Here is a 72,089-nt window from a genome sequence, read left to right on the forward strand (position 1 = left end):
TCCTGCACGGGCCTTTCTGGATACATAAAATTTTCGACTGCTACCCTGGCCAGCACATTCTCCAGATCTCTCACCAATTGAAAACGTCTGGTCAATGGTGACCGAGCAACTGGCTCGTCACAATAGACCAGTCACTACTCTTGATGAACTGTGGTATTGTGCTGAAGCTGCATGGGCAGCTGTACCTGTACACGCCATCCAAGCTCTGTTTGACTCAATGTCCAGGCGTATCAAGGCCGTCATTACGGCCAGAGGTGGTTGTTCTGGGTACTGATTTCTCAGGATCTATGCACCCAAATTGCGTGAAACTGTAATCACTTGTCAGTTCTAGTATAATACACTCCTGGAAATGGAAAAAAGAACACATTGACACCGGTGTGTCAGACCCACCATACTTGCTCCGGACACTGCGAGAGGGCTGTACAAGCAATGATCACACGCACGGCACAGCGGACACACAAGGAACCGCGGTGTTGGCCGTCGAATGGCGCTAGCTGCGCAGCATTTGTGCACCGCCGCCGTCAGTGTCAGCCAGTTTGCCGTGGCATACGGAGCTCCATCGCAGTCTTTAACACTGGTAGCATGCCGCGACAGCGTGGACGTGAACCGTATGTGCAATTGACGGACTTTGAGCGAGGGCGTATAGTGGGCATGCGGGAGGCCGGGTGGACGTACCGCCGAATTGCTCAACACGTGGGGCGTGAGGTCTCCACAGTACATCGATGTTGTCGCCAGTGGTCGGCGGAAGGTGCACGTGCCCGTCGACCTGGGACCGGACCGCAGCGACGCACGGATGCACGCCAAGACCGTAGGATCCTACGCAGTGCCGTAGGGGACCGCACCACCACTTCCCAGCAAATTAGGGACACTGTTGCTCCTGGGGTATCGGCGAGGACCATTCGCAACCGTCTCCATGAAGCTGGGATACGGTCCCGCACACCGTTAGGCCGTCTTTCGCTCACGCCCCAACATCGTGCAGCCCGTCTCCAGTGGTGTCGCGACAGGCGTGAATGGAGGGACGAATGGAGACGTGTCGTCTTCAGCGATGAGAGTCGCTTCTGCCTTGGTGCCAATGATGGTCGTATGCGTGTTTGGCGCCGTGCAGGTGAGCGCCACGATCAGGACTGCATACGACCGAGGCACACAGGGCCAACACCCGGCATCATGGTGTGGGGAGCGATCTCCTACACTGGCCGTACACCACTGGTGATCGTCGAGGGGACACTGAATAGTGCACGGTACATCCAAACCGTCATCGAACCCATCGTTCTACCATTCCTAGACCGGCAAGGGAACCTGCTGTTCCAACAGGACAATGCACGTCCGCATGTATCCCGTGCCACCCAACGTGCTCTAGAAGGTGTAAGTCAACTACCCTGGCCAGCAAGATCTCCGGATCTGTCCCCCATTGAGCATGTTTGGGACTGGATGAAGCGTCGTCTCACGCGGTCTGCACGTCCAGCACGAACGCTGGTCCAACTGAGGCGCGAGGTGGAAATGGCATGGCAACCCGTTCCACAGGACAACATCCAGCATCTCTACGATCGTCTCCATGGGAGAATAGCAGCCTGCATTGCTGCGAAAGGTGGATATACACTGTACTAGTGCCGACATTGTGCATGCTCTGTTGCCTGTGTCTATGTGCCTGTGGTTCTGTCAGTGTGATCATGTGGTGTATCTGACCCCAGGAATGTGTCAATAAAGTTTCCCCTTCCTGGGACAATGAATTCACGGTGTTCTTATTTCAATTTCCAGGAGTGTATATTTGTCCAATGAATACCCGTTTATCATCTGCATTTCTTCTTGGTGTAGCAATTTTAATGGCGAGTAGTGTATACGAGGTGCGGCTAGAAAAAAACCGGACTGATGCTGGAAAAAACATTTATTTACAATTATTCACAATTTCATGATATCTCCTTCAATGTACTCTCTTCCTCGGTCTCTACACCGCTTTGTACGAATTTTCCACTGTTCATAGCAATGCTGCAGGTCATTTTCGGTAAGTCCATACATTACTTCCGTCGCTTTTTCTTGTACTGCTTCAACAGTCTCAAACCTAGTTCCTTTCAAAGCTGACTTGACTTTAGGGAAAAGAAAAAAGTCACAGGGGGCCAAATCAGGTGAGTAGGGTGGATGATCTAAGATGGGAATGTTGTGTTTTGCCAAAAACGTCTTCACTGACAACGCACTTGGTGAAGGATCCATGACTTTTTTCTCCACAAATCGTTCCGTTTTCTCCGTACTCGCTCACGTAGGGTAGCTAGGACGCTAATGTAGTAATGCTGATTCACTGTTTGTCCCTCTGGTACCCAATCAATGTGCACAATCCCTTTGATGTCAAAAAAAAACAATCATCATTGCCTTGAATTTCGATTTTGACATTCGTGCTTTTTTTGTCGTGGAGAACCAGGAGTTTTCCAATGCATCGATTGGCGTTTAGTTTCGGGATCGTAAGTAAGAAACCACGATTCATCGCAGGTAATAACATTTTGTAAGAAGGTGGGATCACTTTCAATGTTTTCCAGGATGTCAGAACAAATCATTCTTCGGCGTTCCTTCTGTTCAATTGTGAGATACTTTGGAACCATTTTTGAACACACTTTGTTCATGTTGAAACTTTCATGAAGAATCTGCCTAACACTTTCCTTGTCAACTCCTGTTAACTCAGTCACTGCTCTGATTGTTAAACGGCGATCTTGTCGAACAAGTTTACCGATTTTTTCAATGTTTGCATCAGTTTTTGCTGACAATGGTCTGCCAGTGCGAGTGTCATCACTAGTGTCTTCGCGGCCATCTTTAAATCGTTTAAACCACTCAAACACTTGTGTTCGCGATAAACAATCATCGCCGTACACTTGTTGTAACATTACAAACGTTTCACTTGCAGATTTTCCTAGTTTGAAACAAAATTTGATGTTAACACGCTGTTCTTTCTGTACACTCAACATTTTCCGACGCACAGACAAAACGTCAACTACTTAAAACGGACGCCACGGGCAGACTGAGTGCAGGAGGCAGATGAAACTCGAGCAGTAGGCGGAGCGAGAGTCACGTGACAGGCCACGCGACTTTCAGCCTTATTGCATTCGTTTTATTGTTTCACCAGTACTAGTCCGGTTTTTTTCTATCCACACCTCGTAAATCACGTATATGGTGAAAACGGTTTGCACCTTCTGACACGAACATTTGTGGGCGACCCTGTTGTGGTTCACTTACAAGACCTGATTAGAATGAGTTTATAACATCTACAGAGATGCGTTAACGTGGGTCAAAGACTGTACTACGTGAACAGACATTCAGAAAAGATATACTCTGCAAAACAGCGCCTTCAGTTACAGCTCTCTGGGTTCAACCTGAACATAGTAGGTTTCGTTTGCTATTTCTCAAGATATTGTACGTAAACTAAGATGTGTAGTGCTGAGTTCACTCATCCTGGTTTGGTAACGCAACGACTCTAAAACAGGAATATTAATTACAATAATCCACCTTAGGTACTTAGTTGTGAAATACAATATTTATTCAAGACGCCTGCGGTGGGTTACTGTAACTTAGTATACTTACAGACGGCTGCGACGTGCTTGCGTACCAGTTACTCGGTAATGTCCTGGCAAGTTAAGAGTACCAGATGTATCATCAATTTTTAATGTCTAATGGCTACACTAAAGCCTAGAGCATGACCATGCCACCATCACATCACGCAAGAAATATTCTTACTGCCTACACAATACTTTAATTAAATGCAGGCAGGGCTGTAAACGGCGATAAAATTAAACAGTGTTGCTCACTCTGATTTTATTTTAAAATAATTAAGTTTAATTAAACATTAAATTCCTAAATTCTTACAATGGCAGAACGAACACACAACAAAAGAACGCTAAGAGCAGAATATCACGTTCTAAGCGGGTTTAGTTTTAATAAATCATCACACTGAATTCAAATGATAAAGTGCCCCACTTTAATTGACAAAAATAATCCAAGACCTACACTTGCCCTCAAAATCAAAGTTCACCAAAAAGGTAACTTGCAAAAATTTCTACTCTAGAGTCTACTCTAGGAAATCATCCAAGATGCTACACCAGGCTGGTGTAAAATGAATGTGCGCAACGGAGAATAATAAACGCTAAAGTGAAGATTTGGCCCTGTCTGACTACCCCCTGAAGCAGATCTTAGGATCTATTAATTCTATAAATTACAATGTAAACATAAATGAATGATGAAGGCAACTAATCCTACTAAATGACAAACGTTGTACCAGCTTATATATTTATTGTAATTTTAAAAAAAATTTATATTACAAAGTTTACATTTCCTATGTAAAATTACTAATCAATTTCCCAACTCTGCCCCTTATTATGCCTGCGCGGTCTAATATCAATAACATGAAATGACTGACATCGTCTACGTAGCAAACACTAGAAGACACTACTTTCAAAGATTATCTACGGTGGTGTGCAACCTCAGTGGAAATAAAATTCACGTGATCACAGCTGTGTTGCGTTATGGCCCTAAATAGCCGACACAATTAGCAATATCATCGTATGTACTGCGTCCGGTGCGTCGGAGTGATGGTTCTCGTACACGTCTGCGACGACGGAAGAACCCCAGTCACACAAAAAAAATGTCTTCTCCTCTCTGTGTTCTACAGACGAGAAACGCGAACTCCCAGCCACAAGGACAGAGTTCAGATCACGTCTCAACGTGAGTATAGGCAGAGGAAGTGCTCTCAATCACTGAACGCTGCGTACTCAACGACGACTCTCTACACGGATGCGAAGTCCAGAACCGTATAAGTCCGCAACAGCACAGTGCCTAACCGTTCTAACTATGAAATCTCCAGAGAGCAAAGACAGCAAGCCCGTCTGTAGCAACAAAGCTGATACTGAACAAGCGTCAAACATGGGCGCTCGAAACGGAGGACTTCTTTCTCTCCACCGCTGGCTTCCCAGCAAAGCTCGGCTCTCCTCCTCGTGACTGCAGAAACCGAATCATATTCTCGAAACCACGGAATATTCTCCATTTCTACAGATTCTTCCGAACGCCGACCAACCATATTTTAGTCTTTTGTCGTCCAGCGCGGAAAGTTTGAGAGGAAAACCTATACTCGCACAATGGTACGCTTTTGATTAAAATCCTCGGAAATAACCCAGCCTGCATGGTTTCCGAGGTGTCGCTTCTTCGTTCCTCTCACCTCCGTCTAAGATTTGCTGAGTTCGGAAGTATTACACGGTTACCCTTCCGGCCCTATTACAATAGCGGCTGGCCATCACCCTATTGTGCTTTGGTGTCGCGACGTCTATCTAGCTACTTCCTGTTTTTAAGCAGGACAAACACCTGTGCGAGCCTTCCACCCAAAGCTTGATATCTGCCTGCCGTTTCATCTCCACTGTCGTTCCAAACTCTACTAGTATAGGCAATCATTCATTGCGCCATTCTGATAATAAAGACACTCCGTCACCTTTCATGCATCAAGCTTTAACAATTATTTACAAGGCGTACGTGACAATGTCAGTCTGCTTTAAATATTCGTATATACGACGTACAACCTATCACATGATACCTAATTGTGTTTGTAGATCACGGCAAAGTATGTGGATGAGTTCTTGTAAGGTGCGAAAGTGTAGCCACCTTACAATCAAAGTACAGCCTAAATTGACTATCTAAAAATTACAATATTAGACTGACTACAAAGTTTAAGTCCATCACCATCTCTTGTGAGAAAAATTAAAGTTCTTCAGCGATCTGACTAAAAATATTAAAGGTTTAGTGCTGATTCTCAGAATTAAGAATCGGAGTGCAAGTAGCAAAAAATTTCAAGGGTTGCACGAATATCAGAAGTTCACGGAACTGTTGTCTGAAAATTTCTTAGTTAACAGCACTGTAGCGTGATATGATAACAAGATCCTGAACTTGCCCTCAGGAAACCTTGTAACACATTAACGGGGCAACCAACACCTTATTCACAGTATCACGTGTGTGCTTCCTTTCAAATTCCTGTAGTTATGCAAATACACTTTTCTCTTTTTTAAGATAAAATCACTTCAGCTGTAAGTACTTTATTTACAAAGCATTTTACTTATAATCGAGGCTGGTTTCTCAGCATCTTAGCTACATTATCAGCTGCAAGAAAATCGAGTCATGTTTTGATCAAGAAAAAGAATGGGATGACCCAGCGTTGATAGCCAGCAGGCTTTCGCTATGTAGCTGCCGTCAGTTACAAAATTTGATTATACATTCAGTGCGGTGGTCAACGAGCGACCAGTGCTGCTTAATTTTACACAATCCCTTGGAGGATCATATGTGACCGATTTTTGATCACTTTTTCGGTATGTGGGGACCTGTTAGCTCAGTAGGTACTGGTACTCCGGTATCACGGGAGAGTTCTGTGTTGTTTTATGCTGTTTTATAACTGACATCCACTACATAGCGAAAAATTGTTAACTGTAAACGCTGGGTCATCGCATTCTATTTTTTGATTTTATTGATCCTGATGATACAAGCTAAAATGCTGCGAAACTGGTCGTGCTTGTAAACAAAGTACTTACAGCTGAAGCCGTAATATCTTCAGAATAATATATCAAAGCTGTGGCTGCCTTGAATACAATGTCGCCTATATATTTATCTTATATCTAACATACAAGGACCAGAATTTTCCCAGCTTTTCTATAGTTTCTTTGGGATTTTGCTGGCGCTCTTAGTTTTTGCAACATTCATAGTTTATTTTGGTAGTTTCTGTGCAATAATTTGCTAATAAACAACTACAAACATAATGAAATCAACACAGTTGTAGAAAGAACCCTTAGTCTATCATACGGCCGCTACTTTTATCACCTTGTATGTTACTTAATGTAAGAACGATGCTTCTATACATCGAAGCTCAAATTCCTGGCTATTATTCAAAATATATTGCATGTACAAAAATTCTGTTACTATATTCCAACACATTCATAAGCCTTTAGAAAACTTTCATTGTGCATAACTTAAAAACTATTGGTTGTACGAAGACCTCGTTTAGATAAACGTCCTCGCCTTAATATCCTCTTTGTTTGGGTATACTTCGTTATTTTCTAGCTGTAATGGTTTGGTTTTAAATGATTCTGTGGCCTTGCAGTGAATATTTCAGGACCTGGTTTCTGTCTCGGTGGATGCCTCCCTGCATAGTGTCCTAATCGTCGTCCGGCCTGGGTTTATCCAGTGACAATAACGTTGCCAGTAACGATCTCCCGCTATACCTGCTGCACTTCTGCACTTCTGCGAGTCACGATATTTCGTTGGTAGCTTCCTTCCTATGAGCAGGTTTTGCTGAAAGAAAAAGAACTCGTGAACAGATTCTCAACATACGACATATAATCGAGAAATTGCCAGCGTTCTGTTTTCCTGTTTTCATCTGCTTCGTTGACCGTAGGAGAGCCGTTGACTGCATTGTCTGGGAAAAGTTGTGGCAGGTTCTTGCAGAATTTGGTGTCCCACCATACTTGACAGGCGTGGTCAGAAGTCTATACAGCAATCACCTCGCAGCTGTGAAGGCAATTGCTGGCACGTCTGATTTCTTCATTGTGTCAAAAGCTGTCAGACAAGGTTGTGTTCTTCCCCCAACTGTACAAAATCTATGCAAAACATGTTATCAGGAATGCTCTTGGTGGTTGGACTAAAGCCATCTCAGTTGGAAGTAGAACTATTAACAATCTCCGATTTCCTGATGACACCTTGCACTCAGCCAGCAGCGAAGAGCAATTTGCTGAGCCATTACCAAAAGTAAAGGACATTAGTCTCTCATATGGATTGGACCTCAATCTCTGCAAGTCCACACTTACGATTATTGTTCGAGGAGTATAGATTCAACTTGCAGGTCGATTAAAGGAACTGGAAGCCGTACATTCTTACATCTGTCTTGGGTCAACCGTCTTTGAGGCGGAAGGCTGTGAAGATGAGATAATACGACGGATCACCCTATAGCGAGTGATTTGAAGAAGCTTGCCAAGATCTGGCAGAACAGGGCAATGATGAAGACAAGAAAGGTCCTGCTTGTTGAAACACTCGTGTTTATCAGTCTTCTTTCATGGCTGCGAGACTTGGACCATTAAAGCCAGAGACAAATAGGGCATCGACGCATTTGAGCTTTGGTGCTGGCGCAGGATGCTGCGCATAAAATGGACTGAAAGATGATCTAACATATCCTTTGTTGATTGTCTCAATACCTCCAAGCCCCTTTCTTCTAGTGTCAACCAAAAAGTTCCCCAGATGGGGAAAACCAAGAGGAAATAATCATGGAAGGGAAGCTCGAGGGAAAAGACTGGGAGGATGAGCAGTGAACCGGCGGAATGATTAGATGAAGAAGATCTTGAGTCTACCTCTTCAGCAGGTTCCAAGAGAAGCTGATAACAGTCCTGGATGGAGACGCTTGGTTCGTGGGGTGATGACACTCAGCACTGACCACAACGAGTTGTGAAGAACTTTCGCCAATAGCGGAGTCGGAAGGAACACGCACTGCAGCAATAGAACCGTTACGAAATACGTGAAATGTGTTCCCAGCTGCGAATACTAACAACCTTCAGCTGTTTAAGGGAGTGGTTCCGACAGTGAAAATTTATTCCGGGCCGGGACTCGAACTCGGGACTTCCCGTTTTAGGCAAGGAGTCGCCTTAACTGCTTTTGCTATCAGCGCATGACTCACTGCCAGGGTCAAACTTCAATATGCCGTCGTTCACGCGTCACCACCTGTACTCGTACATGCATTGTGTAATTCCCATACAGGGGAGTACATTTTAATACGATGTAGCAATGCCTGTGTTGTTAAGAAGAACGATGCAATGTTCCTTCGAACATGCATGCATTTTGATCTGCTATAATTAGCTTAACATTTACTTGATTACAATGGCATTTTTCAAGGAAAATACTTTTATCTCCTTCCAAGATGCTACTCCAGGCGGGTGTAAAGTGAATGTGGGCAACGGAAAATACTGAACGCGAAAATGGAGATCGGCCCTGTCTGACTACCCCCTGAAGCAGATCTTAGGATCTCTTAATGCTGATATTATCTCCCCATTCTCGCTCTTTAACATATAAATTACAACATAAGCACAAATGAGTGAGTAACAGAACTGGTAACTACAAATGATAAATGCTGTTTCTGCTTATACATTTATTCTAGATTACAACCCACTTTAAGTATTACAAATGTTTATATATTAATGTCCAATGGACATAAAGAGATACAAATGGATTTCCTAACTAATATGATTGATTAATTTCCCAAACCTGCCCCTTTTTATGGCTGCGCGATCTAATATAAATAACACGAGATGACTGACATCATCTACTTAGCAAACACTAGAAGACACTATTTTCAAAAATGATCTACAGTGGTGTGGAACCTCAGTGGAAATAAAATTTACGTGATCACAGCTGTTTAGCTTTATAGCGCTAAATAGCCGAAGCAATTAGCAATAACACAGTATGTATTCGTCCTATGCGTGGGAGTGGTGGTTCTCGTACACGTCTGCGACGACGGAAGAACTCCAGCCACAAAATAAAAAAAAAAAGAAACCCTCGTTCAGACACCAGGATGGCAGAAGACGGTCCTCTGACTAGTATAATCTAATACTGTTTTCTCCTCTCTGCGTTCTACAGACGAGAAACGCGAACTCCCAGCCACAAGGACAGAGTTCAGATCACGTCTCAACGTGAGTATAGGCAGAGGAAGTGCTCTCAATCACTGAACGCTGCGTACTCAACGACGACTCTCTACACGGATGCGAAGTCCAGAACCGTATAAGTTCGCAACAGCACAGTGCCTAACCGTTCTAACTATGAAATCTCCTGAGAGCAAAGACAGCAAGCCCGTCTGCAGCAACAAAGCTGATACTGATCAACTGTCAAAAGCAACTGTCAAACATGGGCGCTCAAAACGGAAGACCTCTTTCTCTCCACCGCTGGCTTCCCAGCAAAGCTCGGCTCTCCTCCTCATAATTGCAGAAAGCGAATCATATTCTCGAAACCACGGAATATTCTCCCTTTCTACAGATTCTTCCGAACGCCGACCAACCATATTTTAGTCTTTTGTCGTCCAGCGCGGAAAGTTTGCGAGGAAATATCTAACCTCGTTAATTAGGAACTCATACAATGGTACGCTTCTCAGAGTAAAAATCCTCGGAAATAACCCAGCCTGCGTGATTTCCGAGGTAACACTTCCTTGTTCCTTTCTGCTGTGTCCAAGATCTTCAGCCTTCCGGCATAGCTACAATACTGGCCGGCCGCCGTTGTATTGCTACTAATGTAGGCAATCATTCACTACGCCATTTTGATAATAAAGACACTCCATCACCTTTCATGCAATAAGTGTTAACAACCATTTACAAGGTGTATGCGACAATGTCAGTCTTCTTTAAATATTCATATATATGATGTACAATCTATCAAATGACACCCAATTCCGGTGTTAAATCACGGCAAAGTATGTAGATGAGTGCTTGTAAGGTGCGTAATTATAGCCACCTTATCTCTTTAAGTTCCTAATCCAATGAACAGTACATTAATACTTGCCTTACAGTTTTATAATAAATGCAGCTACTTGCCACTTAGCTAACATAATTTGTATCTAGATAGTCAGATAATTTTGTGAAAGGGTGGTTAACGAGGTAGGTTTTTAATATTCCCAACTTCTTATTTTATGCTAGATGGGAGCTCGTTGAATAACCCACAACAAGAGTATGCAACTGGGTTCTTAACCTTGGACATGGAGGCAACGTCTGCACGAAAATTATGTTTGTGACTCATATTTTGACTGTGGGTATGACAGTTCAGTTGAAACCAACCTTTATTTTCAGCAACAGAAACTATTAAGGAGTGAATGCATTGGAAAGCGAGTGAAACAATTCCAAAATGGTTAAAAAAGGCTTCTGCTGAATGTACAGGTATGTGCTTTACCTAATATTCTTACTGGTCGCTTCTATCGAACAAATACTTTGAAACACGTATGTAACGCAGCAGCGATGGCGAGGCATTGTAGCATCTGTGACCAGAGAGTATGCGCTTGACCGCGCGAGTGTTGCGAGCGGTTCTCAGTCAGTAGTAGTCTTTGCGAGTTAGTTGTCGCTATGCAGAGTAGCAGTCAGTCAGTCGTTGCGAGTCTGTAGCTCTGTCTAGTTGAGTGCAGTACTCAGTCTGTAGTCGTCATGCAGAGCGGTCGGTCAGTAGTAGCAGCCCAGTGCGGTTGTGTGATGTAGGCGGTCGGCAACAATGGTCAAGATGAGGAATAAGGTATACTGTTAATTAATATAATCATTAGATAATGAAAAATTTTATTTATTGTAATTATTCTCCAACAAGTCTCCCAATAATAATTTTTTATTTCAAAAGCATTTTCTCAAAAGTTTAATTTTTTGAACTAAAGATCTCGTTGCACTTCCCATTTCATTCCACTTCTTTTTGAAGAAAAATTTCACTAGAATTACAAAAAAAAGGAGAATATTATTATTTGCAATGTAGTTCCTCCAAGTGGTGCGCAACAACAAGAGCAGATATGTGACATCCATTTATTCTGAGGTAAGACTTTAATTCTGATTGTTTTTACACAGGGCCAAAAACCGATATTTCGGTTTAATTGAATTTTCTTGTCACTGAATGGACTTTAATTTTTTGAAGGATTTATAATTGAGTCAGATTGCGAATTTCACATTTTTGTTGCCATTGTCAGTATATTTCATTGTGGGCAGGTTACGCATAGAGCCATGTCCATCAGCATTTCTAATTAGCATCGTCCTTTCTTTAAAAATTTTGTGGGGAGGTTACACTTGGCTTCCCATTTCTATTAAGTATTGCTATATTTTCTTCATATAAAAAATTGCGGTGGGGAGGTTACACTTGGCGACACCCAGTCCAGGATCGTATTTCGTTGAGAGTCTTTTGAGCGACAGTCAGATATCTGCTCTTATTTGCTTAGATAATTAGGATTTGGCGCAACGCTTTTAATAATATTGTGACTTTCTTTCTACAGGTCAACGGCAATTTGCTGCTTTGTTGTATTTGTGTGTTGCTTTTGCATTGTGCTTATTTGTTTTGTGAAAAATTTTGACTATTGTAAAAATGCCGCGAAAGACTGTGAATAGTGTATCGCGAAGTATTGTGAATGAAATTACCGACTTAAACAACGTGACCGATAGTAATTGTGATACGCAACGTAATGATGACAATCCTGCGTTCACTAACAATCAGTGCATTACAACCACTAATGATGATTTTTGTCTTAATGATGAACAAACGAACTCAATTGTCTCGTCTGTTAATTTGACGACAATTGATGACGCGGGACGCTCTATTGTAATGAGCGCTGCCCTGCTTAACACAACCGATTTACTAAATTCACGTGACGAGCAGACAAATTTGTCTAATGAAAATGAACAGATCACACAGAGTAGGACAGATTTATTTAATTCCGAAACAATGACTGATAGTATACATTTGACTGACAAACCTTTTTGTAAATTTCAAAATGACCAAAGGGTTACAGAAAGTGAAACAATTCCAGATCCACTATTGAACAGCACAGAGAATAGAAATGCTGACCTTGAGTCGAATCCAATTATGGCTTTGTTGCGACAAATGAGTAAACAACTTAATGAAAATAGTATAGATGTCAAACAACTAGATAAAAAACTTGACAATAATGACGAAAATCTCAGACAACTTAGGGAAGATAACAAACAACAGAATGAAAACCTCAAACAACTTAGGGAACAGTACAAACAGCGGAGGGAAATGATGAATAATTTTTTCAAACAACTTAATGGAGGTTTTGACAACCATTGCAGGCAGGTAGATGAGGGTGTCGACAGCCATTACAAACAACTTAGCGAAACAATTGATAAAAGTGTCGATCTCACAAACGAAAAACAAGACGACCGTAAAGAACAGAACAAACAAGTTAGCGAACAGATTACAGCTGTTACCATACAATGTCAGGACACTAAAGTACAATTACGTGTGAATACTAAGACTTGTGCTAATAACAGTAATGAAAAAGTTGGCACTGTTGCACAAGAATTAAATAGTACACATGTAAGCACAACAGAATTACATAAAGACGAAGTTAATGCAGTCACTGAACAATGTTCAGCAAACGCAACACAGATACACGAAATTAATGCAGTCACCGAACAATGCCCTAAAAACGAAGTACAGATTCGCGACGAAGTTAATTTAGAGTCAGTGGAAGTTTCATACACTCCGAATACGGAAGTTGACGAGAAAAGTGAACGACACAATAACCAGATTGACGAAAGTATTAAAGTAACAGAATTAACAATTATTTCAGTCACCAATACGTCACAGAATCCGCCACGTTGCGAGCATTTGTCAGACTTACGCAGCGTGTATAATGTGAACAATTTACAGCAACTACGCGACTTAAAATCCGAAAAGCCACGCGAATTAAAATCTGAAAAGCTACGCAACTTGAAAACCGAAATGACAGAGACGAACAGATTCACACACAAACCCGAACGTGTTCTCAAATTCAGTGACGAGAACGTTGATAATAAGCAGTTTGCATTTGTAAGAAAATGTAAGGAATTTAATAATGACAGAACACAGATACACGAGTTGCACTGTATACGACAATTTATCTTTGTACATTCACCGCTATTATCGGTAATGGAGAAACTAGCTTTGAACCAGAGGCGACAATTTGCTATTGTATTTTCATCAGCATTACGTATTATGCAGAAACTGGAATTAGCAAGAATACAGCGATTTACTTTTGGAATTTTACCGCTATTGCCTGTAACGCAAAAGCTAAAATTTATTTGCAGTGCGTAAATGACCTCAGGGGATTCATTACGCTTTAATGAATATGTGCCGTAGCGAGCATAGGGCCCCGAGCTGTAGTAGTGCTGTTTCATCTTTAGTTTTCTGCACTGCTGCCTTCTCTTCTACTATCCTTTATATCTATCCAAACTGCTCTTTAACTATTGCTTTTTGTAGTATTAAGAAACATGTAATGAATATCCGATGTGACAAACTTTTACCGAATGTGACAATTTTCAGTAGGCACTCCCGTAATGACAACTACCGCCGTAATTTTAATTACAGATAAAATCGTAATCATCAGTATGTGTAAAAGTAAAATTAACAGCAAACGCATTTTTTGGTAACAATAGATGTTTTTCACCACAATAGCATGAAAGTCAGCCGCTTAGCATACCTAACCAACAATGCAGTCTACAAGGTCAACCAAACTTTAATGTTTCGCCGCGTGCATGTATAGTCTCAGCTCCAACAAATAGTAACGCATGGCAGCAAAGAAATAACTACGTACAGACAACACTCTATTTCAATTCCTATCGCAATACACCGTATAGGAATGATTATTAGGACAGACGTAAAAAGAATGATGAGCACAATTTTCAGCGTACATTTAATAACAGTCGATCTTATGAGCAGCAACAACATCAGCAACAACAAATAATCATGAATGGAACAGACAATAGGTGTCATCCATAGCGTAACACGTCAGTAAGAAATAACAGAACAGTTCATATAGTGGATATGCCACAGCATCCTCCCGTAAATAACAGCACGTACGATAGAATTTGACCATATACAGTACAGGTTTCATATTCCAGTAACGTAAGCAATAATTTTGACACGCAGAATCTTCTTCACGAAAATGTTATTAATTTTGACGCCATCCGACACACGTTTGCATTAAGGACAGAATTACGACGTATGGAGACGACATTCTTATCGCAGAAGCTAACTGGTCAGAACACAATCTGATTCTTGAACAACTGTTACAAACTTTTCATGCACAAGGAATTACTGTTAATCTTAGTAAATCGCACTTTGGCAAAACTTCTATAAAATTTCTTGGACACGTAATTTCAGCAGAAGGGATTGCACCTGATCCGGAAAAACTTCAAGCTCTACGTGACATTAGTGTTCCTACGACGAAGAAGCAATTACGCAGTTTTTTGGGCTTAATTAACTTTTTTCGTAAATTTATTCATCATTCTGCTTTAGACACGCCTAGACTATGCCAATTAACGGGTAAAAACACTATTTGGTCTTGGGATAAGCAAGCACATTTTGAATTCATGAACCTGAAACATGCTCTGTTGAATGCTCCACTGTTATCGCACCCCGATCTTACTAGAAATTTTTCCATTGCTACCGACAGTTCCAACACCGCCTTAGGCGTACACATTTTCCAGGAAATAGAAGAAGATGGTTCTACAGTAATTAAAAACATCGCATTTGCAACTCGCATTTTGTCACCTGCTGAACGAAATTATTCCGTCACAGAACTTGAAACATTATGTGTTGTATGGGCTTTCACGAGATTTAGGCACTTTCTTTACGGCAGACATACCACCGTCTACACAGACCATAGAGCGATACAATTTTTACTTTCAGCTAAATTCACTCACGACAGGTTAAGCAGATGGAAACTTTATTTACAGGAATTTAATTTTACGATTGTTCACATTCCCGGCACACAAAATGTTATAGCAGACGCACTATCGCGTTCTCTCGGCAACAATCAGCAAGACGTAGCAACCAACTTCTGCAGAACAAATTTCGGTGTCATGTACATTCAGCAAGTTGCATTTGAAAATTTTATTTCATCGTCATTACAGGACATAGCACAAGAACAAAATAAGGACAATGTGTGGAAAGAAATTAAACAGCTTTGGCAAGATAAGAATAATGTTACGATTAGAAACCACTACACTGTACGCAATGACATTCTGTTTCGCCGCTCTCATCCTGACAGCAACATTTGGTTATTATGCATTCCTGACGAACTGGTTAACAAACTAATTTGGTACACTCATTTAAGTTACGCACATTACGGAGCACGAAAATGTTTTCTTATACTGAGACAGAACTGTTATTTTACCAACATGGAAAAACGTATACGACGAGTTTTAGCGTCTTGTAAAATTTGCCAGAAAGCTAAATCAGACACCACTTCACATATTCCTCCTTTATATCCCATTATACCTGTGAAATTAAGACACATGGCCGCAGTAGATATTTTTGGTCCGATTCCGAGAACTAACAGAGGTTTTTGCTACATTTTTGTCGCTGTTGAACTCACTTCAAAATTTGTTACTTTCACTCCGTTACGCAAAGCTACTGCTAAAACTGTTTCGAAAGCATTTGTAAAACATTTTCTATTTCATGTAGGGCATGTAATGAAAGTAATTTCTGATAATGGATCTCAATTTCGTAGTAGTGTATGGACACGCATGTTACGAGCTAGAAACATTTCTCCGATCTATATATCCAAGTACCACGCTTCTTCGAACCCTTGTGAAAGATTAATGAAGGAAATTGGTAAGCTGTGCAGAATATACTGCCACAAAAGACATATTGATTGGGATACACACATACTCTCATTCCAAGATGTAATTAATTCCATTCCAAATGAATCCACTATGCTATCTCCGACTGTTATACTGAAAAACGTTGAACCACCGAACAAAATTAAAGAATTAATAGAATTCCCCAAAAATCGTCGCCTACGACACCACGAAATAATTGACATTGCGCTGAACAACATCAAACGTGCCGCAGAGCGCCGGAGAAGACAGCAAAAACAGGTTTGTACACGCCGCGACTTTCACGTTGGACAGAAGATATTAGTACGTACACACTATTTATCCAGCAAATTAAAAGGTAAGTGCAGTAAATTTGAACTTCTATACGCAGGTCCGTATCGGATTCGCAGCATCCCTCACCCCAATGTTGTACACGTCGAAACTTTGAGAACCAGAAAATCGAAAGGCAATCACCATATCTCAAACATTAAACCGTTTATTGAGTGAAACCACTGTATGATTCAACACACTATGATGCCATTTACTAATGCAATTAATTCACCTGACTAATTATTGATGATTATCGTATTTTTTTTCTTGGCAAGTGCCCGGCAAGGTAAGGTGAGCAGGTCGCTTTTCTTGTCGTCACACATCAGACCATGCATATTTTTCCAGATGAATTTACACATTTACGACTATTTCTGCAATTATATTTATGTGACTACTTATTGATGATTATCGTATTTTTTTTTTCTTGGCAAGTGCCCGGCAAGGTAAGGTTAGCAGGTCGCTTTTCTTGTCGTTACACATCAGACCGTGCACATTTTCCATTTTTTTGTGTATATGACTGTACTCCACTTTTGTTTGTATGCACTATGAAATAGTTAAGATATAACACACACCAGTCGACTTTGACATTTTTTTTTTTTTGCCTTATGACATCTCAACATCGTGACTGTTTCACATTTTTTTTGCTACTGCATTGTATTATTCTGTGTACATTTTTTCGCATCCGAACACTGTCAATGTCTTGGACATATTACGTTTTCTGTCATGTTATGCTGTATGGTTAATTGTGACACCATAAACCAGTCATTATTTAGTGGGTATAGGATTTAAATGCAAGACATTAATCTTTGTTCATCAATTTCAGAAAGGAATGATGATTCTAAGAAATAAATTTAACATAAATGGGAATTTCACCTACGGAATAAACGAAAGGAGATGCAATAACTTTATGAGGAAGAGTAAAGGGATCAGGATTAACAAACATTAACAAGAATATACTATACTCATCACAGAATAGCAGTCTTAACTAATTTTTTTTCTTTCAGAATACAAGGTGATTGATGCAGGCTGTCAGAGAGAACTACACATCTTAATTTTAGTGATGAAATATGCTAGAGATAAGGAATAGTTAGGTAATGAGTAATGAAGTGATTTTTTGCAGATGATAGTGAATACTGATGAATAATGATGAAGGAAATGGTATTATGAATACTGAAGTTTTTCTCTACAGGTGATGATAATGGTGAAGTTATGATGATATGGATAATGAAGTTTTTTTCTTTATGCTACGTAGTTATTTAAGTATTTGTTGCGGTTTGCTTTGACAGCAGGTGTTACATTGCATAGTAGGATGACGGAAAGTTTTGGAAAGGACAGCTATGGAACACATTTTATACACATTTCACTACTTGTTAATTCGAAGTTCACTACTTTTCAGCATAGTGTGCGTTTCTTCTTTCAGGTCAATAATCCGTTTTTGTATTTTTTCCAGGAGAAGTTTTTCATGACACTTACTAAACCTGTTACTTATTATACCTGTTCTAGTACTTGCATTTTTATATTTTTTACCCATTTGTGTTTATCATTTATAAATGTGATCACATGTACTGCCTTGTTACATAATCTTGCTACAGCTGACTCATGACGAATGACGTTACCTATCCTCATTTGCAGCAATAGGTCAAAAGCAAAAAGTATTATGCCTCAGCAATTAATTATCGATCCCAACGCAATGCATTGCTACCAAAAAAATGTATTACCAGTCCCACATAATGTCACTAGTTTATGATAATTCTGAATAATACTGATCAACTCTGAATAGCATGTCACTCGAGTAATGACCTCTTAATGAGACTATATTCAAAATAATGCTTTGTCACTAGCTAATAACTGCCACTGTTTATTGTAATGCCTGTGATTACTAATGATTTGACTGTAATTAACTGATTTTTAATAATGACTTTGTAATGATCTGAATAATACTGAATGATGAACTATGTTTTATTCTATTCAATACTTGATGGCCACTGAGTGCCAATAATTAATGTCAATCAACGAAATTGTTATTAATTATGCCATTGATTAGCTCTTGTTTCCAATGTTGATACTTTGTTGTTGGAAATGAATGTGACTGTTTCATAATGCTTTGTAATTAGGAAAAGACTAATGATTCTTAATAGATTGGAATGACACATAATTAATTAACTATGGTACTGTTTAATAATGCTTTGTAATTAATTAAGGCTAATAATTCTTAGTATATTGAAATGACAAATGATTAATTAATTAACTGTAATTAGACAAATGATTAATTAACGACAAATAATTAATTAACTGTAATTAGACAAATGATTAATTAACGACAAATGATTAATTAACTGTAATTAGACAAATGATTAATTAACGACAAATGATTAATTAACTGTAATTATACAAATGATTAATTAACTGTAATTAGACAAATGATTAATTAAAGACAAATGATTAATTAACTGTAATTAGGAGAAGGTTAATGATTCTTGATTATACTCTGTAACTGAAAAGAATGCGATTATTTCATAATGCTTTGTAACCAGGAAAAGAAGGCTACTGATTCTATGTAAAACAATTAATGAACATTTTTCTGTAATACTACATACTTGGTACAGAAATGTTCAATAACTGGGCTATGAATGCCACGAACTATCAATGAAGACTGTAATTGTCAATATTATGTGACTTGATGTCCTTCACCTCATAAGCTGACTACCCTGAATTACTGCAATGTCCATTTGTCCTGTTTATCCCAGTGATCATGGAGCACTATATTTGGTTTTGCACTAATTCTACGTTGGTGTGCCTTGTAAGAGTGTGGTGTTGACACGACATGCTGTCCACCACCATGAGCGATGAAGACATTATTATGGTCCCACTGTTTGGTGTACCGAATGTACTGCCAAAATGAAAACATGGAACATTACTACGACAGTTCAGTGTCTTGGCTACACTGATAAATTCTGATGGGAAAAGAACTTCAAGTTGTGTCACTTGGTGTTGTACTACTGTGGAAAGATATGGACTTTCAGAGCAGCTGTGTGCAATCTAAAGTGCTACAACCATGATGCGATCCTTCCCTTTCCTATCCTGATTCTTGTCACATAAAGAAAAAAATTTTTTGGTAACATCATTTATGTTCATAGGTTATACATTTTTCGATTCGCTAAACTCCAGTGTGAGTACACTTATGTCACTGGTCGACATGATGTTTGCCATTATGTTTATTTGTTGTGAAAATACTAAAGACATTTTTCAGTGCATGTGCACTTTGGACATGAATTTTTTTTTTGCCATTATGTTTATTTGTTGTGACAATGCTAAAGACATTTTTCAGTGCATGTACACTTGTCAACATAATATTTTTTGCCAGTCTGTTTATTTGTTCTGAATATGCTAAAGAATTTTTTCAGTGCCTGTGCACTTTGTTATCTGTCAAATAATTTGTATATACTTTTCTGATTTGCTACTATGTTTTGTACTCACATTTTGTCCTTGTCTGATATATTTTGTACTTAGTGCGTGTGCACAACATTTACTTTATGTACTACATCTAATTATTCTTGCCAGTCTGTTTATTTGTTCTGCATATGCTAAAGAATTTTTTCAGTGCCTGTGCACTTTGTTATCTGTCAAATAATTTGTATATACTTTTCTGATTTGCTACTATGTTTCGTATTCACATTTTGTCCTTGTATGATATATTTTGTACTTAGTGCGTGTGCACAACATTTCAATATTCTGTAAGTTGTAGGATTTTGTTAATTAAAGAAAAATTTTGCCGCGCTTGGCAAGTCCAAATGACTCACCATCGCTGCCAAATTTTTGCCCCCCGAGTGGAGGGTTATGAAACACGTATGTAACGCAGCAGCGATGGCGAGGCATTGTAGCATCTGTGACCAGAGAGTATGCGCTTGACCGCGCGAGTGTTGCGAGCGGTTCTCAGTCAGTAGTAGTCTTTGCGAGTTAGTTGTCGCTATGCAGAGTAGCAGTCAGTCAGTCGTTGCGAGTCTGTAGCTCTGTCTAGTTGAGTGCAGTACTCAGTCTGTAGTCGTCATGCAGAGCGGTCGGTCAGTAGTAGCAGCCCAGTGCGGTTGTGTGATGTAGGCGGTCGGCAACAATGGTCAAGATGAGGAATAAGGTATACTGTTAATTAATATAATCATTAGATAATGAAAAATTTTATTTATTGTAATTATTCTCCAACAAGTCTCCCAATAATAATTTTTTATTTCAAAAGCATTTTCTCAAAAGTTTAATTTTTTGAACTAAAGATCTCGTTGCACTTCCCATTTCATTCCACTTCTTTTTGAAGAAAAATTTCACTAGAATTACAAAAAAAGGAGAATATTATTATTTGCAATGTAGTTCCTCCAAGTGGTGCGCAACAACAAGAGCAGATATGTGACATCCATTTATTCTGAGGTAAGACTTTAATTCTGATTGTTTTTACACAGGGCCAAAAACCGATATTTCGGTTTAATTGAATTTTCTTGTCACTGAATGGACTTTAATTTTTTGAAGGATTTATAATTGAGTCAGATTGCGAATTTCACATTTTTGTTGCCATTGTCAGTATATTTCATTGTGGGCAGGTTACGCATAGAGCCATGTCCATCAGCATTTCTAATTAGCATCGTCCTTTCTTTAAAAATTTTGTGGGGAGGTTACACTTGGCTTCCCATTTCTATTAAGTATTGCTATATTTTCTTCATATAAAAAATTGCGGTGGGGAGGTTACAACTTTATTTACTTTATCTGCACTGACCCAGAAGGTAGTTCCACAACAGACAGACAGGGAAAATATGCAAAACAAGCGACGACATTTTTCTGTAAGTCAGCACAATGGCAGATCCTTCTGCTAGAATAACACATTGAGCTGAGCTTCTTCCTTAGTTTATCCATGTGCAGATTCCATTTTAGCTTGTTATCGAGCTGGACACCAAGGAATTTTACACATTGTAATTCATCCAGTGTTTGACTACTAATGTCAACTTGTGGTGCTAGAATATCCCTATTTCTTGTTTGAAGTTATCTAACATGAGATTGAAGAGAGTGAACCCGATGTAGGGTTGTTCAGGTGTCATCTGAACTGTGTCTTCTGGGCTTAAGATTTGACCTTTTATTAGTATCCTTGCCCCATTAGCAAACATTAGATTTGCTGAACTGTGCTTTAAAGTCTTTGGAAGATAATTGAAGTACGTAAGAAAGAATGGTGGACCACGTACAGATCCCTGTGGTTCTCCAAATGCTAAGTTCCCTTATTCCGAAGCTATTTAGAGTAACGACCTTAATTGTGGCCTTATTTGCATGTTTCCTCATCTTTTTCTAAACACGCAAATAAGGCAACAATTGAATAGTAATCTCAAAAATGAACTTAACAGTAAATTTCAGAATGTAAAAACTGTACACCAAAACTGATCAAAGTGAGGAAACGAGTGTTCCCTGGGACTACAGTAATGCCGATCTCTTGAAGCATAGGTTTCTGTTGATATGCTAATCATCACAATCGCGCTTAAACGCTGTCTGATTTTCGTAGAGTTCCTCCTGCAATAACGAGTCGAGGCGGCGAACGCAGGCCAGCCACGTGGTCGGGCGCGCAGACAGCTGCTGTGACGTCACAAGTGGACAGCTGAGCAGGCAGCTGGACGAACCTCCAGCCAGCACCAGGCACCACTGACGGCCCGCCAAAGGCTGTCGCCACGGCTTCATTAGTGTCGGCTAACGACGGCTAACGGCTTCTCTTGCCCCCCCCCCCCCCCTGCCTGTCTGCCTGTCGTTACGTGCCTGTCTCTGATACACTTTCAAAAAGGACGCCAGCGTTGTTCCCGGAACTATATTCCGACAGAACAGCTTCTTCTACTTCTCCATTTCATGGATTAGGGGTTCTTGCACGTTCCGGCTTCACAATTGTCTCCAGCGTGTCCTGTGTTGCCCTCATAATCTTCTTCTCCTCGGTTTGTAATCCTTGGTATCTTGGAAAGACTGGAATTCTCTATTTTGATTTTTTCTATTATTTAATATACTACGGTATAATAAAAGTGCTACACCACGAAGAAATGCAAATGATAAACGGGTACTCATTGGACAAATATACTATACTAGAACTGAAATATGATTACATTTTCACGCAATTTGGGTGCATAGATCCTGAGAAATCAGTACCCAGAGCAACAACAGAGATGGATTGCGTGTACAGCTACAGCTGCCCATGCAGCTTCAACACGATACCACAGTTCATCAAGACTAGTGACTGGCGTATTGTGACGAGCCAGTTACTCGGCCACCATTGACCAGACGTTTTCAATTGGTGAAACATCTGGAGAATGTGCTGGCCAGGGCAGCAGTTGAACATTTTCTGTATCCAGAAAGGCCCGCACAGGACCTGCAACATGCGGTCGTGCATTATCCTGCTGAAATGTAGGGTTTCGCAGGGATAGAATGAAGGGTAGATCCACGGGTCGTAACACATCTGAAATGTAACGTCCACTGTTCAAAGTGACGTCAATGCGAACAAGAGGTGACCGAGACGTGTAACCAATGGCACCCCATGCCAGTATGGCGATGATGAATACACGCTTCCAATGTGCGTTCACCGCGATGTCGCCAAACACGGATGCGACCATCATGATGCTGTAAACAGAACCTGCATTCATCCGAAAAAAATGACGTTTTTGCCATTCGTACACCCAGGTTCATCGTTGAGTACACCATCGTCAAGCGTCAAGGGTAACTGGGTAACTGCAGCCATGGTCTCCGAGCTGATAGTCCATGCTGCTGCAAACGTCGTCGAACTGTTCGTGCAGATGGTTGTTGTCTTGCAAACGTCCCCATCCATTGACTCAGGGATCGAGACGTGGCTGCACGATCCGTTACAGCCATGCGGATAAGATGCCTGTCATCTCGACTGCTAGTGATACGAGGCCGTTGGGTATCCAGCACGGCGTTCCGTATTACCCTCCTGAACGCACCGACTCCATATTCTGCTAACAGTCATTGTATCTCGACCAACGCGAGCAGCAATGTCGCGATACGATAAACCGCAATCGCGATAGGCTACAATCCGACCTTTATCAAAGTCGGAAACGTGATGGTACGCATTTCTCTTCCTTACACGAGGTATCACAACAACGTTTCATCAGGCAACGCCGGTCAACTGCTGTTTGTGTATAAGAAATCGATTGGAAACTTTCCTCAAGTCAGCACGTTGTAGGTGTCGCCACCGGCGCCAACCTTGTGTGAATGCCCTGAAAAGCTAATCATGTGAGTATCACAGCATCTTCTTCCTGTCGGTTACATTTCGCGTCTGTAGCACATCATCTTCGTGATGTAGTAATTTTAATGGCCAGAAGTGTATTGTGCTATATACTGAGTCTATACTTAGTTCCACCTAATATCTTCATTTTGTATCCCATTGATCCTCGTATATTCTTAAAAGCTACTTAAGAATCTCATTTTTGCCGATTCTATTTTATTTAGTTGTTCCTGAATCAGCAATCAAGTGTTGCTGCCATAAGGCAATATGAGTAAAGCACTTACTACATAAAATTCTGTTCTATTTTCTTTCCTAAGTTATTCTTAAAAGTTCTTTGAATGGTTCCACTTACCCATAGCTTGAAATCTTATAAATTTTTGGTCAGTAACCTCGCCATTATAAAAAGTTATGTCACAGCCACGATATTTAAAATTCTGTACCTGCCCTAAATTGTTGTTTTCTAGCGCAATCTTTGATGTGATTGGATGTTCTAAATGCCGGCTATATGATTCACATAGATTATTTAAAAGATACATGGATTTCTGTCACTGTGTTTTATTCAGTCTAATCATTATTTAATCACCTGTAAGTGCAGGAGTGTTAGTAGACACACACACATACACACACACACACACACACACATACACACACATACACGTGCAGTGGATAGCACTCATTTCCTAGTCTTTGCTCTAATTTCATTCGACTTACCCTGTCAAATAAGTTCTCAAAATCTATAAAAGAGGAAGCAAAAAAGACCCTCCACTTACGGCTCTTCGTATGGTGAATAGTACTGAATTCTTCCTTCTACTCTTCTAGCTCGTGGCCATGTCCACGAGGTCCTGGCACTGGAAAGGTGGGACGTCTACGCGGAGTACTCTGCTGGCCACAAAAACTACGACACTGTGAAGACCGCATGTAACGAACATCAAATTGGTATGAATTGTATTGCATGATGGATATGTAAGTTATTAGCATTTGAGCGGAACTGCAGAGAATTGGTAGGAGTAACGCCATCTATTGGGTTGGTGCGTAAGTTTGTAGTGTTTTTCCATAACTTTAACAAACACAACAGATACGCACAACAAAGACTTAAGTCATCAACAATGCATTTTCTTTCACTATTTACATTAGTCTGCCCACGCTGCGGTAACATTTCGATTACACGACTGCAGGAATCACGTGGTTTTATGGCGAAAGAGTTATGTGCGGAGCACATTTTCGTTCGGAAAGGAAGTTCCTTGAAGGTTGTTCGCTAGAAAGTGGGAAAGGTGAAAATATGAGGGCACAGATGAGCCGAATGAAGGTGGATGCAGAATGATTTCCTGTATTGTGTTTTATGTTAGTCTAACAGAATGCATGAGGGCTTATCGTGGAGTAGCATCACTTTAGGCAGTCTTCTTGGTCGATGTTGTTGGACTGCGTCGCTAAGACGTCTCAGGTGTTGACAATATACACTCCTGGAAATGGAAAAAAGAACACATTGACACCGGTGTGTCACACCCACCATACTTGCTCCGGACACTGCGAGAGGGCTGTACAAGCAATGATCACACGCACGGCACAGCGGACACACCAGGAACCGCGGTATTGGCCGTCGAATGGCGCTAGCTGCGCAGCATTTGTGCACCGCCGCCGTCAGTGTCAGCCAGTTTGCCGTGGCATACGGAGCTCCATCGCAGTCTTTAACACTGGTAGCATGCCGCGACAGCGTGGACGTGAACCGTATGTGCAGTTGACGGACTTTGAGCGAGGGCGTATAGTGGGCATGCGGGAGGCCGGGTGGACGTACCGCCGAATTGCTCAACACGTGGGGCGTGAGGTCTCCACAGTACATCGATGTTGTCGCCAGTGGTCGGCGGAAGGTGCACGTGCCCGTCGACCTGGGACCGGACCGCAGCGACGCACGGATGCACGCCAAGACCGTAGGATCCTACGCAGTGCCGTATGGGACCGCACCGCCACTTCCCAGCAAATTAGGGACACTGTTGCTCCTGGGGTATCGGCGAGGACCATTCGCAACCGTCTCCATGAAGCTGGGCTACGGTCCCGCACACCGTTAGGCCGTCTTCCGCTCGCGCCCCAACATCGTGCAGCCCGCCTCCAGTGGTGTCGCGACAGGCGTGAATGGAGGGACGAATGGAGACGTGTCGTCTTCAGCGATGAGAGTCGCTTCTGCCTTGGTGCCAATGATGGTCGTATGCGTGTTTGGCGCCGTGCAGGTGAGCGCCACAATCAGGACTGCATACGACCGAGGCACACAGGGCCAACACCCGGCATCATGGTGTGGGGAGCGATCTCCTACACTGGCCGTACACCACTGGTGATCGTCGAGGGGACACTGAATAGTGCACGGTACATCCAGACCGTCATCGAACCCATCGTTCTACCATTCCTAGACCGGCAAGGGAACTTGCTGTTCCAACAGGATAATGCACGTCCGCATGTATCCCGTGCCATCCAACGTGCTCTAGAAGGTGTAAGTCAACTACCCTGGCCAGCAAGATCTCCGGATCTGTCCCCCATTGAGCATGTTTGGGATTGGTTGAAGCGTCGTCTCACGCGGTCTGCACGTCCAGCACGAACGCTGGTCCAACTGAGGCGCCAGGTGGAAATGGCATGGCAAGCCGTTCCACAGGACTACATCCAGCATCTCTACGATCGTCTCCAAGGGAGAATAGCAGCCTGCATTGCTGCGAAAGGTGGATATACACTGTACTAGTGCCGACATTGTGCATGCTCTGTTGCCTTTGTCTATGTGCCTGTGGTTCTGTCAGTGTGATCATGTGATGTATCTGACCCCAAGAATGTGTCAATAAAGTTTCCCCTTCCTGGGACAATGAATTCACGGTGTTCTTATTTCAATTTCCAGGAGTGTATGTCGGCTGTTATGGTTACACCTCGCGAAGAAATTCGTAGTACAACACACAACGCTGTTCCATCAGATGCATAAGATTATCATTTGTGGATGCGCGCAGGTCTTTGTACGGGGAGTTGCTGCTTTGTTTCGCCTCAATCATTCCTTTCTTTTCCTTACGTTGACATAAAGACACCATTTCTCATCACCAGTAATGATGCGGAATAGGAATGATCGAATGGTCGGTGTTGTTGACGAGCCATTTGATGACGAGCAAGCAGAAATCACGTATAGCTATCCACAGATATTTTTTATTTTGGCTTAGAGCATACAGTACACATATAGCCGATTTTTGAACCTCCCCTATTGACTGAAAATGTAACACAGTGGTGGTATGACCACAGTTCATCATATTTGCCAGTTCTGGAGTACAGTGACGTGGATCATGGTGAGTTAATGCGCTCAAACGATCTTCCTCAAACCCCGAAGTTATTCCTGAACGTGGAGAGTCACTAAGGTCAAAGCGATCCCATTAGAAACGAGAAAACCATTTTCTTGCCGTGCTGTGTCCAGTCACTAGTATTATCTCCATACATGGCGTAAATGTTTCTGGCTGTCCGCGTTGCTCTCACCCTCTATTGATCTCAAACAAAAGAACATATGTAAGGAAAGATTACACAAGGATTTTCTCATTCAGAAATTACGGTTGAATATTGGTTGTTTGCGAGCAGACTTTCTTATGCCTAGTCTAACAACATGTGTCTGAAGTTGATGACAGCAAGATCGAAGTCTATCAAGTCTGGATTCATCATTCCGCGATATTGCTGCTCATATTGAGGACACCTGATTCTGAAGCATATACGAAATTGATGCGTACAGGAAGGGCATACTCAACGCCATTTAGGATCCCAACGGTTCGACGCAAGTGATGTCCGAGAGAACAAGACATAACGTTCGCTCAGCAGTACAAGATCATGCAGCGACTTATCTTGAGTCGGGAAATGGGCTTGTATGCTTATAGTTCAGTATCAAAAGTGACTGTGTGACAAAGACTGGAGCACCACGCAGTGTCTGCACGGCGACCGTTGTTCCATCTTCCCTTGATACAGCAGGTGCTGCGACAGTTGTGTGACCAACAACACTGGTCGCAAGAGTGCCATCCCGTCACCTTTCCAGACGAGCCATATTCTCTGTACAGCGTCACTCTGGTGTCGTCTGAGAAAAAGATGCTCCAGGTCAGAGTTGTTACCTCATGACGGAACCACATGTAGGGACGATTGCTGACGGACGTAGCGACGGATGAGGGGCGTCGGCGTGGACTCTTATGCACCAGCCTAATATATTATTTGTATAAGGAAAGATTACACAACGAGTTCCAAACGCTGCCGCTGCCGCTGCTGGAAGAGCACTCTCGTCAGCGCGCAGTGCCGATCAGCCCCACTCTGCTTTCGTCGCTAACGACAACAGCATCATCTTTCTTCAAACCCTGCAGTGCAAGTTGTATTAATAGACGAGAGAAACGCATCGAAGCTTATAATCAACTACACATACCACCTGTTAAAAGCCTGAATAAACTTTTGCAGCGCGGACCACTGTGAAATGTGGAGGAAAAGGGTCAGTGAGATTCTGGAAGGTACCAACAGGGACGTGGCGCCTGAAATGGTGATAATTACAGCCTCTTAATTCAGCCAGGAAGGAAAGCCGGGAAAGTTTGGACTAGTGGGGATTTTACACACATCATTCATTGGGAGAACATAAATGTATTCTACACAGTTTCGACCACATAGCAACCAATTAAGCTTCAATTTATTTTCTTATTAAATTAATTAAAAGGCCAAGCGATGAGAAGCTCATTTAAAATTTAATGCCAGTTTAAATATATATGACGGTAGTATCTGTTCCCGAAAGAAGTTACCGTGGATGACCATGCAGCTTTGCTAGAAATGAAATGATAATTAAATGGGCACCCTAGCTGCAAACAGGCGTTGATGTACTTCATGGGGGACATATTGAAAATGTGTGCCCAGACCGGGACTCGAACCCGGGATCTCCTGCTTACATGGCAGACGCTCTATCCGTCTGAGCCACCGCGGGCGCAGAGAATAGTGCGTCTGCAGGGACTTATCCCGTGCACGCTCCCCGTGAGATCCACATTCCTAACATGTCCACACCACTACATTCGTAGTGCGCCTAATAGATGTTTGCCCATCATACTCATTACTCGTGGAAGATTACTCTACCAAGTCCCGTACGAGTTCGGGCATAGCGTGTGCGTTCGCACAAGAAGGTCAATGGCCGGGAAGCCATATTTTAACTATATATGACGGTAGTATCTGTTCCCGAAAGAACAGTTACTGTGGATGACCATGCAGCTTTGCTAAAATGAAATGATAATTAAATGGGCACCCTAGCTGCAAACAGGCGTTGATGTACTTCATTGGGGACATGTTGAAAATGTGTGCCCAGACCGGGACTCGAACCCGGGATCTCCTGCTTACATGGCATGGCAGACGCTCTATCCATCTGAGCCACCGCGGCTCTCACGGGGAGCGTGCAAGGGATAACCCCGCGGTGGCTCAGATGGATAGAGCGTCTGCCATGTAAGCAGGAGATCCCGCGTTCGAATCCCCGTCGAGGCACACATTTTCAACATGTCCCCAATGAACTACATCAACGCCTGTTTGCAGCTAGGGTGTCCATTTAATTATCATTCCAGTTTAAATAATTTACAGAAAGTTTAAAGTTAACTTTAACCTGATGTAACTTAACATTTTTAACGCAAGACACGTCCTATGTAAGGCACAGAATGTAATAAGGCTAAATGCCTAATAAAGGCAGAAGTAAATCTAAACATCAGTTCCAGAACAGACCAGAACGTCCTTAATTACAAAATCGTGACAATAAAACATCGTTTAAAATTGACTGATTAAAAAGAACCCAAAACCATACATAACACAGTGAAAAACAATTTAACACAAGTATCTAGGCAAGACAATTTTAAATCCAGAAAAACATATCATTTTACACATTTTCCAATAACACAGGAACAATGAAGTTACAACAGATCAAGATATATGATGGAGTCCCAAATCGTGTCAGAATTTGCTTAAGGTGAATGGAACAAGATAACGGATACAAATTCAGAATTATAACAAATATAAACTTAGCTTGAAAGGGAACATTAAGTAGTGCGACAGCAGGTGGGAGGAAACAACCGAAAGACAGACAGCGGTGAGAGCTGCAAGTGTGTGCCCTCCAAATGACGTAAACAACTGGCTAAGAAAGCCGACGTGGCGTGAGTAATTGGGGCCCGATCCTAGGTAACACGTACCAGCAATGTAGTACAAGAGATTATCAGCGACAGTTTTCTGCAGCACAGGTGATTTTAATTGGACGGAACTCCAACACACAGCCGTGCGTCAAATAAATAACTCTTAGGGTAGAATTAATTAATCTGACGTCTTACCAAAAACCATGACAACTTAACTGCCTTTTAACAAGTTAACCAAAAGATTTAAGAAACCAGCTACGAATGTTAAAAAAAAAAACAATTTCAACAATAAGGTGGTAAGATCAGAGAAATTTTCTTTTCAAGCAAACCATTAAAGCAGCCACAAGGAGTCTCTCATCACATTCAAAGCTCATCTGTACACACATTAGCCCACAGCGGTTTGGAGAAAATACATAGAACAGACGCACTAAATAATTCCTCAGACAGCATAGGCCTTAAGCATTAGCTTCTAAGAAACCAGAACAATAAAAACAAATTATAAATAGCCCAATAAAATAGCAAAACAGACACACATTCTGACATGCACAATTACTCATCCGTGGTAACTAGTAATATTAAACGTTTCGCTGCGCCTCCAATTGAAAATTAGACGATCAATCGTTTACGTCAAAAATCAGAAGAATTAAGGGGAGGCGAACAATAATAGGTAATGCATGTACACTATGGGATCGAAAGTATCCGGACACTTGGCTGAAAATGACATAAAAGTCCGTGGCGCCCTCCATCGGTAATGCTGGAATTCAATACGGTGTCGGCCCACCCTTAGCCTTGATGACAGCTTCCACTCTCGCAGGCATACGTTCAATCAGGTGCTGGAAGGTTTCTTGGGGAATCGCAGGCCATTCTTCACGGAGTGCTGTACTGAGGAGAGGTATCGATGTCGGTAGGTGAGACCTGGCACGAAGCCGGCGTTCCAATACATCCCAAAGGCGTTCTATACGACTCAGGTCATGACTCGGTGCAGGCCAGCCCATTACAGTGATGTTATTGTCCTGTAACCACTCCGGCAAACGTTGTGCATTATGAACAGGTGCTCGGTCGTGATGAAAGATGCAGTCGCCATCCCCGAATTGCTCTTTAACAGTCTGAAGCAAGAAGGTGCTTAAAACATCAATGTAGGCCAATGCTGTGATAGTGCCACGCAAAACAACAAGGGGTGCAAGCCCCCTCCATGAAAATCACGACCACACCATAACACCACCGCCTCCGAATTTTACTGTTGCCACTACACACGCTGACATTCGCCATACCCACACTGTGCCATCGGATCGCCACATTGTGTACCGTGATTCCTCACTCTACACAACGTTTTTCCATTTCAATCGTCCGATGTTAACGCTCCTTACACCAAGCGAGGCGTCGTTTGGCATTTACCGGTGTGATGTGTGGCTTATGAGCAGCCGATCGACCATGAAATCCAAGTTTTCTCACCTCCCGCCTGTCACAGTACTTGCAGTGAAGCCTGATGCAGTTTGAAATTCCTGTGTGATGGTTTGGATAGATGTCTGCATATTACGCTTTACTACCCTTTTCAACTGTTGACACTCCGCTGCAGAGCGAAAATCTCATTCTGCAAACATCCCCCAGGCTGTGGCAAAGCCATGTCTCCGCAATATCCTTTCTTCCAGGGGTGCTAGTTCTGCAAGTTTCGCAGGAGAGCTTCTGTGAAGTTTGTAAGGTAGGGGACGAGGTACTGCCGGAAGTAAAGCTGCGAGGACGGGTCGTGAGTCGTGCTTGGGTAGCTCAGTTGGTAGGGCACTTGCCCGTGAAAGGCAAAGGTCCTGAGTTCGAGTTTCGGCCTAGCACACAGATTTAATCCGCCAGGAAGTTTCATAACAGCGCACACTCCGCTGCAGAGTGAAAATCTCATTCTGTACTGCCTGGGATAGATTGCGGAGGGCTGTTTATGGTCGACGTGACACACCAACCACTCTGAGGGATCTACGCCGAATCGCCGTTTAGTAGCGGGACAATCTGGACCAACAGTGCCTCGATGAACTTGTGGATAGTATGTCACGACGAATACAGGCATGCATCAATGCAAGAGGATGTGCTAATGGGTGTTAGAGGTACTGCTGCGTATAGCAATCTGGACCACCACCTCTGAAAGTCTCGCTGCATGGTGGTGCATAATGCAATGTGTGGTTCTCATGAGCAATAAAAAGGGCGGAAATGATGTTTATGTTGATCTCAATTCCAATTTTCTGTACAGGTTCCGAAACTCTCGGAACCGAGGTGATGCAAAACTTTTTTATGATGTGTTAAGGTTGTAGTGTAATGATTCATGTGTCAAAGTCATCGGTAATCAGCTGGCGCTCTGGAGGCCCGGCAGAGTGCCTTCTTGACTCTATAGGCAGTAGCTGAGTTTACAGGTGAAGGTGTGGGCGAGATTCATCCTAGGGTACAACCATGCCCCGCCTACTAGTATGTGCTCAGCCATTTGAATAGGGTCGCATTTTGGGCTGGTGGGAAGCTTGATGGATGTGTCGGCAGCTTGCTACAAATGTTGGGCACTTGTGTGCCGGTGGTGCGTCACTCCTTTTTGCAGTGGGCTGTGGAACATTCTGGATGTCCACGTAGTACAGATGCACACTGACATCGACGCATTGTGAGAGCAGCAGTGGCCGACCGGACACCATCCTCGGAACAAATCTGAACACATGTTACAAATAATGAGTCACCAACGAGCACTGGGAACCGCCTGCTTGCAGCAGATCTCGTGTCCCTCTGGGCAGGCAGCCTCTGACACCATGACACCGCCAAGCGTGGCCACTCTGGTGTCGTGAAAGAGTCGACTGGAAAATCGAATGGCATTTCCTGACTTTGGTGATGAGAGTGGATTCTGTCCGTATGTGAGTGATGTAAGTACAAGTGTGCAGCGCAGTCTTGGTAAGCGGTCTGTTCCAAAGTACCCTCGCCCGTGTTGCACAAGTTCCACTCTGGACTTCATGGTGTGGGGGACCATCATCTACAACTCGCAGTCACCATTAGAGTTTCTGCAGGGTTAAGTAACCAATAGCTGCTACATTGCACAGGATGATGTCCTTGTGCTACTGCTATTTCTTCGATTGGAAGGTGGTGTCCTTTTTTGGCAGGACGCTGCTCATCCACTTACAACTGCAATGATGCAACGTGCTCTTCACGGTGGTCAACAACCGCCCAGGCTAGTAAGGCCACCGAATCTCTCACCAGCTGAACAAGCATGGCACAGGCTGAAGCGGGAACATACTCTTTCTCCAAGAATCATTGCCGAATTGCAAAAAAAAAAAAAAAAATAAATAAAACAAAATCCAAATTCCTTGGACAGTCTATCGCAGGGTGCCATTCGGCATCTTTACAACCGTTTGCATGCGAAAATACATGCTTTGTTAACGCCAGAGGGGATTACACTGTTTACTGATGCCATTGTTTGAGAACTGTTTACTGAAGCATTTGCGTTTCATCTTTCCTGAATTTGTTACCGTATACCCCGGCAATGATGAACTACCTGTCACATCACTTGGTAATAAAACTGGTTTGTCCTCGCGGGTGTAGCATTTTTTTTTCTTTTATCATTTTGTTTTATTCGTGATATTTAGTAATGGATATCGGTACATAAAAATATTACAAACAGATCAAACCAAATATAAATGTTCCCAAGTAAATGTGTATATCTTTGTATCTTCGCTTTAAGAGAACCCGTTTCGACTATCGAAACTGAACAATCGAATGACAGGGTCCATGAGAAAAACAATGAGGATTGTTGTGATGGCGTGACTGGTGATGATAGGACACGTATTAAACATTTAAATTAATATGTGCACCAAATGGAACTGAATTCAGAAAGACAGTGACTACTATTGAGGATAAACCGATAATTGTGCACTGAGCGCTCGTTCCTGGTGAACGAATGCAGTTCTCGCGTGCCCAACGGACGCATGTCGGTGGATCACTAGTGAAACAATGCTTCTGCTCGATATCAGATTTGAACTGTGTCGTGTCACTCAATAAACCGAAACGGTTTCGCGTGTGCGACGGAATGTGCTATCGTATAGACAAATATACTCGGAAATACGTTAGTGCGCGTGTTTCAAATTGTACACGCTCTGGAACTGCAAACCCACGAACTGCCATTATACGGCGCGCGGACAAATGATTTGTTCTGATCAGTCGACAATCGCAGCAAGCGCTTATTCAGATATGAGAACTGGTTTAAACGAATTAGGAGCTAGTCCGTTTATAATATTATGCGAGTTGCATGGATCGGGCGCGACAGTGTATTTCGAGCGGCTGAGATCATTTGTGGGTGCGTAGGTACTTATTATGAATAATAACATTGCCACTGTATACGTGTGGGGCTGTATTTAATGTCAAACAATGATGTTTACTTAATTCTGTTCAATAAACCGTAAAGGTACAGGGTGAGTACATGAATGCAGTTGTATTGATTTTGAATTGTGTAGGAAATTTAATCACTTTCATTTCAGAGCGCCACACATGTCATTTGCCACTCTTTACTAACTCACATACGGTCATTCAGCGTAACATAGCCAGGTCAGGTCCCCACTTGATTACACGGTCATTCATACATTTTTCAAATTCCAGTTTAAATTCCAATTTTTAAATTACGATAAGGATGTGGCAAGGATGTGCGATGAACATACATTATTTGAAATATACTTGAATACTGCTTTATGGTTATGGAAACCTTCCTGTTGTAGTATAGATGTGCATACAAATGATTACAAACTATTCAATTGCGTACTATGATGATGACCGAATTTTCGCACAGGATGACCAAGCCATTTCTGCAGATGGTTACATGGACTACATGGTTAGAAAGTTGCACAAAGAATATCAGAAATGGGGTTTAACCACCAATTTAGAGAAAACGGAGTATCTGGTTACTAGAGAAGAGTATCAAGTCTTGACGTTAGATTTTGGGATAGTAAAGTCTACTACGGAGAAGTACCAGATCGCGCTAGGTATATGAACAACCAACCAATTAAATGGAGTGTAATCGATCAAAGTATTCGATCACAATCGTAGGTTAGGACATTTTAAGTTACTGTAGAAAGTAGGAGGGGTGCTCAGTAAGTAATTTAACACTTGTTTTTTAAACTGGTTAGTTTTATTCGGGATCACAATATATCGTAGTATTCTCTAGTCTTTTGGCTACAAAAACCCTTTCTTTCAATACAATCTCCGTTCAGTGCGACGGCCTTACGCTTTTACTGGTCGATGTTGGAGCCAGCGTCTAGCTGCAACAATAACCTCTCCATCAGCCAAGTATCACTTCCCGCGGAATGCATCCTTCATCGGGACAAACAGAGGGAACTCGGAAGGCGTGACATCCGGCCTTTAGGGTGGATGAGAGAGAACAATCCGTGAAGTTTTGTGAGCTCCTGTGTGTGTGTTGGGGTTTATGGGCGCTCAACATCGAGGTCATTAGCGCCCTTTGTGAGCTCCTCTCTTGTGAGCAGACTTGTACGAAGCCTTGCGTTGCCATGGAAAAGGAGAAGTTCGTTTGTATTTTAGTGGCGATGAACACGTTGAAGTCGTTTCTTCAATTTCCTGACGGTAACAGAATAAACCTCAGTTGTTCGTTGGACGAGGCGGGAGGACATCAAACAGAATAACACCTTCAGAATCCCAAAAGATCGTCACCATGACTTTACCGGATAAGGGTGTGGCTTTGACATTTTTCTTCGGAGGAGACGTATGTGGTGCCATTCCATGGATTGCCACTTGGTTTCTGGTTCGAAGTCAAGAACCTGTGTTTCACCGTCTGTGACAATGTTCGACAAAAAATTGTCGTGTTCATTCTCGTACGCGTAAGTAATTCCGCACAAGCGGTCCTTTGTTGTTCTTTATCGTCTTCTGTTAGGTGGCGAGGAACACAGCGGGTATACACATGGTGGACCAGTGTGTCACCAACATCAGCAGCGACGTCCAGTTGAGCAGCGACACGTTTGATTATGATCCGTCGATCACGTCGAATGAGAGTGTCAGCACGTTCCACAACTGCAGGAGTCACAGCTGTGTGCGTCCGGCAGACACAAAGGAGATTTGACAGGTTTGCGCGATCATGTTGTGGTGACGACCGACGTTCCGCCCAACGACTCACCATGTTTTTGTCCACTAGTAGGTTGTGCAGACATTCTGCAAGAGCCTTGAATATCTGCAATGCTCTGGTTTTCAGCCAAAACAAACTCAATGCTAGCTGTCTTTTTGGAACGCATCTCCTTTACAGGAGCCATTTTGAAGGCTATGTATAACGGCACCACCTGTTGAACTCCATGAAACTGTAGGAGCTGAAGTGGAAATATTCCACAATGTTCCGCAACAAATTCCGTAATTTTAAACTCAAACTGGCAGAGTAAAAACGTGTTGCACTACTTATTCAATCCTCCTCGTATAGTAACAAATAAATAAATTAAGTGGAACTCGTTAATAGGTGTGTTTGTAGATTCTAACTATGGGATACAATTAAAAAGAAGATATAAGTACGAAACGAAACAGTAAGATCGATTCCCGCCGAGTTACATTTGCAACAGTGACACCACAAGTATCACCTCATCGAACCTCATTGCAATGACCAACACCAGCCATGCTGAAGGACCTGCCCAAATTCAGGTAACCATCACAACGTCATTTCCCGCCACTCCGATCCCACAACCATCCTTCCATCCAATAGCCTTTAACAAACCTACAAAACGTCAAACTACTGACATCTCTCCCACTCCCACACCAACAAAACTGCAAATTGAACCTGAGGACAATCAGCACATGGATACAACTACTTTCCTTCCAACTTCTTCCCCTACAAACCACACCCTTTATCCTCTTCAATCCTAAACCCAAATCTTCCATCCTCGAAATCAAAAAATAACTACCAAGCTTCCACATCCAACAAATCAAGACTCCGTGTTACTAAAGTCCCTAAAATTCAACTTCTATATGTCCTCCTGTCAAAAATTCCTCTTATTTCTTTAGTCTGAAAGCCTCTTTAACTCCTGTCATCACCATACCCATGGACCTCAGCCTCCCTGCAGTCCTCGATCCTCACAGTACTGAACACAAAGAACGACCTCGAGATCATGAACTGTACAAACATCTGGACTTAGTAGCCTGAAAAGCCCTTCAGGTCGATAATGACCTTGGCCCCACTCACCTCATCTGTGCCTTCTCTGAATCTGCTGCCACAACAGATCTTCTCCTTAAAGAGGAAGCTTTGATCTACCACTACTGCCACAAGGTCAAACCTTAAGATTTCCATCCTCAGTCTTACCGCTGCCAAAACGACCACCTTACTGCAAACAGTAAAATCCCATCTACTTGTCCACACTGCAAAGCCTCCCATTTTCTTACGCGTTATATCAACTAACTTCCCATCCTGCCTGAAACACCTGCTATGAATTCTAACCCACCCACTCTGTGAAATGCATAATTAAGCCACAACTTACCAAACCTGAGCTCATAGTATTAATCTGTCGCACTGATACCCCCATTCACCCCAACAATTCCCTCCACCCAACTGCCTATGCTAAAGATATTATCAAATTCATTACAATCATCCACCAAAATATCCATCCAGTCCAATGGCTATACACCCTCCTACAAATTTCCCTTGCTGACTGATCCATCCGCTATCACAACAGCTAAGCTACCTACTTCCACAACCAGGTCCACTTTGTCTTCACCCACCTTGGTATCCTTGTCTAAACCTCCTCAGACCTCGTCAAACCTCATCCACACAAACCAGTCTCATCACTTATAATGGCACAACAGCACTACAAAATCCTGGACCACAAGATCTACACCTTCTCCACCAATATACCCTATCCCAACACAAATTTTATTCATTTATCTTTAATGAAACAATCCTCCAACCCTATCACATCAACCGAACCTCTCCCTATATCCTCCACTGCACAGACAGCCCCCTTCGCATGGTCAGAGGTGGACTTGCAATTGGCCACAAAAAAATATCTCCATTCGGCCACAACCCTTATACAATAATCCCATCGAACATCTTATCCCTACCCTCTTTTTCCAAACCACATCCATTACCAGTGCCACCACCTAATCACTCCATCCAGTATGACTTCCTCATCCATGCAGATCATACCACTTCCACCTATATTATGTAGTGCCACAGACGTCACCATCCATGGTAGAGCCCCCTCAGAAATTCAACGATGTCATCAATTAAGAGTCCCTGCAAGGTGACATCATTCCCACCCCAGACCACACTTGTCCTGAAAGCAACATCAAGATCAATGTCATCTTAGCATCTCCCAATCTCCTTGGGTGACTCACTGCTTAAGTCCTTAATCCGACTAGAAGTAATCAACTACCTGTATTCCTCACCATCTCCCACAGAGAACCTCACTCCACTACACCCCATCCCAGACTACATCCAAGAGTCATCCAAGACTACTCTTGCACCAACTGGAATGCCCCCTACCCTTCCAGCAACCTGACAATATCCCTCAGGTCACGTCCTTCCTGCAGCAGACCTTCTCAGACGCTATATCTACCCATATTCCTTCCAAGGCCATACATTCTCGCCACCCCACACTCCACCCCAAACCCTACTACTCCTCCGAGAATCTCATCATACGTACTACTCCTTCTTGCAGACCTGTGACTGGGATACACTCACCTTGTACCGACAGAAACAGACATATTAGGAATTTATTAAATGCAAAAAAAAAACAACTCCACGACTGGCGCCAGACATGCAACAAACTCAATCCTACACTCCCTGATAGCTCTTCCAAGTATTGTACAGCATTTTATGATAACCATCACTTACCTGACAACCTGAGCAAAACTAACCATTTAGCATCCTGTCTGCCTGACACCTTCTCCATTCCTGATGGCCCACATTTTCATTACTCACTTCTCCCTACCATCCATGAACATAAAAATTCCGCTATCCCACCCCTGGCTCCCAGCTTCCAGTACTTTGAAACATACCACAGATAGAATTAAATACACCAATTACAGCAAGTGAAGTAAAAAGCGTACTCCACAGAAAACGCTACACTTCGCGCAGTCACAAGGGCATTACTTTAAAGTCAGTACCGCCATTTGACTTTTGTTTATTTGCAGTGTTACATTTACACTTACACGATCATGATTTGGGCTTCAAAGTGCCATTATCAAGTGTTGTAAGTGTTATACAGTGCCTAACATGGCATACTCTCGTATTTAAAATACACTATTAGACACATTGTCTAAGGGTTGATATTTCTCGTAAAGACTACTGCTTTGTTTCATCACTCTGTGTATTTTAAATAAAATGTTTTAAACAAAATGTTTTACAAAAACAACATGGTACTGGCAGTTACCAGATGGCAGCTGTATCTCATCTTTCCCAGCCATATATTACGCGGGAAGAGGTGTTCTGCGCATAACAGACAACTGACAGCGCAATGAAATAAATAAAAAAAAAAACGAAGTGTTCTGTTTCTTCACTACATGTTTTCCATTTTGGTATTTTAATGAACTCTTACTAAGGTACCAAGCAGAAGAGAATGAACATTCGCTTACTCGTGCCTTCTTCTTCTGTGTGAGAGTGAACTAACTATCAATAGCCGGCCGCGGTGGTCTCGCGGTTCTAGGCGCGCAGTCCGGAACCGTGTGACTGCTACGGTCGCAGGTTCGAATCCTGCCTCGGGCATGGATGTGTGTGATGTCCTTAGGTTAGTTAGGTTTAAGTAGTTCTAAGTTCTAGGGGACTGATGACCACAGCTGTTAAGTCCCATAGTGCTCCGAGCCATTTGAACCATAACTGTCAATAACTCTAAACTCAGTTTCTGAGTGTAACATTTTCTTTAACGAGTTTTCATGTGTTTATTTCTCTCCTTATCTTAAACCATCCCCTGGACCACCGTCTTGTACTTCTTCTTTAAAAACAGTGCCAGGGTCAGTGTTAGATATGCTTTAACTGTATTTGTAGCCTTTCCCAGTAGTGACAAAATACAGAAACAAGAGAAACGTCTGCTTCAAAAGTAAGGTTAAACTGACGAACTTTGTCGTTACGTGTACGGGCTTGTTTGACACATCCATGGTTGTATAAGAGCAAATTTGACAAACAGGTTTGCTCTTATGGAAGGTTTCATTGTCCATTCGAAGAAAGATAATGTAATCATCAAGATTAACATTTCCTTTAGCAGAACAGTATGGGTAAATGCCTTCTCCATTTTAAGCCACTCCTCGGATCAGCGTCTTCTTCTTCTTCTTCTTCTTCTTCCTTCTTCTTCTTCTTCATTAAATACAGTACCCGGCGCCTCCGTAATTTTCTTTCCCCCATGGACCTTGCTGTTGGTGGTGAGGCTTGCGTGCCTCAGCGATACAGCCATACCGTAGGTGCAACCACAACGGAGGGATATCTGTTGAGAGGCCAGGCAAACGTCTGGTTCCTGAAGAGGGGCAGCAGCCTTTTCAGTAGTTGCAAGGGCAACAGTCTAGATGCTTGACTGATCTGGCATTGTAACACTAACCAAAACGGCCTTGCTGTGCTGGTACTGCAAACGGCTGAAAGAAAGCCGTAATTTCTTCAGAGGGCATACAGCTTTGTTGTATGGTTACGTGATTATGGCGTCCTCTTGCGTAAAATATTCCGGAGGTAAAATAGTCCCCTGTTCGTATCTCCGAGAGGGGACTACTCAGGAGGACGTCGTTAGCAAGAGAAAGAGAATTGGCGTTCTACGGATCGGAGCCGGGAATGTCAGAGCCCTTAATCGGACAGGTAGGTTAGAAAATTTAAAAAGGGAAATGAATAGGTTAAAGTTACATATAGTGGGAATTAGTGACGTTCGGTGGCAGGAGCAACAAGAATTCTGGTCAGGTGAATGCAGGGTTACAAACACAAAATCAAATAGGGGTAATGCAGGAGTAGGTTTAATAATGAATAGGAAAATAGGAATGCGGGTAAGCTACTACAAACAGCATAGTGACCGCATTATTGTGGCCAAGATAGACACGAACCCCACGCCTACCACAGTAGTACAAGTTTATATGCCAACTAGCTCTGCAGATGACGAAGAGATACGTGAAATGTATGATGAGATAAAAGAAATTATTCAGATATTGAAGGAATGAAAGAGGAAGCCGCCTGGTAGAATTTTTCAAAGAGCATAACTTAATCATAGCTAACACTTGGTTCAAGAATAATGAAAGAAGGTAGTATGCATGGAAGAGGCCTGGAGATACTGGAAGGTTTCAGACTGATTATATAATGGTAAGACAGAGATTTAGGAACCAGGTTTTAAATTGTAAGACATTTCCAGGACCAGATGTGGACTCTGCCCACAATCTATTGGTTATGAACTGTAGATTATAACTGTGCAAAAAGGTGCTAATTTAAGGAGATGGGACCTGGATAAAATGACAGTGTTTCAAGGGGAGCATAAGGGAAAAACTGACAGAAATGGGGGAAAGAAATACACTAAAAGAAGAATGGGTAGCTTTGAGAGATGAAATAGTGAAGGCAGCAGAGGATCAAGTAGGTAAAAAGTCGAGGGCTAGTAGAAATCCTTGGTTAACAGAAGATAAATTTAATTGATGAAAGGAGAAAATATAAAAATGCAGTAAATGAAGCAGGCAAAAAGGAATGCAAACGTCTCAAAAATGAGATCGGCAGGAAGTGCAAAATGGCTAAGCAGGGGTGGCTAGAGGAAAAATGTAAGTATGTTGAGGAAATTTGTGGTGGGGTCTTATGGGGTCAAACTATTGAGGTCATCGGTCCCTAAGCTTACATACTACTTCATCTAACTTAAACTTACGCTAAATACGATACACACACCCATGCCCGAGGGAGGAGCCGAACCTCCGACGAGGGGAGCCGCGCGGACCGTGACAAGACGCCCAAGACCGCGCGGCTATCCCCCGCGGCTAAGGACGTGGAGGCTTATCTCACTAGGGGTAAGATAGATACTGCCTACAGGAAAATTAAAGAGATCTTTGGCGGAAAGAGAAACACTTGTATGAATATCAAGACCTCAGATGGAAACCCAGTTCTAAGAAAAGAAGGGAAAGCAGGAAGGTGGAAGGAGTATATAGAGGGTCTATACAAGGGCGATGTGCTTGAAGACAATATGGATGTAGACAAATGGAAGAGGATGTAGATGAAGATGAAATAAGAGATATGATACTGCGTGAAGAGTTTGACAGAACACTGAAAGACCTAAGTCGAAACAAGGCCCCGGGAGTCGACAACATTCCATTAGAACTACTGATAGCCTTGGGAGAGCCAGCCCTGACAAAACTCTGCCATCTGGTGAGCAAGATGTATGAGGCATGCGAAATACCCTCAAACTTCAAGAAGAATATAATAATTCCAGTCCCAAAGAAAGATGGTGTTGACAGATGTGAAAACCGCCGAACTATCAGTTTAATAAGTCACGGCTGCAACATACTATCACGAACTCTTTACAGACGAATGGAAAATCCGGTAGAAGCCGACCTCGTGGAAGATCAGTTAGTATTTCCTAGAAATGTTGGAACACGTGAGGCAATACTGACCCTACCACTTATCTTAGAAGATAGATTAAGGAAAGGCAAACCTACGTTTCTAGTATTTGTAGACTTAGAGAAAGCTTTTAACAATGTTGACTGGAACACTCTCTTTTAAATTCTGAAGGTGGCAGGGGTAAAATACAGGGAGCGAAAGGCTATTTACAATTTGTACAGAAACCAGATGGCAGTTATAAGAGTCGAGGGTCATGAAAGGGAAGGAGTGGTTGGGAAGGGAGTGAGACAGGGTTGTAGCCTCTCCCCGATGTTATTCAATCTGTATATTGAGCAAGCAGTAAAGGAAACAAAAGAAAAATTCGGAGTAGGTATTAAAATCCATGGAGAAGAAATAAAAGCTTTGAGGTTCGCCGATGACATTGTAGTTCTGTCAGAGATAGCGAAGGACCTGGAAGAGCAGTAGAACGGAATGGACAGTGTCTTGAAAGGAGGATATAAGATGAACATCAACAAAATCAAAACGAGGATAATCGAATGTAGTCGAATTAAATCGGGTGATGCTGAGGGAATTAGATTAGGAAATGAGGCACTTAAAGTAGTAAATGAATTTTGCTATATGGGGGGCAAAATAACTGATGATGGTCGAAGTAGAGAGGATATAAAATGTAGACTAGCAATGGCAAAGAAAGCGTTTCTGGAGAAGTGGAGTTTGTTAATATCGAGTATAGATTTAAATATCAGGAAGTCGTTTCTGAAAGTGAGTGTATGAAGTGTAGGGATGTATTGAAGTGAAATACGGACGATAAATAGCTTAGACAAGAAGAAAATAGCACCTTTCGAAATGTAGTACTACAGAAGAATGCTGAAGATTAGATGGGTAGGTCGCGTAACTAATGGGGAGGTACTGAATAGAATTGGGTAGAAGAGAAATTTGACTAGAAGAAGTGATCGGTTGGTAGGACATGTTCTGAGGCATCAAGGGATCACCAATTTCGTATTGGAGGGCAGCGTGTCGGGTAAAAATCGTAGAAGGAGACCAAGAGATACACTAAGCAGATTCAGAAGGATGTAGGTTGCAGTATGTACTGAGAGATGAAGAAGCTTGCACATGATAGAGTAGCATGGAGAGCTGCATCAAACCAGTCTCTGGATTGAAGACCACAACAACAACAACCAAAGTGAATGGCACACCTGCTATGTCTGCATTTGTGGCCATTTTCACTACTGCCAAAATACTCATGAACACGAACAGCGGTGGTTAACGTTGAAACAACCGACTTTCGGATATATCGGTCTTCCCCCGTTCCATTTTAACCCGAGTGTTGAAACCGGTCGAAGTTATCGGTTCCTGAAATAAAAGTTTTTCTGTTCTTTATTCTTGTTGTATCCTGTTCTTAACGGAGAAATCGAAGAAAGATTCAAAAATGTTGACTCTGTTTCAAGGTGCATAGAATCAAAATATTAAATTAAATAGAATAAAAACAAACATGTGTTTGTCCACCATTCTCTGGTTTTCTCGAAGAGTAATAAGTGATTGCAAACTATAAAAAAAAAAAAAAAAAAAAAAAACAGTATTCTCCTCTTGATTCAAATTTTTTGGAAGCTCTGCTCAAAAATCATGTTGTAATATTACCAATATTTGGATATTACGAATAGATGGTGCATAAGGTAAAACCTGAGGCTGAAGGGCACTGTTTTTTGTAATAATTTGTCGTTTCGAAGGGCTGCGAGCACATAAGAACCTGTTATGTAGACAGAGGCAGCAGATCTGCTACTTTCTGTTTTTAATGTCTACTACGAACTGTTTGTCGTTAAGTTTTTAATTTATTGCGGTTACCGTAATTTCCCTCCTCTTTCAACGTTTCATAGGAATCTTTCGAAGCAAATGAAGCATTGTACTTCATTGCCAGGTGACGACAGCGAGAAAATACTGCATAGGCCGGGTGGGGACAATTCTTGCACACTGCACGTGCACGCGTGCCTGACGCCACCATACATGGCAACAAGGAGAATATGGTCTCAGCAAGCTGTACCAATTCTTATGCGATGCGTTCGTTGCTCGTTTCTGCAGGCATTGTTATTACAATAGCATTGATCGCTTTCCCCATATCCTTTAAAAACGTAATATTTCAAAGCTATGCAAATTTTACGAATAAAAACTGCCCCTTTTTAGAAAAGATTTTTTTTTTTTTAAAAACGAGGTTTTAGCATTGTTATTATATCTAACTGATATTTTGATTTTCTAGTGGGTTATTAGTAAAACATAAAAAACGCCTATCGTAACCGAGACCAAACAAATAACGAAAAATACCGGTTATTCAGAACTAAAATACCGGCATCGGTTTTAACCGGTCTGTTTTAGCCATCGCTAATTAAACTGACAAACTTTGTTTGTACGTGTACTGCCTTGTCTGACCAATCAGAAGGGCGAATTTTACAGATGTTTCCCCCTTTACGGAGACCTCTATAGCCCCAGGACAGGAGACATATAGCTGCAAACAAACAACAAATTAATTCAAAATGGTTCAAATGGCTCTGACCACTATGGGACTTAACTTCTGAGGTCATCAGTCCCCTAGAACTTAGAACTACTTAAACTTAAGTAACCTAAGGACATCACACACAACCATGCCCGAGGCAGGATTCGAACCTGCGACCGTAACGGTTGCGCGGTTCCAGACTGTAGCGCCTAGAACCGCTCGGTCACTCCGGCCGGTAACAAATTAATTATGCAACTTTATTTTTATGACTATTCCTCGTACTTATTAGGCATCTTGTTTGTCTTCTCGGAATCAGAATTTATAAACACAGTTTCTTGGTAGCTTCTGAAGGCTTGTTTTTATCTCCTTCTTTGAGCTCTGCAGGGTGGACAGCTCAGATGGCACAAGTACGGCCTGCGAAATTCTAGGTTCCGAGTTCGAGTCATGGACAGACGCACAGTTTAAATAAACCAGGTGGATTCAGCACGACAGAAAACTGAAGGGGCCGGCCGGTGTGGCCGAGCGGTTCTAGGCGCTACAGTCTGGAACCGCGCGACCGCTACGATCGCGGGTTCGAGTCCTGCCTCGGTCATGGGTGTGTGTGATGTCCTCAGGTTAGTTAGGTTTAAGTAGTTCTAAGTTCCTCAGAAGTTAAGTCCCATAGTGCTCAGAGCCATTTGAACCAAAATTTAAGTGTTCAAGGAAATAACAGGACTAGTAGAATCTGAAATTGGTACTTGTTTCTCTGAAGAGCTAAATGCCACATGAGATAGAGAGCACCTGTCAGCAGCCGCCGAGACAGCTACACCTGCCTCCTGTTCGCTAAGAGGACGGCCAACAAGCAGCTGTTTAAGGAGTGGTGACCGTGGAGACGGCCCCACACCTCCAAGTGAGATCAGCCGGCAGCTCGCGACGTGACGGAGCGCCAGCCAGCTAGGGCCACACCCTGGCGGCAGCTGTGCCGGCAGCTGGCGGCTGGCAGCAGGTACAGGTGTCTGTCGCACCTGCTGCTGCCGCTGCCGTTGCCGCTGCTGCTGCCGCGCGGCACGTGCAGACCGGCCCGGACCGCGCTCTGCACTGCCAAACCACTCGGCGAGCTTCGGCCGCGGCAGAGCCGATTAATGGCCGCCATAAACGTGACTGCTTTATGGAACCAAGAAACCGGCAGCGGCCCAGCGCGCTGCCCGCGCGATCGCAAGTCGCTTCATTAACATCCGCTAGCCCTCCGCGTGCACCTTGCTTTTTTTGCGTCCCCCCTCGCTTGCACACCCGCCGCCGTTTTCGCAACTTACGAGTACTCGCGTGCCAATGCTTCCACCCGGGCACAGCGCACAGAGACAGGGAGGGAAAGAGGGAGGCAGTGAGCTGCGAGGAAGGAGGAGAGAAAGAGAGTATGTTGACACTCGGCACGTGGCTTTATGGGCGTTATAAATTGTCGAAAATTTAATCTAATTGAAATAAAGCCATCAGCGATATATATCTCTCTCTGCGAGCGAGCGCGAGCGCGCGCGGGCGCTGGCAGTATTTTCGGGAGTATCGTTAATAATACCCGGCCGACAATAAGTCGCTGCGGCGGTCGGTAGCGCAAAGTAATTTGGTGGGCGGCCATTGCGTCGTTTTTGCGCGGCGCGGCACAGCGGTGAGGTGATTTGTTAGCTCCGTGGCCGCCGAACAGGAAAGGGTCCATCTGTCTGCAGCTGCGAGTAACTACACGAGTTGCTCCCGCGAGGGCTGATCTGTAGCCGCTTTAGTAAAAGATCAACAGTGGCTAGTGTAATGTGAACAACGAGGGATGATAGTTAAACTGGTTACGATTAGCAGAATTTGGAAATGTCCTCGTGTAACTCGTAATTGTTCAGATGTGCGTGTGAATTCCGAAGGGATCAAACTGCTGAGGTCATAGGTCGTCAGACTAACTTATGCTAAGAACAACACACACACACGCCTATCCCCCAGGGAGGCTTCAAACCTCCGGCGGGAGCGGCCGCGCAGTCCTTGACATGGTGCCTCAAACCACGCGGATACTCCGCGCGGCTAACTCGTAATTGGCACAAATGGCTCTGAGCTCTATGGAACTTAACATCTGAGGTCATCAGTCCCCTAGAACTTAGAACTACGTAAACCTAACTAACCTAAGGACATCACACACATCCATGCCCGAGGCAGGATTCGAACCTGCGACCGTAGCAGCCGCGCGGTTCCGGACTGAAGCGCCTAGAACCGCTCGGCCACCGCGCCCGGCAGCTCGTAATTAATTCTGACCCCGGATACATATCCATTAATGTGTAACTAAGTATAAGACTCCTTAGAAATTTCCTCTTCTCAGATTCCTCGAGCATCTTGTCAAATTCTATACTCGATGAACTCAGTTGTCCACCCAGTCGTTTCCTATGCAAGGCTGCTTCCGCACTTATATCAACATGTCCAAACCTCCTTCCACCTCCACGCGGTACGTATTTTATCCACCATCCATATCTGCCCTGACACTTCACCATCCTACCAGCTGTAGTCCTACTCACCATACTTTCTCTGTGGATCATGGTTCCAACACCTCCCGCAGCCTCCAAACCTCCTCGCTCCGGCCACCCTCTACATAAAATTCCTCCCAGACTAGCACTATCCCCTCACACAGACATAGCAGCCAATTTATCTGTTTATTTTCTTTCTTTTTTTCATTTCAATCATCCCTCCATCCAACCTGCCTTCCAAACTCAGTATCCACTGGGAGCTGCCTCGAGGGTCTCGCCCAACGTGCCACTATCACCATCACGATCCCCATAACTACTACCCATACCAACGCCATCCGTATTTTATGAAAAATCATCAGAACGAATCATTTTTATTGTATTTTATATCTGTTAGTTAAACCTTTGAAATCTGTGCGTACATCCAATGTCGGTTGACTGTGGAGTAACTACATTCTTCATCTACATCTAGATCTACATGACTACTCTGCAATTCACGGTTGAGTGCCTGGCAGTGTGTTTATCCAACCACCTTTGAGCTACTTCTTCAGCGCGCGAAAAAAAGAACACTTAAATTCTTTTATCTGTGTGAGCTCTGATTTCTCTTATATTATTATGACGATCGTTCCTCCCTACGTAGGTGGGCGCCAACAAAATTTTTTCACACTCTGTGGAGAAAGTTGGTGATTCAGATTTCATGAGACGGTCCTGCAGCAGCGAAAAAGCTTTGTTTTAATGACTGCCACTCCAATTCGCACATCATATCTGTGGTATTCTCTCCCTTATTTCGCGATAATACAAAACGATCTGCCCTACTTCGTACTCTTTCGACGTCCGCCGTCAATCCTATCTGACGTGAATCTCACATCGAACAGCAGTACTCCAGAAGAGAATGATCAAGCGTAGTGTAAATAGTCTCTTCAGTAAACCTTTTACATTTTCTTTCTGCCACTAAATCGCAGTCTATGGTCTGCTTTCCCGGCAATATTCTCTATGTGTTCATTCCAATTTAATTTATTCGTAATTGTAGTCTCTAAGTATTTACTTGAGTTTACAGCCTTTAGATTTGCAAGATTTATGGTGAAACTGAAATCTAGCGGGTTCCTTTCAATGTTCATGTGGCTGACTTCACATTTCTCATGATTTAGAATCAATTGCCACCTTTTGTACCATCATATATCTCGTCTAAATATTCTGCAATTCATTTTGATCATCTGATTACATGACATCAAATGACAGCATCATCTGCAAACAACCTAAGAAGGCTACTCACATTGCCTCCTAAATCGTTTATGTAGATCAGGAACACCAGAGGTAGTATAATACTTTCTTTGGGAACGCCAGATGTTACTTCTGTGTTACTCGATGACTTTTATTCAGTTATTACGAACTGTGACCTTTCTAACAGGAAATCACGAATCCAGTCACATAATTGAGACGATACCCCATAGACGCGCAACTTAATTAGAAGTCGCTTATGAGGAATGTTGTTAAAAGCTTTCTAGAAATCTACAAATATGGAATCAATTTCACGTCCCCTGTCGACAGCACTCGTTACTTCGGAGAATTGACAAGAACGATATTTTCTGAATCCGTATTGGCTAAATGTCAATAAATTGTTTTCTTCGAGGTGATTCATAATGTTCGAGCACAGTACATGTTCCAGAATCCTACTGCTAATCGACATTGCTGCTGCTAACCAGAACCCCCCACCCATGCCGGAAGGGGTTGGGGGTGGCGGTGGGGAGCGAAATGTTCAGGAAAGAAAAAAGGAAAAAAATTAACATTAGCGATAGACATGAAACTTCCCCTTTTAACAATTATACACGACTGTGCTTAACCTGACACACAATATTTTTAGCGCAACGCAATCTGACTTTCAAAATTCCCTACAAAAGAATGGCCCTCACTAACATTAAACTATACCTTTCACAAATCACTTACCTCACAAAAATCTTCGCTACTCAAGCTACTGCAATACAGCGAGCGCCACTACTGCCAGCTAAATAAAAGATTCAAACTATGGAAGGCACTAACTACTGATAGGGATAGTTAGCAAATGAAAGATATTAATAGAGAACAAACAATGTATTTACCTTGATATCATCATATATAAATATAGCAGTTCATGACAAATTTCAAAACTCCGCCATCTCTCTCCCCACATCCACCACTGCTGGCGGCTCACCTCCAACTGCGCAACGCTACGCGCTGTTCACAGCCAGCTGCCTAACAATACAATGGCGGGTATTACAACAATGCAAAGCAGCCACAGACTGCACACAGCACAGCCAGTGATTTTCATACAGAGGTGGCGTTACCAATAAAAAAACCTAAACAGCCTACTTACAGACAGGACGGACAGGAATAGACTAGAAACTCTTCAATTGCAAATTCTGAACAACGACCTACCAGCATTGCTTGGTTATCCACCACATGTGCTATCATTCCCTCCAAGCCACGTAAGGGGTTGGGATGCTAAGCTTCTTGGACTCATGGTCCAAGTAAAGTTCGCAATTGTTATTCTTTGCCATCTGGCTTGTGTCCATGGCAAAATCATCCAAAATCCGTTGCCCGTAGGACATTGTGATTGAGTAGGTTCTTATGTTTAGTGTAACGTAATTCAAGTGGGTTTAAAATGAGGTCAAAGGATTAATAGATTTGACGGTACGACCACACTGCAGGCCCCTTGACTGCAGGATGCTGCAGATCTTTGTGCCTCAATATGTTCAGTTATTCGGTTGGGAAAGATGGACAACCGTTGTATTCTGCAGTGAGATAAGTTGTTTTAACTGGTCCTTACTATGCACAATATTGGCAACAGTATGGACATCTGAGCTTAGGCCACAAATTCTATAATCGTGTACAAATTGGGGACCTTGTTGATCAAGTTAGTACCTCAACGTCCCGGTGACTGTTCAGAAAGGCATGTTTGTGAAAGAGCATTGTTCTATTTAGAGATGGAGTCAGCATACTGTCTCATGAGAGGTAACACATGTTCTATGTGAAGTACGGCCGTGTCGTCACAGTCCCTTGAATCGCTACCAAAGAAGGTGACCTGAAGGCATACCGATGGCTCCCCTGCCCCTGATGTAAAAGATATCACCGGCGAGTCTCCGCAAAGGAAAGGAAAGAGTGAGAGAGAGAGAGAGAGAGGCAGAGAGAGATGGAGAGAGAGAGAGAGAGAGAGAGAGAGAGAGAGAGAGAGAGACTGTAAGTGTTCTCTCCCCTCGGTACCGACATGCTCGTCGACAGTGGTATTCCGAAGCAGTGAGATTAATCGCCAAAAATGATGTGACACCTCTCCTCAATAGTCCATTCTCTATTCATGTGGGATACGTAACTATCTACTGTAAATGCAGCAGAGTCAACTGCCGCCATCTTGTCAGACGTCAACTCTGTAACTGAGATTCTCGTAGTTCTATTTATAGTGCAAGATTCCACAGGGGGCAAGTGTAATACTTTTACCAGGGTGGGGGTCGCAGTTGAAAGGAACATTGTGTGCACCCCAAATAAGCTTAGTAGAGCTAATGTTTGCAATAGACATAAAAGATTTCTCAGATATGCTCTTCAGCACTGTTATGCGGCTGTGCACAACAGAGTATCGTCGTTGGACGATCGTAGGCAATTTCTGAATGACTTGGACAAAATTACAATTGATGCATAGAATAGGCAGCTCTCTCTAAATGTAGGTAAGATAATGCCTATAATCAAGAGAAAATACCATATACTATCTGGGGAATATCTCGAGTACGTCACCTCCTGGAAGTATTCGGGAGTAATGACAAGAACGGATGCGAAATGGGGTGATCGCGTAAAATCAGTATTAGGTTAGGAGAATGATCAGCTGAAAGTGTTCTAGAAAGGTTAGGTGCATTTGTAAAGGAAAGTGGATACAGAACGCTAGAGCCAACGTGTTTAGTATAGTTCAAATGGTTCAAATGGCTCTGAGCACTATGGGACTTAACTGCTGTGGTCATCAGTCCCCTAGAACTTAGAACTACTTAAACCTAGGTAACCTAAGGACATCACACACATCCATGCCCGAGGCAGGATTCGAACATGCGACCGTAGCGGTCACGCGGCTCCAGACTGTAGCGCCTAGAATCGCTCGGTCACCGCAGCCGGCGTGTAAATTTAGATATACGTTGTGGTTGATAATGGAAGCAAGACCAAAGAAAAATCAAGACACCTTCATAGGATTAGTCGACCTGGAAAAATCGTTCGACAATGTTCAATGGTGCAAGATGTTCGAAATTCTGAGAAAAATAGGGTTAAGCTATAGGGAGAGACGGGTAATATACAATATGTACAAGAGTCACGAGGGAATAACAACAGTGGATGACCAAGATCGGAGTGCTCGGATTAAAAGGGGTGTAATAAATGGATGTAGTCTTTCGTCCCTACTGTTCAATCCGTACACCGAAGAAGCAATGATCGAAATAAAAGGAAGGTTCAGGAGTGGAATTAACATTCAAGGTAACAAGATATCAACGAGATGACTCGCTGATGACATAGCTATTCTGAGTGAAATTGAAGAAGAATTACACGATTTGCTGAACGGAGTATGGATTGAGAATAAATCGAAGAAAGAGAAAGTAATGAAAAGTAGCGGAAATGAGAACATCAGGATTGATGGTCACGAAGTAGATGAAATTAAATAATTTACTACGTAGTCAGGAAAACAACCAGTGACGGACGGAGCAAGGACATCAAAAGCACACTAGCACTGGCAAAAAGGGCATTTCTGGCCAGGCGAAGTCTACTAGTATCAAAAATAGACCTTAATTTGAGGAAGAAGTTTCTGAAAATGTACATGTGGAGCACAGCATTTTATGGTAGTGAAACATGGAGTGTGAGAAAAACGGAACACGAGAATCGAAGCATTTGAGGTGTGGTGCTACAGACGAATGTTGAACATTAGGTATTGGAATTAGGAGCTTCTGCGCAGAATTGGGGAGGAAAGGAATGTGTGGAAAGTACTGACAGGGAGAGGGGATAGGATGAGAGGACATCTGTTAAGATGTCAGGGAATAACTTCCATGGTACTAGAGGAAGCTGTAGATGGTTAAAACTGTAGGGGAAGACAGAGATTGGAATTCATCTAGCAGATAATTGAGGACGTAGGTTGGAAGTGCTACTGTGGGAGAAAGAGGTTGGCACAGGAGAGGAATTACTGGAGGGCCACATCAAACCAGCCAGAAGATTGATGACTAAAAAAAAATAATAATAATAAGGTATACGTACGCTTAGCGCGACCCTCCATTCGTGTGGTGGGACTTGGTCGACCAGGGCCTTGAGGACTAGGGTTTTTTTCTCTCTCGAGCTTCCGTTCAGTGCAACTCTGATGTGACCACTGCCAGATCAGAATGCTCCACACGCTTGTATATTGCATGATTCGACGGAATCGTAATTCTTTTGCAAACAGATATCATTATTTAATCTCCCTGAACTGAAAGAAATGTCATCACAATGGAAAGGTGTGGAAACTATCGCAGAGCTGTGAGAAACAGCTGTCATCGGGAACACTGCGTGCGCGGTTTTCATGTCGAATGGTGAGAAGTAGACGGTTTGAATGGAGACGTGTCTAGCCTTTGGCCTCGTAATAATTGTTCTTATCACACCGCGATTATGTAGAAGGAGCAGTGAATGTTAAAACTCAAAGTTGATCTGCAAGTAGCTCAGGCATAATTACACTGAAGCGTCAAAGAAACTGGTATAGGCATGCGTATTCAAATACATAGATCTATAAACAGGCAGAATATGGCGCTGCGGCCGGCTCCGCCTATGTAACACAACAAGTGTCTGGCGCAGTTTTTAGATCGGTTACTGCTGCCTCAATGACAGGTTATCAAGATTTAAGTGAGTTTGAACGTGGTGCTGCAGTCGGCGCACGAGCGACGGGACACAGCATTCCCTAGGTAACGATGAAGTGGTGATTTTCCCGTACGACCATTTCACGAGTGTATCGTGAATATCAGGAATTCGGTAAAACAACAGGTCTCCGACATCGCTGCGGCCGGAAAAAGATCCTGCAAGAACGGGACCAACGACGATTGAAGAGAATCAATCCTTCCGCAAATTGCTGCAGATTTCAGTGCTGGGCCATCAACGAGTGTCAGCGCGCGAGCCATATCACGAAGCATCATCGATATAGGCTTTCGGAGCCGAAGGCCCACTCGTGTACCCTTGGTGGCTGCACGACACAAAGCCTTACGCCTCGCCTGGGCCCGTCAACATCGACACTGGATTGTTGATGATTAGAAACATGTTGCCCCGTCGGACGAGTCTCGTTTCAAATCCTATCGAGCGGATGGACGTGTAAGGATATTGAGACAACCTATTGAATTCATGGACCCTTCATGTCAGCAGGGGAATATTGAAGGAGGTGGAGGTTCTGTAATGGTATGGGGCAAGTGCTCTTGGAACCTTATGGGAACCCTGATGCGTCTAGATACGAATCTAACGCGTAACACGTACATAAGCATTCTGTCTGATCACCTGAGCCGGCCGGGATGGGCGAGCGGTTCTAGGCGCTCCAGTCCGGAACCGCGCGACCGCTACGGTCGCAGGTTCTAATCCTGCCTCGTGCATGGATGTGTGTGATGTCCTTAGGTTAGTTAGGTTTAAGTAGTTCTAAGTTCTAGGGGACTGGTGACCTCAGAAGTTAAGTCCCATAGCGCTCAGAGCCATTTGAACCATTTTTTTATCATCTGTCTGTGCGTTCCGACGGAGGTGGATAATTCCAGCAACACAAAGCGACACCCCACACGTCCAGAACTGCTACAGAGTGACTCCAGGAGCACTTTTAGGAGTTTAAACACCTCCACTGGCGACCAGACTCCCCAGAAAAGAACGTTATTGAGCATGTCTGGGATGCCTTGCAACGTGCTGTTCGAAAGAGATCTCCACCCCCTTGTACTCTTACGGATTTATGGACAGCCCCGCAGGATCCATGGTGTCAGTTCCCTCCAACGCTACTTCAGATATTAGTCGAGTCCATGCCACGTCGTGTTGCGGCACTTCTGCGTGTTAGCGGGGGCCCTATACGATCTATACGATGTTAGGCGGGTGTACGAGTTTATTTGGCTCTTCAGTGTAGGACAGATAAGAGCTGCACTTGTCAGCAATACGCTTAGGAATTGGTAAGACGACTGGATTGTGGTCGAACCTGCCAAATCAGGCAATACGTTTAAGAGAGACCGGAAGGCTGCTAAGTGTCCAACTGTTTCGCCGCTTTGAAGAGTATGAAGAAGCATCTTGCAGATAACTCAAGCAGTACAGAAACAACGATAGGGGAGGCTAGTCGGAGGTTTGCTACAACTGAAGTCCAGTGGTTACTTTGCTCTACCCGTAAGTCAACCCACTCTTCCTTTCCCGTGATGGTCTGCAATCGCGAACGAGAGGGCTGTTGATGGCGACTGTGTCCCGGGGCTATCGGCCGCCCTTGGTGTTGTGCGCCGGCGACCAGTCGTCGCGAAGTGGCGCCTCGAATAACAGTCGCCGCCCGTTTGGAGGTTGGCGGCGACGAGTGGCCGGCGCATGCGCAATGAGCCCAGCCAAGGCTGACACGAGGACCTGCGGTCACTTCCTACTGGTTGTTGGCGCCTCTGTACTGCAGTGGGCGGTGTGACGACGGAGCTACAATCCACTGCCAGTTTTCACCAACTCACTTTAGGGCAGTAATTTGGGGAAGGAAACGACATTAGGGTACAAACCTTGGGCTGGAGAAAAAAGTTTTGGTTGTTCGTAGAATCAATTAACATAGCTGATCTACATTCGGTTGATGCTTATTTTTTAGAATTTCGTGTTCTGGTTTCTACCCTATTTAATTGAAACTGAAGACGAGGCACCCATGCCGAGGAGCTGCGTGTTGTCACTACTTCTTTATTACTGCTCATGCGAATGCTCGTCTGCTATCGTACTGCAGCATGAAATTTTCATTGTGCAAAGGAGTGTGCCCTCATATGAAAACTTCCTGGCAGATTAAAACTGTGGGGTGGAACGACTCTCGAATTCGGGACCTTCGCCTTTCGCCGGCAAATGCTCTACCAACTGAGCTACCCAAGCACGAATCACGACCCATCCTCATAGCTTTACTTCCACCAGTACCTCATCTCCTACCTTCCAAGTTCCACAGAAGCTTTCCTGCGAAACTTGCAGAACTAGCACTCCTGGAAGAAAGGATATTGCGGTCACATGGCTTGTCTCCAGAATGAAATTTTCACTCTGTAGTTGAGTGTGCGCTGATATGGAACTTCCTAGCAGATTAAAACTGTGTGACGGAGACTCGAAGTAGGGACTTTGGCCTTTTGCAGCGAGTTCTCTACTGATTGAGCTACCCAAGCACGACTCATGACCCTATCTCACAGCTGTACTTCCGTCAGTACATCTCCTGCCTTTCGGGCTTCACAGAAGTTCTCATGCGGAAGCTGCGGGTCTAGCATTCCTGGAAGAAAGGATACAGCAGTGACAGAGATTAGCCACAGCCTGGTATATTTTTCCAGAATGAAATTTTTACTCTGCAACCGACTGATGTTTTCATTTCAGTCATGATTGTGGACAAGTTGAAGAAGTCAAGCACAGATTTGCGTTTCTTAAATAAGGTTCCTTTTTTACTAAACAAACGCTGTTTATAGCCTTGGAAATTATGAACCAGTGGCACTCTAACATAAAGGTCAGCATGGAGTTGGGGGGGGGGGGGGAGGGGGTCAGCACAAATTTCCTGGACATTAGGTTAAAGATAGAAGACAGTAACCACAAATTTAAAATTTACCGAAAAGATTCCTTCACTGGCACTTTCATCTCGGCTTCCTCCATACACCCTACAACCTACAAACATGCAGCATTCCACTACATGACCTACCTTTCCCTTTCTATCCCTATGTCCTAAGAAGACTTTGACCAGGAACTTAACACAGTAAAAACAATAGCCATAAATAATGAATTTGACCTCAACACCATTGATAAAATTTTGGGTAAAAAGATGAAGAAGCAAGCCAGATCTCTACCGTCGCCAATGAAAAACACAGACAAACAGGAAAAGAAATAGTGCAGATTACCTTTCACAGGGAAAACATCAAATAATATAAGTAATACCTTGAAGGCAAAGGGTTTGTTTGTGTTTTTCGATATCCGTACGACAATAGGTTGTTTCTTGTTCAATGCAAAAGACAACCAACCAGCTATCACAAAAAGTGAAGTTTATGAAATCACATGCCGTGAGTGTCAATCTTGCTACATTTGACAGACGGGAGGTCAATCTGTATCAGGCTTAAAGAACACCACAGAAGATGGAGATTAAAAAAGCCTGATTCAGCCTTTGCAGAACATTGCCTGAACAACAACCACAAATACACAATAGATGTATACGTCATACACACAGAGAAAAACGGGACAAAACTTAACAAATTAGAAATTTTAGGAATTAAAAAACAGATTTGTATAATCCGACGCCTATTATTAAACGAGCAAAATCAGTTCAATTATTCACCTCTTTTAGATGATATCACAACCCCAGGATAGAAGAAAAACTTTGTGCCCCAGTCCATCGTAGTTAAAAATATCTTGGCTGACGCCTGACTCTAATCCGGTCATTGTAGTGTAATTGGTGAATGTGTAATAATGTATGTAATTTGTTAAAAAATGGTCATTGACGAATTTGTTCATCAAGCTATGGATCGATACCTTAAGAAGTTGAGATGATTATCTTTGCCTTGTCATCATGTTCATCAGTGCATTATCATCTTTGGGAATCAGTAATGTACTTGAAAATGGGCTTATGACCCGAAACCTATGTCGTGCAATAACATTAATAACAAATTGTGAAACAAAGCTGTTTAGTTAACTTACAATGTTTCACCAAGAACCCCCAGTTGATTCAATTAAAATTAAAGATTCCTTTTTCTTGGGATTCAAACACTTCCTACACATATTGCGGATACGGTTACGAAAAATCATAAGGAGACGTATCGTATTGCGGAAGAGAAGAAATTGATATAAGATTTCAATGGACTATTGACAGCTAACGAAGAACAAAAAGAATTAATTTTGCGATGTGTGCAAGATCGTCGGAGACAACTCCCTGACCGAAAAAAAACATTGTGCTCAACCTAATACTGATTTATGCTGCATTTACAGATTTTATATGTTCCGTTCCATATTAGTAATTAAATTTCTCCCATTTAAATATGTTTCAGCGTGTTTGAAAAACATGAGCATGTAAGTTGATTTCAGTTGTTTACTCCAATAGAAAACACACACTTATTCCAGTACGTAAGTCTCATTTAAATGAGTTCTTTTCGGTACTGGTTAATGTTTATCATTTGTAATGAAATTTGGCACAATACCAACATTTGTTAAAAGTATAAAAAACGGGGTAGTGCTCAAATCATTTGACATGCTTATGTAAACACCATAAAGGTCCACCCAATTGGAGCAGTTAAGCCACGCATAAACAGTAATTAAAAAAAAACAGATCGTGACACGCTCCTCGGCCTCTGAATTATGGGTTTCTCATATTCAGTTTTCAACAAAAAAGGCCTTAAAATTCTTCTTAAAATAAAAGAGAAAAGAACTAGTGCATGGATGTGAAGAAACACGAAATTCAGAAAACAAGGACCACCGTAATCTACATATATCTTTACGTATATTCTTCGCAGTCCACCATGCACGTCATGGCGGAGGGTATTTGAACCAAATCTAGTAATTCCGTTTCCTGTTCCATTAGCAAGTAGAGCGATGCAAAAGTGATCTCCCGTCTGCTACTGTATGGGCCCTCATCTTTTGTATTTCGCCTTTCGGTTCTTCCGAAGATGAACGTTGAAATAAAATCGTCCTGCTGTCTTCGCAAATGCTAGTTCTCTGAAATTCCTCAACAGTGCTTCGTAAAAAGATCGTTTTAATCCCTCAGAGGAATCACATTTAAGCTCTCGGAGTATATCCGTAATTCCTCTGTACAGACGTAATGGACCAGCAGTAAATCCAGTAGGTCGCCTGTGAATAGCGAATGTTTTCTGTCTTCCTTTAATCCGATCTTATAGGGATTCAAGCACTCGAGCAGTACTGAAGATCTGGTTGCAAAAGCGTTCTGTACGTGGACTCTATACGCGGAGTTTAAAACAAACTGTCACATATAGACTGTTAGTAAAAACAAGAAAAAAACTTCATAGAATGTATCAAAAGGCAATACCTATTCTGCTATTGGCCATTGAAGATACGTATTTGATATTTTATTTACAGATGGAGCAGAATTCATAAGAGGTCATAGTAATTTACCACATATGCACAATTGGTCATATACGAATCCTGGAACATTTATGGAGGTGAGGCATCAGAATCGCTTCAGTTTCTGGCTGGAATTGTCGGTGACAGTTTAATTGGCCCACACACTTCACCAAACAGATTAACGGGGGCTGTGTATCATCGATTTCTGCACGATGAATCACCAGCGGTTGTTGGAGAACGTTACTCCTGCATAAAGGTAGACAACTGTGGTTTAGCAGGAATTGGCTCTCCTCTTACTCTTCTCCCGCTTTCTATGGATCGTGTGACGTTACGACGTTACCTCACCGGAACGTTTCATGGACAATTGATTGATCGAGGAGTCCGGTAGCATGGCTACCTCCTTCATCGGACATGCATCTGTTGGATTTCTGGCTATAGGAACATTTAAAGGCTCGGCGTACGCCCAAATAATCGAAAATGTTCACACGTTACAGGAAAGTGCAACCAGGGAATGTGACGCAATCCGAATTGAACTAGATGTATCTACAACAGTCCTTGGTTCACTGCAAAGAAGAGATGAAGGACGCGTCAGGGTGCGTGGCAACCACTTGTAGCACTGCCTGTAGTCTATATTTCTAGGTACAGACAGATGGGAACGAGAGGACAGACTGGCCGATACCTCAGAAGGTATGTTGTAGGCTCTTTACTTCCATTTTTGGGGAGTACTACCTTCTGTAGGAACACGTGTTTTTTTTTTAAACACCCAGCGATCTCTTGTTCAAACGTTTGTTCAATAACATGAGGACCGAAGAACTGTCTTTCGAAATTATCTCACTGAAGAAGATCACATTTTGTCCGTCCCGATAGCTGAGTGGTCAGCGCGATGGAATGTCGTGCAAAGGGGCCCGGGTTCGATTCCCGACTGGGTTGGAGACTTTCTCCGCTCAGGGACTGGCTGTTGTGTTGTCTTATCATCATCATCATCATCATCATCTCATCCACCGGAGTGGCGACAGGCGGGACATCCGGCCACCCCTTAACTTAACCCTGCCAAATCAGATCATAAAAATGCTGACGCTGCGAAAACTGAGGGACAAAGATACAAGCAAAAGAAGAAGATCACATTCTAAATCCTACGTTTCCTCAGTGCTCGAGCGTGAAAATCAGAAATATAGAGGAAAGTGAGGACTAAACTGAAAAAAAAGACAAATTGCTAAACAGAAGACAGGCGAGAGGATGTGTGGCATATGCCGAAGATTAGGCTCCTCTTCTGGCATTACGTTATCGCAGGTCAATGGAACAACGGATCATGAAACGTTACAGGAAAAAAGACATACGCCGTTCCAAAGTATAAGACGCGTCACAAGACAAGAGTCGTAGAATTATAAACTTACATCACCAACGTTCATTACGAGCAGAACTGTGGAAATTATAATGTCGCTCGCGTATAATTAGTTTTCTGGAGACTGAACAACTCCTATGTAAGGGTCAACACGATTTCTGCCAATAACGATTGTGTGTGACTTAGCTTATTCCGTGCTGTGTGCTCCAGCAGATACGGAACACAGCCTACACCGGAGAGCTCCAAGCTGTCTAGTACTCAGGTGCAACTGAGTTACAGCTTGCCTCCAACAGAGGTGACTCAAGTCAAGTCCCATTTTATGCATCCATCCTACATCGCTGTAAGAGTATCGAAGTCGACATCAATAATGTAGGACTCGTTCATTCACTGGCTGGAAACTACTATTGTCTTTTCAGTTGATGTGGCCTGAGGACCTATGGGACGTCTGTTGACGCAGTTAAAACAAGATTAGTTATTACTAATCTCGTGGCTGCGGTCTCAATGGTGGCTGGTAAGTGCATATGACGTAATGGAACTGCTGTCATCAGTGGTATACCCAAGGTTGCCCAGAGATTGCTATGTCAGCCGGTTGTATACGCCTGCAACTTGAAGTCTGGCAGGTGGCCCACACGCCGATCTGTAACCGCTTCCCGCGCAGCAGATCCAGTGCGGAGGAGGTGTGGTCGCTGTACGCATGTGAATCATTCATATGGCCCCTATGATGTCCCTCTCTGGTCATTTCACGTGTTGTCCTGTCAGATAGACTGTGGAGTCGGGGACCTGATGTCCGGTGTTGTTATGTACACTGATCCAGGTCCATCGGTTTGGTGGACTCTCTGGTCCGTATGGTGCTGAAGTATCAGAGCTGCTTGTGCCCTGAACTAGAAGGGTGCTGGTGGATCCAAGGACTACCTACCAGTAGCAGCTTTATTCCTGGGCTCCGGCGTCAGTTATCTGTGATTACAAAGCTGCTGCCGTTACGCCAGGAAGCGAGAGTATGACTGACACAGTGTCACAATACTGGAACAACCTTACACAAGATATTACATACAATAATCAGCTAACTGAGTGTGAATGACGTGGACGCCATCGATCCTAATGGACTGCCCCTGGTTGGGGCATTTATTGCGCTGAGGAAAGCCTTTGCTGTGCTAGATCATTTGTAATGACTGAATCGGTACAATTTATTACGAATGGTCATCGTTCTCTAGTTCTGCTACATTTAGTAAACGGGTTTATTTTCTATAATTACTATGTCAGGTCCCTGATAGGCGTCGTTGCGTCCTTTCTAGTGCATCTTACTTACCGGGTGGTTGTAACTAAACTTTCTCTATTTAACACGTTATAACACGGAAATTAATTGCCGTACGTGACCATGGCTACCCAAATTTGGTAGCATTAATTTCCACAGTGTGGGGTGCATGATTTCCATGCGTCACAGCGCCGCCGTCCAGTTCCAACTATGGCCACCAGGTGCCGTGAACAGTCATCGTGATTCTAATCTCACACACCTGACCAATCGCAGTACATTCTTTGACGTGTCAACTTGATCTTGGACAAGAGGAGCAGTGATGAAGCACTATTAACAAAACAGCAGTAATGCTGCATCTGCACTTCGAGAATATCGCCGGCTGAACGGATTATTGGAGGGTCCTCTTTCTGTAACTGCCGTGCGGAGCGTGATGAACGAGTCCGAATCAACTGGAGAACTGGGCATCGCTCTGGGTAGGGGCCAACGACAGGTTGAATCACAAGTGGTTGATGAAATCGCTGTTGCTAAGGCAGATAACGCGGTGCACAATTCCGAATCGTCAGGCAGTGCGCGTGCTGTGTCACGACAGTTGAACATCCTATAGTCCACTGTACGAAAGGTGCTTCGAACCATTCTCCAATGGAAACCATACAAAGTCAATATCGTACAGCAGCTTGCACCACAGGGCGCACAACGACGTATTGGTATTGACTTCGCTCTCCACTTCCTCACAGGTTGACGAGGGCTGGCCCTGGACCATCCTAAGGACAAACGAAGCTCATTTTTCTCTGACAGGCGAGGTGAACACACAGAATTGCCGAGTTTGGGGATCTGCACCTCCAATCACTGTTCACCAAGTTCCAAGGTATAGTGAATTTGTCACTGTATGGTGTGGCTTCACGGCTACATTCACCACTGGCCCATTCTTTTTCGAACAGATTGGCGCTCAAGGACCAAAGAAGTGCAATGTGACCGGCCAGCGTTACTGCGATATGCTACGCCAGCATGTCATACCCGCCCTAATGGACAGAGACGCATTGAACTCAACAGTTTTCATGCAAGATTTGGCGCCACCGCACATCACTCGTGAAGTTCACCTGCTTCTCTGAAACACATTTGGAAACTATCGAATTATCAGCCAATTATTTTCAAATGCTTGCCCAGTACGATCAGCCGATCTCCCTCTCTCTGATTTCTGGTTGTAAGGCTACCTGAAGGACAGGGTTTACCAGGGGGGGCATTCACACATGTGCTGATCTGAAGCGCAGCATATGAGAGTGGCAGCCTGCGTACCTATGGACATGCTTCGTTCTGCTGTGCAGAATGCAATCCTGGGCTTTCAGACTCTTCTGGACAGTGACGGGCGCTACACTGAGCCCCTTTTGTAGCAGTAATGGTACCGGTATGTAATATTATGGTGTACTGTAACGGCACATTAAAAGCATTTCGACTGAATTGATTCTGCATTATTTCTCTTCCCCGCGTCCTTGATATTAATGCTATCAAGTCTGGTACCCATACAGTAATTAGTGTCTGTATTACAACATGTTAAATAGGGAGAATTTAAATATAAACATCCGGTATGTTATGACAACTGTACTGTTTCTTCGGGGTGGACTGGGGTTTAAAAAAATGTAAACTAAATATTACGATAAATTTTATAAATAATCGACAAGTACGCCAAACAAGAAGAGATAGAACTACAATGGACATGTTATTCCATGGACTCTTGCGCTTCTATGCATGAACTATCTTTCCTTTGCCTTTCGCTTATCTTATCTGCTTGGATTCGGACCCAAGAGGACGTTCTTGTGTAAAGCTCATCTTGCTGTACCAGCTGATAATGTAAGTTGTACTTAAAACCCGAAAAATATAATGGTTATTTTGTCAAAAGAATTTGTGTATGCGGTCAATCTGCTGTGAGTCTGATACCTAAGCTGCCTTAAGTAGATATGGGCCTTAACAAAGAATTTTCATTGTTAGGCGCCATCTTAGAAAAAATCTTCAACATTTTTCTGTTAGCTCATCTACAAGACGTGCCGTCGATTACGACAATTAACTTTGTTTCAGATCCCACGAGACCGGAGGCAGCTACTAATAATTTAACAATTTTATTTACAGATTTTCTTTATATAACGAGATAACGCAGAAAACATCTGGTCACAGGATTCCAGTTCCACTATATGATTTCATTTGTAGATGCCACTCTTGTTATCTTATATTGGAGAATCGAGACGAAACCACGATAAGCTACGTATCACAGTAGTGTTCATAGAACAGACTTGACAAATATTCTCTGGTGCAATAAGCACACGACTTCTCACGAACCCGGAATATTATCCATAGTGTTGGGAAATAAGAAAACGACAATTAATTATCGACGATTACGTAACCACCCCAATGACAATTAATTATCGACGATTACGTATCTACCCCGAGAACTGAGATAGCTGCTGAGTGCTTATACACGTCGGGCTAAATTAAACAACATATTACACTGTTAGTAATATTCCTACATCAGTTATTTCTCTTTTATGCTGAGCCATTGCATTAATGTGTGTATCTTTTTAACAGAAGTCACGGCTGGTATTTTATTTTATTACATTACACTAATAGTCAACAAAGAAATAAAATGTTTATTTTATTACATTACACAACACAGAACGCAGTTCGGTGTCTACTTGTTTTACGCTTTTCCATTGACCATGCTCTCTCTTTCTCACACAGCAGTGTCGATGTCACTCTACTGGTAACCGACTAACTGTGTCGAAATGTTTATGCCTTGCGGCTGCCCTATATTGACACATCCTTCTACTAAAGTGACGCTCGGCTGTGTCGAAATAGAAAATTTTTACTGTCCTGTCACGTACTATCTGGGTGTGTAACAGTATGAAGATTACCGCAAGACACCACAAACCTGCGTCTGCTCGTATATTTGCCGACAAGAACAACCTAACTGAATACTGAAAACTAGATCAGAGTTTATAGCCACCGCAGCTGAACACTGAATTATTATTGCCACGCACTGTCTTCATACCGTTACAAAGTTCCTGTTAACAAATTGTGGTAAACTCTTGCTAATCTGTGTTCTCATCATTTTGCCAACGACGTTGCCTAATCCTAGTCAGCCCTACGACGAGGCTGTGTAGCAGCTGCGTGCAAGCAAGCCACATCAATAACAGCAACTACTTTCGGTGCTAGGGGGTTCTCTTCCTGCCATCTTGTTATGTTTCCACCAAACGTATTTAGTGAACACACAATTTTGATTGTTCTTTTGATCCAGAATGCGCCAGATAGCATAGTTCGTATTAAGACAGCATGTTGGCTTATAGAAAGCTTTCGATACCGTTACGCACTGTTACTTATTAAATATAATCCCTGCATACATGCGAAGACATGCAGTTGAAATGAAGGTTTTGTAACAGAACTTACAAGGGGACCGCGCTTGCATATCATCACCGGTTTCGTCCAGATTTATGGTATACGCAGGGCTTGGGCCGAAACAACAGTGAAAGAAGTTTGAGCTCCAAATGGTTACGCGTTTAGAAGAAAAACAGCGTTTTTTATGCGAGTTGCGTGAGGCGTCAGCCATTTACGTTAACGTAGCTTCCTGACAACGGTTCATGTAGGGAAAGGGGGTTGTTGCGTGGAGTCCCTACGTGGAAACATTTTTTGAATGTCCAGTTTTTACTTACACTGCAAATAAACCGAAATATGATCAGTATATGGTATTTATTAACATAATTTTACGGTTGATTATTTACACTGGCTGAAGTGACATTCATCGTAAAAACAAACAAACAGCGTCCGAACAGGCCTTGAAGCCCCAACGATACCGACCGGCTGCCGTGTCGTCGTCAGCCCTCAGATGTCACCGGATGCGGATACGGAGGTGCATGTGGTCAGTACACCGCTTTCCCGGCCGTTGTCAGTTTTCGTGACAGGTGCCGTTGCTTCTCAATTGGAATCACAAGGGCTCAGTGCACCCAGCTTTCCAACAACACTCGGCAGACCCGCATGATGACCCATATCGTAAAAACAAGAGAAGCAGTAATTTTCTTGGCATCTTCCATTCATTATAACCGCCGAACTTTTACGATTACATGGATGTTTTAAGGTTTCTGTAGGAAAACGAAGGTGATATTCATCGTGAAAACAGAAGAAGCAGTAATTTTGTCGGCTTACTGCACACATTGTAATTTAATGTTATTTGTAATTATATTTACCACTCCGCTGCTTTGTGAAATACTGAAGTATTTCAATCTCGAAGTTCTACCAGCCTCCAAAGTAACGACACTGGTGCTAACATTAAACTGCTATTTATGTGTAACTACGTTATTATACTTGTTCGTACGTATTTTTAGCTGATCATAACGCTAGCGGACGAATCAAAATCGGTTTTCTTCTTCTTTTTTGTCACAAACTTATCGATAATTAGAAATTATCACAACAGCACATAGCACAAAAACAATAAAGACGGCATTTACATTAAATTCAAATGCAAGTAAAAACTGAACTGATTAACAAAACAACAACTGAGCTTAAGCAAGGCCAACAATTTGTCTTGGCTAAAATACGGAAGGGCGACAGCCGATAGTGCTGTAGATGTACAGGTAATTTAAATCTATCATTGGCGTTGCTGACTATTCTTTTTCGTCGTATGACTGAAAATCACGATATCTTTCGATTTCACTACACCGCAATTAGGTTTGTAATTTCATTTAGATTTAAATAACCTGTTAATCGCCGGAACAGTCTATTCAAGTCGGACAGTTTTGGGGACATGCAACAATATTATGAAACTGATAGCTGTCACTCACCAAGTGTATGAAGCTCTTTTGTTGTTTCGACGAACGCACACCTTCCGAGTCATGTGCGTGTGAGTTGCGCGTCGTGAATGTGTGAGTGAATGCTGCATTTACCGTAGTAACCGATCGTAGTCGCCATAATATTATCAAATTGGACATGTAACAATATTATGAGACGGATAACTGCGACTCGCTATATAGCTGCGCTTGCGTGTGTGCATATTCTCTATTTTCCATGAAGCCTCCGACAGTTCTTTTGCTGTTTCGACGAAGGCCCTGTTGGCCGAAAGCACACTTTCCGAGTCATGTGTGTGCGAATTGCACCTCCGCGCATATGTGAGTGCGTGTTGTCTATTTTCGACGAAAGCGTTGTCGGCCGAAAGCTCACTTTCCGAGAGTCTCCTCGTACATATCTGTGACTCAGCATCTCCGCTGTATGGTGAGCAGCTACTATCCTTTTTATAATATTGTTACAATGCATCCTGGATTTTCCATTCTTTAATTTTTCGGGTGTATTTTCTAATAATCCAACGTGAACTACTTCAATCGTTGTATCACCGCACTCGCGCTTGCGAGAGCTTTCGACCGCGGTTAAAAAGTGTATCCTTACATTAAAGTAACGACACACTTACTTCAATTAAGAGCATTATCTCCCCATCCACTTATCAGCATCAGGAAAACAACCATTAGATATCTTGAACCGTTCGCAAATAAAAGATGTGCAAATTTTGAATTATTTACGGTTAAGGAGGGTAGGACGTCAAACGGGCCGACTTTGAGCAGGAGAGGCACTACAGACCTTTTTAATTTCCACTGTCTATACTTTTACAAATAAATTCATAAAACTTCGTCAGCGTGACTAGGAAGGATTCAGGATTCACTCTCATAACAGTGGAAGTTCAAAAACATAGCAAAATATTTTTTTTACATGAGAAATTTCATCATTTTTGCACTTACTATTGGCTGCATTTGTTGTTGTAGGTACACTTTTCTTCATAAGTAAGAAAGATTCTGCGATGTATTTTGCACAGCACACAAACCATACTTACTGATGTGAGAAACTCTAGAATTTTACAAATCTATTAAAACTGTTGTAAAAATTGAGATAATTTACTATAAAACTTAAGTTTTTCTAAACATCGAATTTAAAATGTAACAGCTCATTCGTTTTTTCATAAATTAAATAGATTCTGGAGTTTCACACACCTGTAAGTATGGTTTGTATGCTGTGCAAAATTCATGGAAGAAGCTCTCTTACTTAGGAATAAAAGGATACCTACAGCAACAAATAAGCCAATAGTAAGTGAAAAAATAATGAAATTTCACACGTAAAGAAAAATTATTTTGTTATGTTTTGAACCTCCACTGCTATGAGTGTGAATCCTGAATGCTTCCTGGTCATGGTGACCAAGTTTTATGAATAGTACAGACAGTGGAAATTAAAAAGTCCGCCGGCCGGTGTAGACGAGCGGTTCTAGGCGCTTCAGTTTGGAACCACGAGACCGCTACGGTCGCAGGTTCGAATCCTGCCTCGGGCATGGGTGAGTGTGATGTCCTTAGGTTAGTTCAGTTTAAGTAGTTCTAAGTTATAGGGGACTGATGACCTCAGGTGTAAAGTCCCATAGTGCTCAGACCCATTTGAACTATTTTTTTAAAAAAATAGTCCTTTGGTGCCTTTCCTGCTTCAAGTCGGCCCGTTTGACGTCCTACCCCGCTTAAACATACAAACACATGAGACAATATTTAGAAGGCAGTACGTAGCAACTTTCTATTTTACCATTATGTGTTGTTTTCTTTCTAAATATCAAATAGTATGCGAAGCTGATTGTCTCCCTCTATAGATCTAGCTTTATCCCCAATGAAACAATTTTAATGGAGAAAAGGTTTTTCGTCGATTACGTTCTCGTTTATAGACGCCGTAGGCTTCTTCTTTGCTCAAGTTTTGTAAAACGTAATTCATTTCTTTGCTTTCTGATATTTGATGTTTGCGTGAAAACACTCGTACGAAAAATATCAAGACGCCATACAACCGTCACAGTGTGTCATGGTAAGGAAGCAAACAATAGAACAAATAGTAAAAACTCATAGAATCTGGAAGTCCACGACTCTGACGTGAGTGAGAGACGCGAAAGTTGGCTAACGTCCGATATTACTAGAAGCCGTTGTAATCTCCCGTTGCGGCACATGAACAGTTTTCAGGATACTTAAGATTTTGTAACACTATACTTAGCACACAACACAGATTTCCATACTCGGGGAAACAGAAGTGAGAACCCTGCATCATGGACAAGGTCCTAGTGGAAGCGGTATGACATTGTTTTCCTCTCACATGTTATGAAGTGCCAGGCGTGTATCTGTCCCGTAATGATTGCTTGGACTAGAGTTTTGTTGATGATATTGTGGATGAAGGGAAGGGAGAGGGTGAGACCTGTGCCTGGCTCATAGCCTTCTCCTCTCGAATAGAACCGAGTGAGGCAGCGCAGTAGTTAGCACACTGCACATGCGTTCGTCGGCAGGACGACGGTTCAAACCCGCGTCAGGCCTTCTTGATATAGGTTTCCCGATATTTCCTTAAATCGCAAATGCCTGGATGGTGACTGAAAGTGCACAGACATTTCGTTCCCTATCGTTCCTTAATTCGAGCTTGTACTTCGTCTCTAATGACATTACTGTTGACGGCACGCTAAACAATTATCTTCGTTCTTTCCTTCTCGGGCGCAACGGCCTTGCCGCAGTGGATACACCGGTTCCCGTCAGATCACCGAAGTTAAGCGATGTCGGGCGTGGCCGGCACTTGGATAGGTGACCATCCGGGCCGCCATGCGTTATTGCCATTTTTCTGGATGCACTCAGCCTCGTGATGCCAATTGAGGAGCTACTGGACCGAATAGTAGCGGCTCCGGTCAAAGAAAACCATCATAGCGACCGTGAGAGCGGTGTACTGACCACCCGCCCCTCCTATCCGCATCCTCAGCTGAGGATGACACGGCGGTCGGATGGTCCCGATGGGCCACTTATGGCCTGAAGTCGCAGTGCTTGCTTCTCGAATAACATCAAGGCTACTGTCAAGCTCAACGTCCCCCTTACGCAGACGGGTCACCTTCAACAGCGTCAGATGCCTTACTCCATGAATCTCTGGGGAGAGTTTTAGAATTTAATCCAAGATGTCGGTGCAAAGACTGGGGATCAGCAGCTTTACACCACTATCTCTCTCTACGCTTGCCGGCCAATTTCCGCCACCAGGATTCGAACTGGCTTACCTTCGATTCTAGAGCCACTGCACAAGCGTGTGTTAGCGACCTCGAGTATCGGGGGGACCGGTACCCTCGACGCAATTCATTGATTATTGACGTCACCTGCCGATTCCCGACATATTTAGTAGCTGATCCACAGCCTGGCACGTGAGGGTCGTGCAGCATGAGTAATGAGGCAGGAAAGTAGCTGGTGTTCCACAGGCTTGGCGCGAGGGTCAAGCCGCGGCGGGCGCGGGCAGTTCGTGTCCGAAAGTGGGTCAGACGGGCGCCAGCTGCTCGCCCGCGCCTAACGGTCCTCCTCAAAGGCGTGAGTCGCGGCATCGTCGAACTTCTTGTCAGCTGCTCGTTAGGGGCCATAATGGGGAGTAGGGGAAACCTGCAGGAGAATGCAAGTGAACAGCGAGAGTATGAGCAATCCGACTTAACAATATTATTAAAGAAGATGCCCACTGCTAGCAATGGCAAGATTTTTCTGCTGTTTCAATGCTACGGTCATCACTAGAAGGCGGACTGATTTGCCCTAACATTTACCCAAAACATACATGCATTCATGAGCAAAACAGTCTAGCAAAATCTGCTCACTAAAAAGTAGGAAATAAGTGAATGTACTAATACAGCTTCCTTACAACCTCAGTTTATAGCGTTAGAGCGACAATTTTAGCTTTATAACAATTATTTCCCGTGTCTCTTACAAAATGGTTCAAATGGATCTAAGCACTATGGGACTTAACATCTGAGGTCATCAGTCCCCTAGAACTTAGAACTACTTAATCCTAACTAACCTAAGGGCATCACACACATCCATGCCCGAGGCAGGATTCGAACCTGCGACCGCAGCAGCCGCGGGGTTCCGGACTCAAGCGCCTAGAACCGCTCTACCACCACGGCCGGTTTTCTCTTACGGTCGCTGTCGTCGTCTTACAAACGAGGATCAGGCATCTGCCTGTTCAGTCTTCGCAAAACTAACGTCCACTTTTACCTTCCTTCTTTTCGGTCAGCAGTTCAGAAGTTTCTCCATATATTGTTTCCAACTACTTCTGTATTCCGTTACTTTCTCATTAATAAAATGTGCATTCAACTCATTTCAAATGTCTACACTCTTTTATTGAATCGTTTCTTGCGCAACTTTTCACTCTTGTCAAGAATTTCATTCCTGCTCTTCCTATTTATCCAGCTCTCAGTTACAAACAACTATAATGCCATTGCCATAGTAGTATAAAATTTAGTTTTTATGTCTTTTCGGGTGTTCTGTATAAGTATTCTGTTTATTTCTCCACCTATAGCTTGAAATTTTTGGAGCTTTTCATATGTTTATTGTCATAATCATAGCTCGTCACAGATATGTGATCTTCACCTCAAGATGCCTTGTAGGAAACTCCTCGAAATGTTATGAGAAGAAGACGTCACGACCCGGCTAATAACCCGAATAGATTTCATCAATAATTATGACTATCATGAAAGTGAAATTTAAATAAGTTGGACACGAAGTCAAGTGAATGTATAACAGAGGACACAGGGAGTCCATTGCTTGAGTACAATAAATCGGGAAAGGCCGAGACAACGACGTAAGGGATGGTGACTGGATGACATTAGAGAGCATACTCTAGCTACATGGATGCGTACCGCTGTAGACAGTAACGGATGTAAAAGTCTGTAGCAGGTCTCTACCCAGCAATGGATAATGGACATCAAATGGCTGACGATGATAATGATGAAATAAATAGATGTGGCTGAGCTCTGTTTTGATAATTTCGAAACCCAAATCATTTCCTTCAACCAATAACAGGAACCCTCTATACCGAGAGGTCTGTACGGACAAAAATTATGTTTTTATTTATTTTTATTTATTTATTTATTGTTCCGTGGGACCAAATTAAGGAGAAGTCTCCATGGTCATGGAACGAGTCAATACATGAAATTATAACACGGTATTAGAAACAGATAAAATGAAATATAAAAAAACATATTCAGGTGACAAGTCGTAAGTTTAAATGAAGAAAATCAACAATGTAACACTGGAATTTGCTTAATTTTTTAGCTCTTCCAGGAGCTCCTCGACAGAATAGAAGGAGTGAGCCATGAGGAAACTCTTCAGTTTAGACTTAAAAGAGTTTGGGCTACTGCTAAGATTTTTGAGTTCTTGTGGTAGCTTATTGAAAATGGATGCAGCAGAATACTGCACTCCTTTCTGCACAAGAGTCAAGGAAGTGCATTCTACATGCAGATTTGATTTCTGCCTAGTATTAACTGAGTGAAAGCTGCTAACTCTTGGGAATAGGCTAATATTGCTAACAACAAACGACATTAAAGAAAATATATACTGTGAGGGCAATGTCAGAATTCCCAGATTTTTGAATAGGGGTCGACAAGACGTTCTCGAACTTACACCACATATAGCTCGAACAGCCCGTTTTTGAGCCAAAAATACCCTTTTTGAATCAGAAGAATTACCCCAAAAAATAATACCATACGACATAAGCGTATGAAAATATGCGAAGTAGACTACTTTTCGTGTTGAAGTGTCACTTATTTCAGATACTGTTCTAATGGTAAATAAAGCAGCATTTAGCTTCTGAACAAGATCCTGGACATGGGCTTTCCACAACGGCTTACTATCTATCCGAACGCCTAGGAACTTGAACTGTTCTGTCTCGCTTATAATATGCCTATTCTGTCTGATTAAAATATCGGTTCTTGTTGAATTGTGAGTTAGAAACTGTAAAAACTGAGTCTCACTGTAATTTAGCATCAAA

General features: G+C 42.8%; 1 non-coding gene across 1 annotated transcript; it reads right to left on the reverse strand.

Moving 5' to 3' along the window:
- Positions 1–28,772: 28,772 nt before the first annotated feature.
- Trnat-ugu lies at positions 28,773–28,847 on the reverse strand. The gene has a single exon. It is a non-coding gene; the product is annotated as a tRNA-Thr (tRNA).
- Between the last annotated feature and the right edge of the window lie 43,242 nt (positions 28,848–72,089).

Source organism: Schistocerca americana, chromosome 5, assembly GCF_021461395.2.
Source record: "Schistocerca americana isolate TAMUIC-IGC-003095 chromosome 5, iqSchAmer2.1, whole genome shotgun sequence".
Lineage (NCBI taxonomy): Eukaryota > Metazoa > Arthropoda > Insecta > Orthoptera > Acrididae > Schistocerca > Schistocerca americana.